Consider the following 72,089-nt stretch of genomic DNA (forward strand, 5'->3'; position numbering starts at 1 on the left):
GAGCTTTGTGCTCCAATGGACTTCGCTAAAGATAAGATGAAAATTGGACTTAAACACAAAAAAGGCTTTTAAATAAAGTCATAGGAATTATAGAAAGGCGTTGGGAATCTCAAATGCAAGTACATTTATATGGGGCAGCCTTGTTTCTCAATCCGGGAAAGTTCTTTGACATCAAAGAAAATAATTATGCATACTCGAGTCAATTACGGATGAAATTTAATGATGTTCTTGAAAAAATGGTAGTTGATACAAGCTTGGTGGAAATCATCAGTAACCAAGCTGATCAATATGAACACTCAAGAAATGCTTTTGGAAAGCAACTTTCTATCCGCCAAAGAAAATCTAAGAGTCCACGTAAGTATATTAATTAGCAATTACTAAATTTTTAACTATTCTTGTACTGTTATATACTTTAGTATTCACACATCTCTTAATTTTTTTGATTTTTTTATCGTAGTTGATTGGTGGGGAGCTTTTGGTGGCCTTACCGTTGAACTTGCAATATTCGCAAAGCAAATCGTCGGCCTTTGTTGTTCTTCATCCGGTTGCGAACGCAATTGGAGTACTTTTCAACTTGTAAGTGACTTAGTGTTTTTCAGAAGTAGGAAACTAAGTAACTGCCTAACTGGAGTGCTAAATAATAATTATACATATTTATTTATTTTTTAGATCCACACCAAAAAAAAGAAATAGATTGGAGCATCAACGTTTAAACGATTTAGTGTATATTCAATACAACCGAAGAATTGCAACAAGGTTCCAGCGAAGGTGTGAAGAGGGAACAAATTTTAATCCATTGGTGTTAAAAGAATTTCAGTGGGATAACGAGTGGGTGAATGGGGAAGTAATTAATCCCATTGATAATGATTTATGGGAGGCTATAGATGAAGCTTTGGATGCATCAACAAATCTTGAAGGTCGCCCTAGTAAAAGGAGGGCGAATGTGAATGCCTCTTCTTCTCAAATGGATGCATCACCCGATATTGAGATGTTAGAGGATCATGAACCCATCATATTAAGTGATGATGAGGATGTTGAGGATGATTACGGATATTTTGAGCCAAACAATAATAGTGACAGAAATAACGAATACCGCGCCCGAGATAATATCTTGAATCTCTATGATGATATCTAAGAGCTAAATGTTTTGTGTTTGTTTATCTTCCACTGGTTCACACTTCACAGCCCAAATCTGCAGAATGTTTTGTTTGTTTTTTGTTCTGTTCTTTTAATTATAACTTTGCAGTTATTTGTTCAGAATATCCTATATAATTTTCTCTTTTCCTACCCTGTTTTTCTGCTGTTTTTCTCCACTAGAACTGCATCTTTTTTACATTCTGCTATGTTTCTGCATTGGAACTGCACTCTTTTTATATTCTGCTTTTTTAGGCAATCTGCGGTTTAATATTGACCATTCTGCATTCCTTTTTTTGCTCTTGTAAGTTGGATCAAATAATCGAATTTTAATAGTCTGTAGAATTCTGTATTTTAGGTTAACAATAACCATATAATCCACTAGTCAACTAAATTACATAATATATATATCTAAAATTTAATATAATATGTAATATTTAAATTTATATGTTTATAATAATATATTATTTTTTAGCTGACTAGTCGCCTAGTCGACTAGACGGGGGTCCATCGACTCGCCTCGACTTACCGTCGTGACAACCATGGTGTTGGCCTTCAATGATACAATTTTATTAAGTAAGGCCTCAAATATCACGTATTAAAAAATGGTCCTTATTGACTTGCTATAAAGCAAATTAAAGATGTGTTTTTTATAAATATAACTAGAAAAACATGTTTATTTAGCTTGTACAGAAAATCTATCTTTATACTATCCAGGACATACATCTCGAACAGTCGTTTTTATTACAATATGAGTTTATGTTGTGTTATAAATTACTATATACGACCTATCATTTTTAGAGTGCCATATAAATGGCCACTATTTTGGCCTTTATATTTATTTCGTGCAATCTAGATCATGTGTTTTACGAAATGATGTATATTGAAAAATCTTATATTAAATACAAAATAAAAGATTTTGGAAGCCTGACATATCAATCACCTTGTGAAATTTTATTGTATAAACCCCTAAATGCGCGTATAATGTACAAAATTATCATAGATATATAAACATTCAAGTTTCACTAATATTGGACTAGCCAACTTATTTTGCATACTAACTACTCCCTCTGTCCCAATTTATCTGTCCAGTTTTGTTGATTTGCAGATTTCTGATGATGACCTAATTCAAGATGTTCGTAGAGAATGCATATTATTGGACTTAGTTGTTGTAAGTGATAGGGTTTGGTATAATTCTATTTGACTGGGTAAATAAGTTTATCTCCAAAACAAACTCTATCTTGATAAACCTATTTGACCTATTCTAATCTTATCATTTCTAAGGTTTATCTTTTACAACCAACTAACGGGTTGTTTTACAAAGACTTATTCAAATATTTTCAAATAAATAGATTATCCAATCTTATCTCTTCTTTGTTTTGAAAATCAAACCCGTTAGATTTGTGTGTATAAATACACATCTTGTTTTTTAGATTCAATAAGAGTGTTTATTCCACGTTCTATATTTATTCTCTGCAAAACTCTTCTTATTTCATTCTCTTGAATATTCTATTAAAGAAGAAGACACATCTCATGTTTTCAGATTACACCTAATGGTTCCATGTTCTATCTTTATAATCCGAAACACCATTCTTGTTTTATATCTCTTGAATATCCAGTCAAACAAGAAGCCTAGTTTGAGTTGTAATATTTCATCGTTATCTATTGTGTGTATTCATATCAACTTTGTGCCGGGTTGTGGCAAGCTTGATTTCAAAGTATAGCAAGGTAGCTAGAAGGCTAAGGAATAACAGTGGGCTAGGTAGCAAGGTAGCTTGGGAAAGGGTTTCCTTCAAGTGCTATATTTGTAATCAAGGAAAAGACTGTAAGTTCTTTTATTGAAATTGATATAATACATTCTCTATGCTTGTTGGCATGGGGACTTGGATGTAGGCCATAGACTAGGTGTAGGGGCCGAACCAAGTGAAAACTTCTGGTGTTTTTACTTTTCAGTTTTCAGCATTCTGCATTTTAATTACTGTTATTTACATTCTGCAGTTAATTGAGACTGTCCCATTCATTATTTCATTTATAAAGGGACTATCCCATTTGCATAAGAGACTGTCCCATTTGCCTTGACAGTTAGAATATAATATTATCTATTGAGCCATCGAATTTTAATGATTGTTCGACTTGTTAGAATGTGACTGACTCTTTTCAGAATGAGACTGTCTCATTTGGGAATGAGACGATAGATCCGCAGTGTCTTCATCAATTTTAGATATATTCCTTGAGGATTCATTGAATGTAATATTGATGGATTCTTCTACTTTGTTCTTGACAGAATTATAAACACGATATTTGAATTTTGCATGTAACTTAAGGTGCATTGACCGCATAGTTCCGTTGATTATTTTTCAAATTTTTTTCGGTGAATAAATATTAAAATCTTAAATTTTTATTCACAAAAAAAAAATTTGAAAAATAATCAACGAAATTATGCGGTCAATGCACCTTAAACTACGTGCAAAAGTCAATCTGGACAGATAAATTGGGACTGAGAGAGTATTAATTTATTTTATGTGAATATACGACCATTTAGTTATATATATATATTAAATTTTAGTCTTTTTTTTAAACAAAATTTTAGTCTTTTGTATATTAATACATGTCAAAAACTATTCGACTATTCGACTTATATTAGTTATACTTGACATGTTACATAATTTCATTAACAAATAAAAAATAAATAAATAAAAATATGTATTGTAAAAAATTCTAAAAAATGATCTGTTCCCTGGCACCACACTAGTTCTTCTATTTCTAACTCTCAACAGTGTTGTGGGTAATGCTTAACACCATAAGAATAGTTTTGTCAGAGTAACGGCATCTCCAAGACTAATAGCTAAAATGGTTAGCTAAATGATCATTATCTAAAAATTTGTTGAATCTGTAAAAGATTTTACTCCAGTGGTACTAGGTATAATGGTTAGCTATTTTCAATAAAATTATTTTTTTACTATGTATATATATATATATATATGAAAATTTTATATGTTAAAATAATTTTAGTATATATTTAGTTAAATACAAGTGAAAATATAAATAATATATTTAATGAAAATATATTAAATATAATAGCAATTTAATATTATTTCAATTGAAATATAATAACATATTTAAATATAATCAAACATAATTAATAAACATTACTTATATATATATATATTATAATATATATAATTATATTATATTATATTATTTCTATTTGTATTCATAAAAATATGCATTGTATATTAAAATAAATATAATAAAGTTTAAAATATTAAATATAAAATAAGAATTTTAATATATTTTGATTTATATATATATATATTAAGTGTAATATAAATATATGTATATATTAATGTGTAAAGTAGGTTAAGTTTTAAATAAGGTACCAAAGCTGATGTGGATGTTTTAGCTAATGGTTAGAGGATCAACAGATATAGAAGAAGGGATGGAGGATATCTAAATTTTTGCTAACAGGTCTAATGGTTGGAGTGGTATATTTTTTAACAAATATCTAAATCATGTTCCCACCTAGACTTTTTATCTAACAGGTGAACATGGTTTGAGATGTTCTAATACAGCTAATATTCTTCAAGGAAAAATATATCCAAATTAAAATCCTTTAAATTTCCCAGACTAGACAGTAGATGTTAACAACCGAAAATTAAAAGAAAATATACATATTTGAGTGAAGATTGAAGAAGAATCCAAAGAGGTGAGTAATCATGATCTTCTAGTAAATATTACTCCAACTCTCCTGTTTAGGTTGACATAAACGAGTCGGACATAACACATAAACATAATACTTATTTTGTCACAATTTCAGACTTTTCGAATCCAGACACTTGGACGTCTGGCATGTCTGACGACACTCCATGCCCGAGTAACAAAGCTTGCTAGTTGAGCATCAGTTTTTAAATTTAACAATTGTAGGCGAATTTGGTGATGCACCAAACTGTCCAGAAATCACCAATGCTTTCAGTTCCTAGCTATTTCAGTTATTTAAGTTTGACTGTTTTGAGTCTGACATACTAAACACAACATGACAAAGACTATTTTTAACCAGTTTCCCGATCGACTATTTCATTCTTGTATTCCCTTAGTTGTATAAAAACAAATTTCAAATATACCTAATCATGTTTCAATGTAAGATGTTGTATCTGCCATATCTGCCTACAAGACACATAATGCATCAATTTCTGAACAGATTCTATGTACTAGATATACTACTAAATTCTTTATATCGTTGTGGTAATTTCACGTACTTCAATTTTTTTAACAGAGAAGGCATCCATTTAAAATACGCCGGAACTCATAAAGTCCCTAAAAAGTATATTTCTAAAAAAATATTTAGAATAAGGAAAATCTGAAAACTAAATCCAATTAAAAATTAAATCTCAGCGTAAAATAAATAAAGATAACAGGCAACATGTGTATTAGTTCTTGCAGAAATAGTTGATTTTTCAAGAAGCCAAATCACTTAATTAACAAGCTGAAGAAGTGATCCGTCGACTTTTGGCCTAGAAATTTATAAACTTACGCCACTGTCCTCGAGATAATGGTTTAACACTACTGGAAATATGGGATCAGACAACGGTTCTGAACCGATGTTAAAAAAAACTGAACCGATGTCTTCGCGTGTGATGTTAAATGTCATCAGCCTTTGACATCGGTTCATAGCCGATGTCTATTACAGTGCTATACATCGGTTTTTAAGAAAATTCTGATGTCTTTGCAACAAATTTCTACTTATATTACAGTATTTCTAGGTGAATATGAGTATATTATGGGGTAATTATCCATTAAAACATGAAACCTACAAGCTCTAAAAAATATTTTTTTTAAATCTTTCGAACAAACCGATGTGAAAGTCTAGATCAGACATCGGTTATGTTGTCTGACCGATGTGAAATGGTCCATCAGACATCGGGTACTTTTATCAACCGATGTAAAATACTGAGTTAGACATCGGTTTCATTCATTTTGTGATGTTAAATCCTTTTGTTTAACATCAGTGTTTTTTTCTAACCGATGTTTAATCTTTAATATTGTAAAATTTAAGACATCAGCTATTGAAAATTCGATGTTATTTGGTTTAAAATACATTGATTTTTTACAGAACCGATGTCAAATGACTATATTTGACATTGGTTTTTGTAGTTCTTTTTCTTTTAATATTGTTTCACCTGATGTCTTTTGTTCATTTTACATCGATTTTAAATTACCATTCTGATGTTAATGTACTGTAAATTGCATATGCCATCCTGGTACTATTAATAGCCCAGGGAACCAATTACATTTTCAACCAGAAAAATACCAACAATATGCAATACATCCAACCAAATTTGTAAAAACATAAAGGTCTACATTGATACCAAATTTACTAACATTCAATCCAACAAGAGCTCAATTCGGACATTACTTTCCAAGTCTAAAATAAACATCCCAACTAAAAACAATAAAACCCAAATTCTAAGTTATTACATCCAACATTCTAAACATATTTGACTAGTTAATATGTACCACCAGATAGTATCCGGAGGTAGTATCTGGAGGTAGACAGCATCTGGAGGAAGATTCCTATAATACCAGATCCAACAGTAAAGTAAGAAGTGATACAGTAGGAAATTCCACTGGGAATGCACTTACATTGGCATCAGCTGAAAGAACTTGGAGGCTCCCTAATAGGGACGGATGAAGTTTGTTTATATGAAGAAGATCCACTCGGACATAAAATAGTTGACTATGAAGGCTTTGATTCCCCTCGAGATGCCACTGCCGTAGTGAGGGTGGGAGTAGAGGAATCCTATCTATTGCCTTGCCTCTCTGTGCACTGATGGATAAATGCAAATATATATAAGTAATGAAACCAAAAAAGATAATCTAAAATTATTACTAATTAGAATAAGTCAAGTAATACTTCAATATATTAAGCTCTAGTGTTGCTTTATATTGGAAGGTATTTCCATTAAGGCTGCAAGAGGCGAACTCTGCCTCTTTCCTGGATCGGTTCAGATTCTTTGACATAATTCCTGTAAAATTGACAAACTATAGAAATAGAAATCAATCAGTAACGGAAACATAAATGCAAGCACTTAAAAAGTAGCTAGGAGAGTCCCTGTTACTTGCCTAAAGTTGTCAAAGGCTCGAGCAGGTATATTGTCATCAAATTCTCGCATCATGTCCCAGGATCCATCCCCAACACCAACTAATATGATCGATAAGGGGTATTCAGTGTAAAAGTAAATGTAAGAACATTTGTAGGTGTTTGGTATCAAAATCATCATCAAGAAAAAGTTAGACTGCCAAAATCACCTGGCTTTCACAATTGCCTCTACAGTTTTTCTATCCTGATGGCTTAGCAGACCACGTTCAGTATCGATACTTTTTGTCACCTATCATCAAAGGTACATTGTTAAATATACATTAAAACCATTGTCATATATGTATTCAGAAAGCAATCATAGACATGTTTGTTTCAATAAATTACAATTCTCGGACTATAATTTTATAATACCCTGCCTTCGGCGATTATATTTACGAAACATGATGCTGGTCACGACTTTGTTCAAACAATAGTAATTTCCATTTCAATAACGGAAGCAAAAGAAGTTGGACATGTTCACATAAACCGACACCATGTTATAAGATACTAGCGCCAACCAAAAAGAAAATGACTATTAATTTAGTCAAGTCCAAACCTGTAAGTCTGAGTTGTGGGACTAGCTCTCTATATCGTGTCAACACTTCCTCGAATCCATCATAATATTCTCATCTGGATAGAAACTGAACACTTCTTGGTCATGCGTTGAAGCTGTAAATGAAAAAATCAGTTAAAGTCCTTGGTTCAGTCAACTTATTTCAACCAACCATTGGTTGAACGCTGCATTGACGACAAACATCATCATAAGTCATACTTTTAGCACTAACAGTGAAATAAGAAATAAAGAAATACCATCTCCGAATCCAAAACAAGGAATTAAATTATCTTCACCAAAAGCTGATAATAAATATAGACTTATATAATAAGGTGTACAGAAAAAAAAGTGCAATGATAACAGTGTGAAAATAACCTTCCGGAGAGGAGACAAAGTTCGTGTAGTACATTAGGACTGTCCGTGGAAGATTATCCCATCCCCATATACAGTATTCAACAAAGGATCGGCTGAGTATCACCCAAGCTGAACCTGGATCAGGAATAGACCAACGGACATGTGCATTAAAAAACAGTTGACAAGGTACTAAAACATATAAACAATCAAGGCTTTGCAGACAGAAGAGCATCAAAATCGTACTACAATAAATTGGAACAGCATGATACTGATCAGAAAGGAAACCTTTCTAGCAGTCAAATTTAATAAGAGACAGAAGAATTATACAGGAGATATTGATGACTGCAATATAGCGGAGTTTGTACCAATTAATCACATCAAAACTAAGAAGGACAATGTTATCTATTGCAAAGATTTAGATGTAATTGGTCAAAGTGACTAAAGACACAAACGCTTTTATAGCTTTTATAGAGGCTACGGACATGTGAAGAAATATGGCCTACTTAACCAACAGAAAGACAAATTATTAGTTTCCTGCATAGAGTCTTAAACTTCACCATCCTAACAGAGACAAAACAAATATTCCAAACCACCAACGAACCAGTAAACTTGTCCCTAATACTTCACATCAGTCTTAAAAGTAATTACAGTATTCACAGATAATTTGTGAATTATGTGTTAACTTACCGGTAAATAACTTAAAAGTAGTAGGGAGGGATCTGCGCTGGGAAGTCCAAGTAAGGTCAGATTTCTTAGACATATAAACACCGGGATCAACAATTATTGGCTTTGGGATTCAAGTCCCATTCAAGTCTTTGGGATTGTCAAGAAATTTGATGTCAATAGACAATGGTTTGAATGAAAAAGACTTGTTTGTACAGGTTCTTACAATGGATTTTTGCCCAAACCGTTATCTTATATTTTGTCAAAAGGTTGATGTCATGACACAATGGTTTCCTAAAAAAGGCTTGTTTGTACACTTTCGTACAATGGTTTAATTTTAAAACTGTTGTCTTAAATTTTATAAAATCATTCTTCCAAATTTTAAACCCCTATATCGAATTAAATTAATAAAAAATGAAATATTCAACTGGATCGACATTAAATGGCTCGTTTCACTTTTCTTTACTCATACGGTGTCTATGTAATATTGTAAACTTAACAAGTCCCGAATCTTTCATATGTATAGTTATCGACTATATTTCGAAAGTAATGACGGGATCTACGTACGTATATGATTACGATACAACATATTATAACTAAAAAATATAAGTTATTTATTTCGTATAACCTTAGTATATTTAAACATGTGTTTGATAATGTGTTTTTACATGCCAATCACTTCTCTTGTAGCACATTTTGAAAGCGTACGGTAACGATTCAAGTCCCATTCAAGTCTTTGGGATTGTCAAAAAATTTGATGTCAATAGACAATGGTTTTAACGAAAAAGGCTTGTTTGTACAGGTTCTTACAATGGATTTTCGCCCAAACCGTTGTCTTATATTATGTCAAAAGGTTGATGTCATGACACAATGGTTTCCTAAAAAGAGGCTTGTTTGTACACTTTCGTACAATGGTTTAATTTTAAAACTGTTGTCTTATATTTTAGAAAATCATTCTTCCAAACCTAAATCACCTTCAAAAAAATTTCAAAATTTTTTAAAAATTCAGGCGGGAATTTTAATAAAATAGAGGGGGAAATGAAAATTTTAATTTTTTGTAAATCAACGGCTCAGAATAGTCTATTCATAATCCAATGATAAAGAAAATGTGACTTTTTTTAGTTTTATATAAATAAAATTTATAGTAAAAATAATTCAAAAAGTAACGTAATTAGTTTAAATTGAGACATAAATTCAACGATAATTTGTTGCAAGATTTGCTTTGAAAATGTTCTTTAAGGATTGGTTTGATTTTTTCCTAAGGATTATTGTATATGCTTCAGGTTTTTTTAAAAAAACTCTCAGGTAATCAGACAATGGTTTTACAAGAAAACTGTTGTCACCTATATTCTAATTGAGGTGATTTAGACAACAGGTAATACACTATTGTGTGACACTCATTTACTCAACAGAGGTGATAAACAATTGTCTACATGTTTTGCTTCTAACAATGGTTTTTTCAGCACCATTGTCTAAAATATATGAGCACATGTGTTCTGAGCCATCGTTGTCTAACTTGCACAACAGTCATGACAATTAGTTGTCTAAATTCAAAGTTAGCACAATGGTTTATTTTGACCTAAAAACCACTTGTCTAAGAGAAATCACACAATAAGCTGAACTATAATCATTGTCTCATTGGAGCACACTGGTACCATGTAGACAACACTTTGGAAAAAGTTGAATCACCATTGTGTGAAGGGAAGTCGCACAATACTTTTCAGTCAACGAATCATTCACCGTTGTCTGATGATTTGGGATAACGGTTTTTTGATCAACCATTGTGTAAGTGGTGTTGTCTGATTCAGTTTCTGGTGTAGTGCGGAGCCGATGAAGTTGAGGGGTGATGATATTCAATTAAAAATAGTATTGATGCATACGGTTACAGATTTTCATATCCGAAATCATCAAGATTAAGGTGATTAAATCAAGTGAAGTGTATCGAAATATGGTTTGTAAGAATAAGGATAATGGTTTTGAATGGAGTTTAAATGCTAGGTTATGAAAAAAAAAACAAAAAAAAATCCCATTGGGAAATTCAAATTATGGACTTTGGGACCACACACATGTTTGTGTACCACCGTTACCCAAGACCATCCTAATTTGACATCTCATGATATTCTTGAACTAGTTAAGGAATCAAATCTTAGCCGATCCCACGATTAAGAAAAAAGTGTTAATTGGAGACGGTGAAAAGTATTTTTAGTTACCAGCCAGGAAGAAGAGAAGATTAGAGATGCCAAAAAGCTAGCAATGGACCAAGAACATGGATCTTGGGAAGGATCATTAAGACTTCCCTTTTTTTATGGAAGTGTTGCAATGTTTTAATGTGGGAACCATGGTTGATTGGCTTTTGAAGGAGGATAAGATGGAAGATCGTGGAAGCTTAGAGGTATTCAATTTAAATGTTTTTTTCATATTTTGTAATATTTTGTAGTTAATGATTATTTTTGTCTATATTGAAAGAGATGTGGAAGTGACATTTCAAGAGACTATTCGGGTTGTTTTCAGACCATGTATTTATAGATTTGAGCTTTATGGTGCATATCCCGGTTTACTATGGAGTATTGTGGTAGTGAATGGCTTCAGGCATATTTTTATATTGGCATTTGCTTTTGTAAAGTCCGAGAACATGTCTTAGTTGAGGGTTTGTTCATGGATAGATTGAGGAGTTTTGTGGCAATTAAGAGATATGTGATTTTTCTTATCTCTTATAGACAAGATGGGATTATGGAAACTATGCAAAGACCGGATGGTGCGATCCCCTTGACCATCATAGTTCTGCTTTAGACACTAGGCTAAAAATTTTGGTAGTGGCACATAGCAGAAAAGGATTAAAATAGGTTAGTTGAGTTTGGTTCTCAGGTGCAAGAGAAGAAATTTGATTTTATATAGGAACATTTGTTGATTGAGGAGCCTAGGATGGAGGTATGGTTTGGGATAATCCTTTAGGTAAATGGTCTTTAGCACGTGATGGAGGGAAACTTTTTTGCACGATGACCAATAATCATGCGGAAAGTTAGAACAACACAATCATTGAATCTAGAAAGATCCCGATTAGTTCCTTAGTTAGAGCACTATTATTGAAGACGGTTGAGTATTTCGAGAAAGGAGGTTAGAAATTGTAACCGAATTATCTAAAGGTCGAGTTTTTACCTACTCAATGCAAGCAAAGATGTTGAGTCGGTTAATTGTGCGTGCTAGGGTCATAGTGTAAAATTCTATAATTGAAATTCTTTATTATTTGAAGTAGTCACTAGGAAGCTGATCAAAAGGGGGTCATAGAATACCATTAGGATTCACGAGTACTTTGTGTTCTTGTGGGAAATGGCAAAGTTATCGTAATCCTTGTTCTCATATGATTTCCTGTTGTGCGTATTTGAAGTGAGTCATGAACCGTTGATTGATGAAATCTATAGATTAGAGAATGTATCGATGGTTTACATTGATGTTTTCGAACCCATTCCAAGTAAAGGGGATTTAAGTTGACCGATGGGATTAACTTTTTAACAAGAATCATGATAAGATGTTGAGAAAAATAAGGGAGAAGGAAGTCCACAATGGTACCAGAATGCGATGGATTTTCAAGCACTTAAGGGGAAAAATGAGTATTTAATTGATGTAATTTTGCATTCATAGACATTAATTAGTGAAACTTGTTTAGTATTAATGTTGGCTAAAAATGTATTGCATTTGGAGATTTTTATTAATCACTTTTATGTATCATGTGTTTTGTTATGTTATTTTAACTGTATGCTTTAATTTCACTAATTAGAAAAATTTTGTAGTGTTTTTGTGTATTTTAGCAAAAATTAAGAAAAACGTATAGTAGCTGGAAAAAGAACAGGAGCTTCTGAGATTTCAAGGAACAAAACAGAACTTGCTACAGCATTTAGACCCAAAACGTGGCTTTATGCCGTGTTTTATCTTTTTTTTAACAAAATTTAAGTTGAAGCGTTTTTCATCATCCGATTAACATGGCCTTGCCTTCGAGTTAGCAAGGCCATAAACAACAACAATTTGGATCATTCATCATTTGTGATGGTTCTTCAAGATGTATTTCATCTTATGCCTATTTTTAGGGCAATATCTTTCATAACCATAATTGGGTTGACTCCTACTCTCGAGCCTCGTACTGAGCAGCCTCCTACCGAGGAGCCTTCCAGTGAGCTGCGTCTTATCGATCAGCATTTCACTGAGAAGCCTCCTCCTCCCCATCGTTCTCACCGGGCCTATTGAGCTCTAGCTAGGGAGTTTTCTATTCCATCATTTAGTCTGCATGTTACTGTAGGGTTTCAGGGTATAAAAATACAGCTGAAACAATAAATAAAATTGTAACCAACCACAGGATCCATGCAAAAAAATGAGATTTAATTCATGGATGAGATGTTTACCTTAAAGAGCTTTGCGAATATGGTTGTCAAAAGGAGATCATAGCTTTAACCGAACACCATGTATCCCACCTTAACGATCTACGCCGTAGAGGTATCCACACGAAAGTTGGTAAAGAGGAGGCATGTACTAGCAACCAAGAACGGACCTATTTTCTTCCTTCTCTCACTCACCTTTAGCTTCTAGGGTTTTATGTTTTTTCCTAATAAAAACATAATCGTATTTTTAGCTTTAAGGATGTTATATAGAGAGTCCAAAAACAGTTCTAACCATAATCCATGTAAGAGTTTATTAAAAATCTGAAATTTAATAGTTTGTATGATTTTAATTTATGATATCGATGGAAAAATTTCAATGATATGAAATTTGGTATTATTCCGGTTGATGATGATGATGTTTGGAATTATTTTTTTGAATGGACGTCTTTTTTTGTTGAAATATATTCACAAAAAATTTCAACGTATCCATTGATTGAAATAAGTTCGAGAGTTGTGAAAACTAATTTGAGAGTTTTCGAGAGGAGTAGTAGTAGGGGTTCTGATTGTCAAACTACTAGTAGTATGTATATTAGTTGTGATAGGGTTTGTAGTAGAGGTTTGGATGCTTATGATGTTGTTGAGTCGGCTTCGATTACACGGGAAGGGATATCGGAGCCGATGCAGCTGAGGGATGGGATGATATTCGATTAAATAAAGTGTTGATGCATACGGTTAAAGATTTATATCCGAAATCATCAAGAGATTAAGGTGATTAGATCAGGTGAGGTTGTATTGAAATATAGTTTGTAAGAATAAGGATAGTTGTTGGGAATGGAGTTTAAATGATTGGTTGTGAAAATCACTTGGGAAATTCCAAGTATGGAAAACTTCAAGGCCACACACATGTTTGTGTGCCACCGTTACCCAAGACCCTCCTAATCTGATATCTCATGATATTCTTGAACTAGTTAAGGATCAAATTGTAGTCGATCACACAGTTAAGGAAAAAGTATTAACGAAGACGGTGAAAAAGTATTTTTGATTACCAGTCGGGAAGAGAGAAGATTAGAGATGCCAAAAAGGTAGCAATGGACAAGAACATGGATCTTGGGAAGGATCATATGAAGACCTCCCTTTTTTGATGGAAGTGTTGCAATGTTTTAATGTTGGAACCAAGGTTGATTGGCTTTTCAAGGAGGATAAGATGGAAGTTCGTGGAAGCTTAGAGGTATTCTATTTAGATGAGACTCAGCTTCACGGTCCATATTCGATCTACTATTGAGTGTTGTGGCAGTGAATGGCTTCAATCATTTTTTTCCATTGGCATTTGCTATTGTTGAATCCATGACGTCTCTAGTTGGGGGTAGTTCATGATTAGATTGAGGAGGTTGTGGCAATTAGGAGATATGGGATTTGTGTCATCTCTGATAGACATTATGGGATTATGGCAGCTACGTAATAGACTGGATGGTGTGAGCCCCTTGACCATCATAGATTCTTCTTTAGACACTTGGCTACAAATTTTTCTAGTGCTACAAATTTGACCATCATAGACAGGATTGAAAAATAGGTTAGTTGAGTTGTCTTCTTAGGTGCAAGAGAAGAAATTTGATTTTATATGGGAATAGTTATGGATTGAGGAGCCTAGGACAGAGGAATGGTTTGAGGATAATCATTTAAGTAATCCTTGTTCTCATGTGATTGCCTGTTGCGCGTATTTGAAGTTGTGTCATGAACCGTTGGTTGATGATATCTATAGGTTAAATAATGTATCGATTATTTATATTGATGTTTTCAAACCCATTTCGAGTAAAGGAGATTTACGTTGACCGAGAGGTATTAACTTTTCAAACGTGATTCATGACAAAGATATTGAGAAAAATAAGGGAGACGGATGATCACGAGGTGCAAGAATTTGATGGATTTTCAACCACCTAAGGGGAAAAATGAGTTATTTAATTGATATAATGTTGCATTCATAGACATTAATTAGTGAAACTTGTTTAGTATTAATGTTCGCTAAAAATGTATTGAATTTGGAGATTTGTATTGCTCATTTTTATGTATTCGTTGTTTTGTTATTGTTATTTTAACTGTATGCTTTAATTTCACTAATTAGAAATTTTTTGTAGTGTTTTTGTATATTTTAGCAAAAATGAAAAAACTTACAGTAATTGGGAAAAGAACAGGAGCTTCTGAGATCAAGGAAGAAAACGGAACTTGCTACAACGTTTAGACTCAAACATGGCTTCATGCCGCGTTTTATCTTTTTTTAACAAAATTTAAGTTAAGCATTTTTCATCATCCGTTAAGCAAGGCCTTACCTTCGATTTAGCAAGGCCATAAATAACAACGATTTGGATCATTCGTCATTTGTGATGGTTCATCAAGATGTATTTCATCTTATGCCTATTTTTAGGGCAATATCTTTTCATAACCATAATTTTATTAATAAAGCAACAGCCCACTCGTTAGCAAAGTTAGCTCTTTAAGTAGATTACATGTTAGCCTTCGGCCTTGATATTTTATTTTTTGTGTTTGTTGCTCCTTTAGTAAAGATTATCTTTTTGTGTCTCATTTTGTTGACTAGTGTTGTGATTCTATTAGAGACTGCACCTTACATGGTTTTGATGAGATTCCTGTGGAGGTTCGTTGAGCTAGGCAGTTAGAGGAGAGGCAACAACCGACCCGTCGAGGTACACGTGTCGCGGCACGAGCTGCTGGTGGTAGACGAGCTAGAGTTCAGGTTGAGGATGATCCTTTTGCTACAGACCTTGGAGATGATCATCTACCATTACATATTAATTCTCATGATTTGCCCGTGTCATCTACTAATGCTTGTACTGATCCTATGGCTACAGATCTTGAGGATGATCAGGATCCCCCTATATGTGCTTCTGTTGGACGACCCGGTGATACGATTTATGTTCATGTGTCGGGATCATATAGACACGTCCAGCACGATTCTGATATTTCGGATAGGTATTCATATGTTCCCTGTTTTGATCTTGGGTTGACTCCTACTCTCTCGAGCCTCGTACTGAGCAGCCTCCTACCGAGGAGCCTTCCACTGAGCAGCGTCTTATCGATCAGCATTTCACTGAGAAGCCTCCTCCGCTGCATCATTCTCACCGGCCTATTGAGCTCTAGCTAGGGAGCTTTCTATTCCATCATTTAGTTCACATGTTACCGTTGGGTTCAGGGTATAAAAACACAACGGAAACAATAAATAAAACTAAAACCGATCGAAGGATCCATGCAAAAAACAATATTTAATTCATGGATGAGATGTTTACCTTAAAGAGTTTTACGAATATGGTTATCAAAAGGAGATCCCAGCTTTAAGCGAACACCACATATCCCACCTTAACGATCTACGCCGTAGAGGTATCCACACGAAAGCTGGTACAGAGGAGGCATGTACTAGCACCAAGAACGGACCTGTTTTCTCCCTTCTCTCTCTCAACTTTAGCTTTTAGGGTTTTATGTTTTTTCCTAATAAAAACATAATCATAATTTCCTTAAGGATGTTTATATAGAGGGACCAAAAACAATTCTAACCAAAATCAAAGTAAGAGTTTATTAAAAATTTAAAATTTTATAGGAGTTTGTATGATTTTAAGTTGTGATATCGATGGAAATTTTCAATGATATGAAATTGTGTATTATTCTGGTTGATGATGATGATGTTTGGAATTATTGTTTTGAATGGACCTCCTTTCTTTGTTGAAATATATTCACAAAAAATTTCAACTTTTCCATTGATTGAAACAAGTTCGAGAGTTGTGAAAACTAGTTTTAGAGTTTTCGAGAGGAACGGTAGTAGGGTTTTAATTTTCAAACTACTAGTAGTATGTATATTGGTGGTGATACGGTTGAGTCGACTTCGATTACACGGGAAGGGACATCGGAGCCGATGCGGCTGAGGGAAGGGATGATATTCGATTAAAAAAAGTGTTGATGCATACGGTTAAAGATTTTCATATCCAAAATCATCAAGAGATTAAGGTGATTAAATCAAGTGAGGTATATTGAAATATAGTTTGTAAGAATGTGAATGGAGTTTAAATGATTGGTTGTGAAAATCACTTGGGAAATTCTAAATTATGGAAACTTCAAGACCACACACAAGTTTGTGTACCACCGTTACCCAAGACCATCATAATTTGATATCCCATGATATTCTTGAACTAGTTAAGGATCAAATCGTAGTTGATCCCACGGTTAAGGAAAAAGTGTTAATGAAGATGGTGAAAAGTATTTTGATTACCATTCAGGAAGAGAGAAGATTAGAGATTCCAAAAAGGTAGAAATGGACAAGAACATGGATCTTGGGAAGGATCATATGAAGACCTCCTTTTTTTGATGAAAGTGTTGCAATGGTTTAATGTTGGAACCAAGGTTGATTGGCTTTTCAAGGAGGATGGGATGGAAGATCGTGGAAGCATAGAGGTAATCTATTTAAATGCTTTTCATATTTTTATAATATTTTATAGTTAATGAGTATTTGTGTCTATATTTGGAAGAGAAAGTGACATTCAAGAGACTAGTTTGGGCTTTCAGACCATTCGTTTATAGATTTGATCATTGTATGCCTATCATATATATAGATGAGACTTAGCTTTATGGTCGATATCCCGATCTACTATTGAGTGTTGTGGCAGTGAATGGCTTCAGTCATATTCTTCCACTGGCATTTACTATTGTTGAATCCGAGAACGTGTCTAGTTATGGGTAGTTCATGATTAGATTGAGGAGGTTGCGACAATTAGGAGATATGGGATTTGTGTTATCTCTGATAGACATGATGGGATTATGGTAGCTATGCAATAGATAGGATGGTGCGAGCCCCTTGACCATCATAGATTCTGCTTTAGACACTTGACTACAAATTTTGCTAGTGCTACAAATTTGACCATCATAGACAGGATTGAAAAATAGGTTAGTTGAGTTGGCTTCTCAGGTGCAAGAGAAGAAATTTGATTTTATATGGGAACAATTGCTGATTGAGGAGCCTAGGATGGAGGAATGTTTTGAGGATAATCATTTAAGTTATCCTTGTTCTTATGTGATTGCCTGTTGCGCGCATTTGAAGTTGAGTCATGAACCGTTGGATGATGAAATCTATAGATTAGAGAATATATCGATGGTTACATTGATATTTTCGAAACCATTCTGAGTAAAGAAGATTTACGTTGACCGAAAAGTATTAACTTTTCCAACGTGATCCATGACAAAGATGTTGAGAAAAAGAAGGGAGACGGATGATCATGAGGTATCAGAATTCGATGGATTTTCAAGCACCTAAGGGGAAAAATGAGTTATTTAATTAATGTAATATTGCATTCATAGACATTAATGTTCAAGCACCTAAGTTTAGTATTAATGTTCGCTAAAAAATGTATTGAATTTGAAGATTTTTATTGATCATTTTTATGTATTCGTGTATTTTGTTATTGTTATTTTAACTGTATGCTTTAATTTCACTAATTAGCAAAGTTTCCTATTGTTTTTGTGTATTTTAGAGAAAATTAAATAAATTACAGTAGCTGGGAAAAGAATAGGAGCTTCTGAGTTTTAAGGAACAAAACAGAACTTGCTACAGCGTTTAGACCCAAAATGTGGTTTCGTGCCGCGTTTGTTTTTTTTTTAACAAAAAATAAGTTAAGATGTTTTTCATGATCCGTTTAGCAAGGCCTTGCCTTCGAGTTAGCAAGGCCATAAATAACAACAATTTGGATCATTCGTCATTTGTGATGGTTCTTCAAGATGTATTTCATCTTATGCCTATTTTTAAGGCAATAATATCTTTTGATAACCATAATTGTGTTAATAAAACAACAACCGACTCGTTAGCTAAGTTAGCTCTTTCAGTAGATTTCCTGTTAGCCTTCGACCTTGATTTTTGATTTTTTTTGTACTTGTTGCTCCTTTAGTAAAGATTACCTTTATCTTTCAAAAAAATATAATATGCCTAACAAAACTTTTAGAAATATGAGTCAAGAATATTGAATCTTAGATTCCCTCCATATTGCCTTGTATAGGTGGCAATGTTCAATGTTGGGTTCGTGTTGGGTTGACTATGCCCGAACTTTTATTCTAATCTTACCCGAACCAAACCCGACTTGAAATAAGTTAAGAAATTTTTACCCAAATCTGATCTAGTGGGTATCAGCATTATAAAAAATCGACCTATTTGACGGGAACTGAAGTGACTCGGCCTTATGTTATACACCACACAAAATTACCCTTAATAATCTAACATAATCATAAATTTAAAATGAAGGAATAAAAATTAAACTAGCAGACCTGAATTTGAAAGGTTATAAATGTAAAGTACCATATTACCATACAAATGAAATAGAAGACAATAGTACGAAGTTTACAAACTTTTAGAAATACTTGAATATATAACAAACTACAATTAATCATTGAAGTAAGAATTGCAATAAATTTCAACTCCCCATTGTATTTTCGATAAAGTATCCTTGAATAGTGAATGTATCCATCGGACTTGCACCTGATAAAGGAAGATTCATATTCCAAATTAATATTATTCAAATATGACTGGATGCAATTGTTTACATATTTATCCACAAATAATTAAATGCATTCTACGATACTAAAAGAAACTCCAGAGCTTCATCACTTGATTTAGTGAGACTATAATAACTCTGAATCCAGTCTTGTCTAAAAAAATTATGTTACTCATGCGATATCATATATTCTTTAATATAGTTCATGGCAATTATATCTTATCTTTGATAAAAGAATTTTTTAGATTCTTTAATTTTGAGATGACAATTTTCTGGAACAAACAATTAAGAAGTCAATGATGGTGTTGGCCATGGTTGTCACGGCGCTCGACTAGTCGACGACTAGTCGAGTAGTCGAGAATGGCTAGTCAATTGGAGTAGTCGACTGGTAAAAAATCAATATTTTGCCTGACTAGTCGACTGGGCGACTAGTCGGGTCGACTAGTCTTTTGGATCCTCTACTGGTTTTAAGTTTGACCCAAACCCGATCAAAACCCGGTCAAAACCCGGCCCAGTTTAAACCCATAAAAGACTTGTCGTGAGCCCTAATACACTTTGTAGCAGCTATTAGAAGGGGAAACGACCTAAAGAAGTGAACAAAGCGAGCGAGATTTAGATTCAATCAAATTCAATCAGATTCAGACTTTTCTACCAGGTAATTATAATCTTCTTCTTTCTCTTCTCTCCTTTCACACAGATATATAGTATATGTATATATAATTTACATACAAAGTATATGTATGTATAATTATATACACAGTACACAAAAATATAGTATATGTATATGTACTCTATAGTTACTATTTAGTATTCACTTTTATATACTTGATATCACTAGCATGTTAGTAGTGATGACGGATTCATCCGCTGAAAATTATGATCCATCAAAGGATCCTGCTCGAAAATCTAAATCAAATGACCCAGCATGGAAATACGGATTCTGTTGGAATATTAATTTAATCTAAATATGATTAATTCTGTTTTAATAATAAATCAGCTGTGTATACGTGGTTGTATGCAGTTAGAATAGGTCTTAGTAGTTGAGTCTATCTAGGAGAGTAATGGAGATGAATCAGGTATTTAGTTCCTGGTTTATAGTTGTTAGTTTCTCTTGTTTTAAACATTCAGCATGTATTCATTTTAGTTAGCTCTCCAATTATTATCCATTCAGAAATATTAGTCAAGCACGTTTGCTTATTGTGAGTCTATATTACTATATCTACACTTATATCTGGTATCAGAGCTTGATACATACAATCTGTCTGTACACTCATGGAAACTAACAAGGGAAAGGAGGGCTCATTTGGTTTAAGTTTTCCGATGCTCAACAAAATGAACTACACAGCATGGTCACTAAAAATGAAGGTTTTCATGCAAGCCCACGGCGTGTGGGATGCTATAGAACCTAAAGAAGATACAGCAGCTGTCGAGGATAAGGTAGATAAACGTGCAATGGCCATAATCTACCAGGGAATTGCTGAGGACCTGTTGTTGTCAATTGCAGACAAGAAAACCTCAAAGGAGGCGTGGGATGCCATCAAGACAGTACATCTGGGTGCAGATAAAGTAAAAAAAGTGAAGGTTCAGACTCTTAAATCAGAGTTTGAAGCCCTCACTATGAAGGACACTGAGCAACTTGACGATTTCTGCATGAGGCTGAACGGCTTAGTAGCCAATATACGTACGTTAGGAGAGGAGATTGAAGAAGAATACGTGGTCAAGAAAATTCTGCGAGCTGTACCCACCAGATTCTTACAGATATCTTCAGCTATTGAGCAGTTCGGGAACCTGGAGCAAATGTCTGTTGAGGAGACAGTGGGCTCTCTTAAGGCCCATGAAGAAAGAGTACGTGGGAAAAATGAGAGTAGTGATCAACAGCTACTTCTCACCGAAGAAGAATGGGTGAAAAGGGAGAATAAGGAAGGCCAATTATTACTCACTCGGGATGAGTGGGTGAAGCGAGCGAACAGAGGTAGCTCACGGGGAAGAGATGTAACAAAGGGAAGAGACTTCTCTAGAGGTGGTCGTGACAGAAACAACATACGCTGTTTTAATTGCAGTGCTTACGGACACTATGCTGCGGAGTGTCGTAAACCCAGGAGAGAAAAGGAGCAAACTCATGAGGCAAATTTGGCCTATGTAAATGATGATGAACCCACTCTTTTGCTGGCAGAATGTCATGGTGTCAAGGATGAGATGATTTTGCTCCATGAAGAAGGAGTAAGTCCAAAATTGAACAAAGCTGGATTCGAAGGACAAAGGGACACAAGTGTGTGGTATCTCGATAATGGGGCTAGTAACCACATGACCGGTTACCGTCACAAGTTCACTAAACTGGATGAAGGAGTGAGAGGTAGAGTCAAGTTTGGAGATGGATCCACAGTTGAAATACATGGGAAAGGATCAATCAATCTTACAACTCAGGATGGCAAGGAATGTACTCTCAAAGAGGTATACTTTATTCCAAGTCTATGCAATAATATAATTTCATTGGGCCAATTGTCTGAAGGTGGTAGTAAAGTGATTATTAAGGGAGAATTTTTGTGGATTTATAATGAGAAAAATACCATGATAATGAAAGTGAAGCGTGCATCAAATAGATTATACAAGGTTTTAACAAAGGATACTAGTGGAATGTGTTTGTTAACAAAAGCAGATGATTTGACCTTGCTTTGGCATGCACGGCTTGGTCATGTGAATTTTAACTCTATGAATCTGATGTCCAATAATCGAATGGTACATGGTTTGCCCACTTTTACACACCCAAAGGAAGTGTGTAAGGGATGCTTGATGTCTAAACAGGCGAGACGCCCGTTTCCCACAGAGTCTGTCTTTAGTGCCAAGGAACGGCTGGAACTCATCCATGGAGACATCTGTGGCCCTATCTCTCCATCAACACCAGCTGGTAACAAGTATTTTCTATTGTTTGTTGACGATTTTAGTCGTGCAATGTGGGTTTATATGCTCAGGACAAAGGATGAAGCACTGACATATTTTAAGACATTTAAAGTATTAGTGGAAAAGGAATCAAACCAGACTATTAAAGTTCTTCGCACTGATAGAGGAGGAGAATTCTGCTCGAAGGCCTTTGCAAGTTTTTGTAACGATATGGGTATTGCTCGCCACTTTACAGCTCCATACACTCCACAACAGAACGGAGTTGTGGAGCGACGCAACAGAACTGTGGTTGCCATGGGGAGGAGTCTACTGAAAGAAAGAAACATGCCTATGTATATGTGGGGAGAAGCAATAAGGCACGCCGTTTATTTGTTAAACCGAGTGCCAACTCGAGCAGTTGAAGGTGCAACGCCTTATGAGTCATGGTCAAAGAAAAAAGCCACAGGTGGAATATCTCAAGGTCTTTGGCTGCATTGCTTATATGAAAGTACCAAGTGTGCATACAACTAAATTGGATGACAGAAGTGTTCGTGTTGTTCATCTTGGATGAGAAGCAGGTACAAAGGCTTACCGTTTGTTTAATCCCGACACTGGGCGTGTGCACATTAGTCGGGACGTCGTGTTCGATGAAGCAAAGGGATGGAATTGGAACAATGCAACTAAAGATGATACACAGGTGTCGACATCGTTCACTGTGGTAGGGGTATTCGGTGAAGAAACTCAGGACGAAGAAATATCGAGTGATCAAGGCACTCCTCGAGTGGAAAATATGGGAGATGAAAACTGGTCAAACAATCATTAATCTGAATCAGGTGAAGCAGAGTCACCTCAGTCACATACCTCACAGACTCCTCAGTCTCGTTACAGCACCACAGAAACTCTAAATGAAGATGCCTATGATGGTAGTAAGTCTCCTCATCGTTACAGGCTACTTCAGGACATATACAATGAAACTGAGCAGCAGGAACTGAACGATGACTTAGCTGACGAGTTGTTGTTAGCTGGGATTGATGAACCAGTACATTTCGCAGAAGCAGTAAAAGAAAGTTGCTGGAGACAGGCCATGGACTGTGAAATTGAAGCTATAGAGAGAAACAGAACCTGGGAATTGACAAACTTGCCACCTGGTCACAAGTCGATTGCTTTGAAGTGGGTTTACAAAGTAAAAAAAGACACCGATGGGAAGATTTTGAAGCATAAAGCAAGACTCATCGCCATGGGATATGTACAGAAATGTGGTATTGATTTCGAACAAGCTTTTGCCCCAGTAACAAGGATGGAAACAGTACGATTACTTCTAGCATTGGCAGCCCAAAATTCTTGGGAAGTTCATCATTTGGACGTTAAATCAGCGTTCTTAAATGGTCAATTATATGAGGAGGTATATGTCCAGCAACCAGAAGGTTATGAGAAGCAAGGGGAAGAGCAAAAGGTCTACAGGTTGTTTAAAGCACTGTACGGGCTTCGACAAGCTCCTCGAGCTTGGTACAATCAACTGTCTGGAAAAACTTGGGTTTATCAAATGCCCGTTGGAACATGTTGTGTATACTAAAAGGAGGATGATGAAACTTTGATTATAGGTGTATATGTAGACGACTTGATCATCACGGGCACGAATGTAACCAATATTGTTCAGTTCAAGGCACAGATGAGTAAAGAATTCGAGATGTCAGATCTTGGACAACTGAGTTATTATCTTGGCATTGAAGTAAAACAAGGAGCAGGGCATATCGAGTTAAAACAGACGGCGTACGCTAGAAAAGTGTTGGAGAAGGCTGGCTTAACAGAGTGCAACTCAGCCAAGTACCCGATGGAACCAAAGATTCAACTACACAAGGATGAGAAAGGTGAAGCTGTAAATTCTACGGATTTTAAGAGTATGGTGGGTGGTTTGAGGTACTTGGTGCATACGCGCCCTGACATTGCGTATGCAGTAGGCTTGGTGAGTAGATTCATGGAGAGACCTACTGTGTTGCACCTGAACGCTGTAAAAAGAATTATGAGGTACGTGAAAGGGACGTTAAACTATGGACTGGTGTATGCTCGAGGTCGTGGTGACTATATGCTTTCTGGCTTCTCTGATAGTGATCTTGCAGGCGACATTGTGGACAGGAAATCAACAGGAGGTATGGCCTTTTATCTTGATGAATCATTGACCACATGGGTATCTCAAAAACAACGATGTGTGGCGTTGTCATCATGTGAAGCTGAGTTTATGGCAGCCACGGCTGCGGCCTGTCAAGGGATTTGGTTACACAGTTTGTTAAGTCAGATTATGAACATCAAAGCTGGACCAGTTGTGCTTTACATTGATAATAGGTCTGCTATAGACCTTGCTAAAAATCCAGTGTTCCACGGACGTAGTAAACACATAGATGTGCGCTACCACTTCATCCGAGAATGTGTAGAGAAAGGTTCCATAGTTATCAGACATGTGAACATAGAGGCACAGCGAGCAGATATTCTTACAAAGCCCATGTCAATTGTTAAGTTTGAAAGGATGCGCCAGCTGCTGGGAGTGAAGGACCTTAATTAATTTTAGATTAAGGGGGAGTTTGTTGGAATATTAATTTAATCTAAATATGATTAATTCTGTTTTAATAATAAATCAGCTGTGTATACGTGGTTGTATGCAGTTAGAATAGGTCTTAGTAGTTGAGTCTATCTAGGAGAGTAATGGAGATAAATCAGGTATTTAGTTCCTGGTTTATAGTTGTTAGTTTCTCTTGTTTTAAACATTCAGCATGTATTCATTTTAGTTAGCTCTTCAATTATTATCCATTCAGAAATATTAGTCAAGCACGTTTTCTTATTGTGAGTCTATATTACTATATCTACAGTTATAGATTCTGGCCTGATTTAAGCATCAAGGATGTCGTCCAATGCATTCTCTATGGCAAGAAGATGCATTCAGGGGTTAGGAGATTAAAGCAACATCTTGCTAGTGGTTTTGCTGATATAACAATGTGTTCAAAAACGACGCCAATAATCATAAAGGAAATGAAAGAATATATACAGAAGTATACTGAGAAGAGTGCAAAGAAGAATTATGCGCTTCAACTAGATGAGGAAGAATGTGATGATGAACTTCAGCCTACTGAGAATCAATCCACCGGTGCTTCTAACACTTTACCAAGTCCTGGAACTTCATCAAAAAGGAAGGCAGCCTTTCAATTTATTATACCACAGTCAAAACTTTCAAAAACAATTGCTTCCATGATCCGAAAGACACCTGAAGAAGTTATTGAAGAAAGACATAGTAACATTCCAAGTCAAACGACCCTTGAAAATTGTACAAAATCTGATAAAGAAAAAGAAAGGGTAAAAATGCATATTGCCAATTTCTTTTATGAAAATGGTATACCATTTAATGTTGCGCGCTCTAGAAGTTACGAAATAATGGTCGAGTCTATTGGACAATTTGGACAAGGTCTCAAGCCACCTTACTTGAGAAAGCAAAAAAAGAGACATATAAGTTAAATGAAAAACATAAGAAAGCTTGGAAACAATATGGCAGCTCACTAATGTCCGACGGATGGACTGATAAAAGGGGTCAACACCTGATTAATTTCCTTGTTAATTGTCCAGAGGGGACCTTCTTCTTGAGTTCAGTTGATGTTTCAGGTAATATTCAGGATGCAAAAATGTTGGCTGATTTATTTCAGTAGCAAATCAATTTGATTGGAAAAGAAAATTTAGTTCAGGTATATTATTTGAGTTCAGTTGATAGTTCATTGTAATACTATAGGCCCTTTAAACTTTTAGTGGTATGTTATAGTTATTATTTATACTAATTGTACTTGTATAAAACTTGTATCGATTGTAGGTTATCACAGACAATGGTGCCAACTTTAAGGCTGCTGGAGGTTTATTGTGTCATCAGATTCCTACACTTTATTGGACTCCTTGTGCCTCACATTGCATAGACTTAATGATGGAGGATATTTGCAAACTAAAGGAGTTTGATGCTACTATTACACATGGTAAAAGTTTAACCACATTTGTGTATAGGCATGATCGACTCCTAGCTCCCATGAGGGAGAAGACACAAGGGCGGGACATTGTAAGAGCAGGAGCTACAAAGTTTGCAACGGCTGTTCTTCCTTTACAAAGCCTATACAAAAACCAAGACGCCTTAAGAAAACTGTTTGGTAGTACAGATTGGTTCAATTCCAAACTGGCTAAAACTATGGCGGGAAAGAAAGTGCATTATGTTGTCCTTTCAACAAAGTTCTGGAGTTATGTCGAAGATTGCATTCTAGCATCGATACCAATTTTGCAAGTATTGAGGGTTGTTGACGGGGATGAAAAGCCGTCTATCGCAGAGCTTTGTGCTCCAATGGACTTCGCTAAAGATAAGATGAAAATTGGACTTAAACACAAAAAAGGCTTTTAAATAAAGTCATAGGAATTATAGAAAGGCGTTGGGAATCTCAAATGCAAGTACATTTATATGGGGCAGCCTTGTTTCTCAATCCGGGAAAGTTCTTTGACATCAAAGAAAATAATTATGCATACTCGAGTCAATTACGGATGAAATTTAATGATGTTCTTGAAAAAATGGTAGTTGATACAAGCTTGGTGGAAATCATCAGTAACCAAGCTGATCAATATGAACACTCAAGAAATGCTTTTGGAAAGCAACTTTCTATCCGCCAAAGAAAATCTAAGAGTCCACGTAAGTATATTAATTAGCAATTACTAAATTTTTAACTATTCTTGTACTGTTATATACTTTAGTATTCACACATCTCTTAATTTTTTTGATTTTTTTATCGTAGTTGATTGGTGGGGAGCTTTTGGTGGCCTTACCGTTGAACTTGCAATATTCGCAAAGCAAATCGTCGGCCTTTGTTGTTCTTCATCCGGTTGCGAACGCAATTGGAGTACTTTTCAACTTGTAAGTGACTTAGTGTTTTTCAGAAGTAGGAAACTAAGTAACTGCCTAACTGGAGTGCTAAATAATAATTATACATATTTATTTATTTTTTAGATCCACACCAAAAAAAAGAAATAGATTGGAGCATCAACGTTTAAACGATTTAGTGTATATTCAATACAACCGAAGAATTGCAACAAGGTTCCAGCGAAGGTGTGAAGAGGGAACAAATTTTAATCCATTGGTGTTAAAAGAATTTCAGTGGGATAACGAGTGGGTGAATGGGGAAGTAATTAATCCCATTGATAATGATTTATGGGAGGCTATAGATGAAGCTTTGGATGCATCAACAAATCTTGAAGGTCGCCCTAGTAAAAGGAGGGCGAATGTGAATGCCTCTTCTTCTCAAATGGATGCATCACCCGATATTGAGATGTTAGAGGATCATGAACCCATCATATTAAGTGATGATGAGGATGTTGAGGATGATTACGGATATTTTGAGCCAAACAATAATAGTGACAGAAATAACGAATACCGCGCCCGAGATAATATCTTGAATCTCTATGATGATATCTAAGAGCTAAATGTTTTGTGTTTGTTTATCTTCCACTGGTTCACACTTCACAGCCCAAATCTGCAGAATGTTTTGTTTGTTTTTTGTTCTGTTCTTTTAATTATAACTTTGCAGTTATTTGTTCAGAATATCCTATATAATTTTCTCTTTTCCTACCCTGTTTTTCTGCTGTTTTTCTCCACTAGAACTGCATCTTTTTTACATTCTGCTATGTTTCTGCATTGGAACTGCACTCTTTTTATATTCTGCTTTTTTAGGCAATCTGCGGTTTAATATTGACCATTCTGCATTCCTTTTTTTGCTCTTGTAAGTTGGATCAAATAATCGAATTTTAATAGTCTGTAGAATTCTGTATTTTAGGTTAACAATAACCATATAATCCACTAGTCAACTAAATTACATAATATATATATCTAAAATTTAATATAATATGTAATATTTAAATTTATATGTTTATAATAATATATTATTTTTTAGCTGACTAGTCGCCTAGTCGACTAGACGGGGGTCCATCGACTCGCCTCGACTTACCGTCGTGACAACCATGGTGTTGGCCTTCAATGATACAATTTTATTAAGTAAGGCCTCAAATATCACGTATTAAAAAATGGTCCTTATTGACTTGCTATAAAGCAAATTAAAGATGTGTTTTTTATAAATATAACTAGAAAAACATGTTTATTTAGCTTGTACAGAAAATCTATCTTTATACTATCCAGGACATACATCTCGAACAGTCGTTTTTATTACAATATGAGTTTATGTTGTGTTATAAATTACTATATACGACCTATCATTTTTAGAGTGCCATATAAATGGCCACTATTTTGGCCTTTATATTTATTTCGTGCAATCTAGATCATGTGTTTTACGAAATGATGTATATTGAAAAATCTTATATTAAATACAAAATAAAAGATTTTGGAAGCCTGACATATCAATCACCTTGTGAAATTTTATTGTATAAACCCCTAAATGCGCGTATAATGTACAAAATTATCATAGATATATAAACATTCAAGTTTCACTAATATTGGACTAGCCAACTTATTTTGCATACTAACTACTCCCTCTGTCCCAATTTATCTGTCCAGTTTTGTTGATTTGCAGATTTCTGATGATGACCTAATTCAAGATGTTCGTAGAGAATGCATATTATTGGACTTAGTTGTTGTAAGTGATAGGGTTTGGTATAATTCTATTTGACTGGGTAAATAAGTTTATCTCCAAAACAAACTCTATCTTGATAAACCTATTTGACCTATTCTAATCTTATCATTTCTAAGGTTTATCTTTTACAACCAACTAACGGGTTGTTTTACAAAGACTTATTCAAATATTTTCAAATAAATAGATTATCCAATCTTATCTCTTCTTTGTTTTGAAAATCAAACCCGTTAGATTTGTGTGTATAAATACACATCTTGTTTTTTAGATTCAATAAGAGTGTTTATTCCACGTTCTATATTTATTCTCTGCAAAACTCTTCTTATTTCATTCTCTTGAATATTCTATTAAAGAAGAAGACACATCTCATGTTTTCAGATTACACCTAATGGTTCCATGTTCTATCTTTATAATCCGAAACACCATTCTTGTTTTATATCTCTTGAATATCCAGTCAAACAAGAAGCCTAGTTTGAGTTGTAATATTTCATCGTTATCTATTGTGTGTATTCATATCAACTTTGTGCCGGGTTGTGGCAAGCTTGATTTCAAAGTATAGCAAGGTAGCTAGAAGGCTAAGGAATAACAGTGGGCTAGGTAGCAAGGTAGCTTGGGAAAGGGTTTCCTTCAAGTGCTATATTTGTAATCAAGGAAAAGACTGTAAGTTCTTTTATTGAAATTGATATAATACATTCTCTATGCTTGTTGGCATGGGGACTTGGATGTAGGCCATAGACTAGGTGTAGGGGCCGAACCAAGTGAAAACTTCTGGTGTTTTTACTTTTCAGTTTTCAGCATTCTGCATTTTAATTACTGTTATTTACATTCTGCAGTTAATTGAGACTGTCCCATTCATTATTTCATTTATAAAGGGACTATCCCATTTGCATAAGAGACTGTCCCATTTGCCTTGACAGTTAGAATATAATATTATCTATTGAGCCATCGAATTTTAATGATTGTTCGACTTGTTAGAATGTGACTGACTCTTTTCAGAATGAGACTGTCTCATTTGGGAATGAGACGATAGATCCGCAGTGTCTTCATCAATTTTAGATATATTCCTTGAGGATTCATTGAATGTAATATTGATGGATTCTTCTACTTTGTTCTTGACAGAATTATAAACACGATATTTGAATTTTGCATGTAACTTAAGGTGCATTGACCGCATAGTTCCGTTGATTATTTTTCAAATTTTTTTCGGTGAATAAATATTAAAATCTTAAATTTTTATTCACAAAAAAAAAATTTGAAAAATAATCAACGAAATTATGCGGTCAATGCACCTTAAACTACGTGCAAAAGTCAATCTGGACAGATAAATTGGGACTGAGAGAGTATTAATTTATTTTATGTGAATATACGACCATTTAGTTATATATATATATATTAAATTTTAGTCTTTTTTTTAAACAAAATTTTAGTCTTTTGTATATTAATACATGTCAAAAACTATTCGACTATTCGACTTATATTAGTTATACTTGACATGTTACATAATTTCATTAACAAATAAAAAATAAATAAATAAAAATATGTATTGTAAAAAAATTCTAAAAAATGATCTGTTCCCTGGCACCACACTAGTTCTTCTATTTCTAACTCTCAACAGTGTTGTGGGTAATGCTTAACACCATAAGAATAGTTTTGTCAGAGTAACGGCATCTCCAAGACTAATAGCTAAAATGGTTAGCTAAATGATCATTATCTAAAAATTTGTTGAATCTGTAAAAGATTTTACTCCAGTGGTACTAGGTATAATGGTTAGCTATTTTCAATAAAATTATTTTTTTACTATGTATATATATATATATATATGAAAATTTTATATGTTAAAATAATTTTAGTATATATTTAGTTAAATACAAGTGAAAATATAAATAATATATTTAATGAAAATATATTAAATATAATAGCAATTTAATATTATTTCAATTGAAATATAATAACATATTTAAATATAATCAAACATAATTAATAAACATTACTTATATATATATATATTATAATATATATAATTATATTATATTATATTATTTCTATTTGTATTCATAAAAATATGCATTGTATATTAAAATAAATATAATAAAGTTTAAAATATTAAATATAAAATAAGAATTTTAATATATTTTGATTTATATATATATATATATTAAGTGTAATATAAATATATGTATATATTAATGTGTAAAGTAGGTTAAGTTTTAAATAAGGTACCAAAGCTGATGTGGATGTTTTAGCTAATGGTTAGAGGATCAACAGATATAGAAGAAGGGATGGAGGATATCTAAAATTTTTGCTAACAGGTCTAATGGTTGGAGTGGTATATTTTTTAACAAATATCTAAATCATGTTCCCACCTAGACTTTTTATCTAACAGGTGAACATGGTTTGAGATGTTCTAATACAGCTAATATTCTTCAAGGAAAAATATATCCAAATTAAAATCCTTTAAATTTCCCAGACTAGACAGTAGATGTTAACAACCGAAAATTAAAAGAAAATATACATATTTGAGTGAAGATTGAAGAAGAATCCAAAGAGGTGAGTAATCATGATCTTCTAGTAAATATTACTCCAACTCTCCTGTTTAGGTTGACATAAACGAGTCGGACATAACACATAAACATAATACTTATTTTGTCACAATTTCAGACTTTTCGAATCCAGACACTTGGACGTCTGGCATGTCTGACGACACTCCATGCCCGAGTAACAAAGCTTGCTAGTTGAGCATCAGTTTTTAAATTTAACAATTGTAGGCGAATTTGGTGATGCACCAAACTGTCCAGAAATCACCAATGCTTTCAGTTCCTAGCTATTTCAGTTATTTAAGTTTGACTGTTTTGAGTCTGACATACTAAACACAACATGACAAAGACTATTTTTAACCAGTTTCCCGATCGACTATTTCATTCTTGTATTCCCTTAGTTGTATAAAAACAAATTTCAAATATACCTAATCATGTTTCAATGTAAGATGTTGTATCTGCCATATCTGCCTACAAGACACATAATGCATCAATTTCTGAACAGATTCTATGTACTAGATATACTACTAAATTCTTTATATCGTTGTGGTAATTTCACGTACTTCAATTTTTTTAACAGAGAAGGCATCCATTTAAAATACGCCGGAACTCATAAAGTCCCTAAAAAGTATATTTTCTAAAAAAATATTTAGAATAAGGAAAATCTGAAAACTAAATCCAATTAAAAATTAAATCTCAGCGTAAAATAAATAAAGATAACAGGCAACATGTGTATTAGTTCTTGCAGAAATAGTTGATTTTTCAAGAAGCCAAATCACTTAATTAACAAGCTGAAGAAGTGATCCGTCGACTTTTGGCCTAGAAATTTATAAACTTACGCCACTGTCCTCGAGATAATGGTTTAACACTACTGGAAATATGGGATCAGACAACGGTTCTGAACCGATGTTAAAAAAAACTGAACCGATGTCTTCGCGTGTGATGTTAAATGTCATCAGCCTTTGACATCGGTTCATAGCCGATGTCTATTACAGTGCTATACATCGGTTTTAAGAAAAATTCTGATGTCTTTGCAACAAATTTCTACTTATATTACAGTATTTCTAGGTGAATATGAGTATATTATGGGGTAATTATCCATTAAAACATGAAACCTACAAGCTCTAAAAAATATTTTTTTTAAATCTTTCGAACAAACCGATGTGAAAGTCTAGATCAGACATCGGTTATGTTGTCTGACCGATGTGAAATGGTCCATCAGACATCGGGTACTTTTATCAACCGATGTAAAATACTGAGTTAGACATCGGTTTCATTCATTTTGTGATGTTAAATCCTTTTGTTTAACATCAGTGTTTTTTTCTAACCGATGTTTAATCTTTAATATTGTAAAATTTAAGACATCAGCTATTGAAAATTCGATGTTATTTGGTTTAAAATACATTGATTTTTTTACAGAACCGATGTCAAATGACTATATTTGACATTGGTTTTTGTAGTTCTTTTTCTTTTAATATTGTTTCACCTGATGTCTTTTGTTCATTTTTACATCGATTTTAAATTACCATTCTGATGTTAATGTACTGTAAATTGCATATGCCATCCTGGTACTATTAATAGCCCAGGGAACCAATTACATTTTCAACCAGAAAAATACCAACAATATGCAATACATCCAACCAAATTTGTAAAAACATAAAGGTATACATTGATACCAAATTTACTAACATTCAATCCAACAAGAGCTCAATTCGGACATTACTTTCCAAGTCTAAAATAAACATCCCAACTAAAAACAATAAAACCCAAATTCTAAGTTATTACATCCAACATTCTAAACATATTTGACTAGTTAATATGTACCACCAGATAGTATCCGGAGGTAGTATCTGGAGGTAGACAGCATCTGGAGGAAGATTCCTATAATACCAGATCCAACAGTAAAGTAAGAAGTGATACAGTAGGAAATTCCACTGGGAATGCACTTACATTGGCATCAGCTGAAGAACTTGGAGGCTCCCTAATAGGGACGGATGAAGTTTGTTTATATGAAGAAGATCCACTCGGACATAAAATAGTTGACTATGAAGGCTTTGATTCCCCTCGAGATGCCATGCCGTAGTGAGGTGGGAGTAGAGGAATCCTATCTATTGCCTTGCCTCTCTGTGCACTGATGGATAAATGCAAATATAATAAGTAATGAAACCAAAAAAAGATAATCTAAAATTATTACTAATTATGAATAAGTCCAAGTAATACTTCAATATATTAAGCTCTAGTGTTGCTTTATATTGGGAAGGTATTTCCATTAAGGCTGCAAGAGCGAACTCTGCCTCTTTCCTGGATCGGTTCAGATTCTTTGACATAATTCCTGTAAAATTGACAAACTATAGAAAATAGAAATCAATCAGTAACGGAAACATAAATGCAAGCACTTAAAAAGTAGCTAGGAGAGTCCTGTTACTTGCCTAAAAGTTGTCAAAGGCTCGAGCAGGTATATTGTCATCAAATTCTCGCATCATGTCCCAGGATCCATCCCCAACACCAACTAATATGATCGATAAGGGGTATTCAGTGTAAAAGTAAATGTAAGAACATTTGTAGGTGTTTTGGTATCAAAATCATCATCAAGAAAAAGTTAGACTGCCAAAATCACCTGGCTTTCACAATTGCCTCTACAGTTTTTCTATCCTGATGGCTTAGCAGACCACGTTCAGTATCGATACTTTTTGTCACCTATCATCAAAGGTACATTGTTAAATATACATTAAAACCATTTGTCATATATGTATTCAGAAAGCAATCATAGACATGTTTGTTTCAATAAATTACAATTCTCGGACTATAATTTTATAATACCTGCCCTTCGGCGATTATTTACGAAACATGATGCTGGTCACGACTTTGTTCAACAATAGTAATTTCCATTTCAATAACGGAAGCAAAAGAAGTTGGACATGTTCACATAAACCGACACCATGTTATAAGATACTAGCGCCAACCAAAAAGAAAATGAATATTAATTTAGTCAAGTCCAAACCTGTAAGTCTGAGTTGTGGGACTAGCTCTCTATATCGTGTCAACACTTCCTCGAATCCATCATAATATTTCTCATCTGGATAGAAACTGAACACTTCTTGGTCATGCGTTGAAGCTGTAAATGAAAAAATCAGTTAAAGTCCTTGGTTCAGTCAACTTATTTCAACCAACCATTGGTTGAACGCTGCATTGACGACAAACATCATCATAAGTCATACTTTTAGCACTAACAGTGAAATAAGAAATAAAGAAATACCATCTCCGAATCCAAAACAAGGAATTAAATTATCTTCACCAAAAGCTGATAATAAAATATAGACTTATATAATAAGGTGTACAGAAAAAAAAGTGCAATGATAACAGTGTGAAAATAACCTTCCGGAGAGGAGACAAAGTTCGTGTAGTACATTAGGACTGTCCGTGGAAGATTATCCCATCCCCATATACAGTATTCAACAAAGGATCGGCTGAGTATCACCCAAGCTGAACCTGGATCAGGAATAGACCAACGGACATGTGCATTAAAAAACAGTTGACAAGGTACTAAAACATATAAACAATCAAGGCTTTGCAGACAGAAGAGCATCAAAATCGTACTACAATAAATTGGAACAGCATGATACTGATCAGAAAGGAAACCTTTCTAGCAGTCAAATTTAATAAGAGACAGAAGAATTATACAGGAGATATTTGATTGACTGAAATAAGCTGAGTTGTACCAATTAATCACATCAAAACTAAAAGTACAATGTTATCTATTGCAAAGATTTAGATGTAATTGGTCAAAGTGACTAAAGACACAAACGCTTTTATAGCTTTTATAGAGGCTACGGACATGTGAAGAAATATGGCCTACTTAACCAACAGAAAGACAAATTATATAGTTTCCTGCATAGAGTCTTAAACTTCACCATCCTAACAGAGACAAAACAAATATTCCAAACCACCAACGAACCAGTAAACTTGTCCCTAATACTTCACATCAGTCTTAAAAGTAATTACAGTATTCACAGATAATTTGTGAATTATGTGTTAACTTACCGGTAAATAACTTAAAAGTAGTAGGGAGGGATCTGCGCTGGGAAGTCCAAGTAAGGTCAGATTTCTTAGACATATAAACACCGGGATCAACAATTATTGGCTTTGCCCTATGGTTTCTCCAAGCAAATGATCAAAGGATACGTTAATTTACTTTAATTACAGAAAATATGTTGTAGTAGTGAAGTTGTAAGTCTACTTACAGTTTCCACCCAGAAATCTGTGTATGCTCTACAAAATTAAGATTTCTGGATATATTAGAGAACACGTGAAACATATCTGCAGAACAAGAAAACAAATTTAGAAAGGAGACCAGGTTAAATCATTGCGCAACCTCAATCATTTGCAAGACTTGCCAATTAGTGGCCCTCATATAAACATGTATAGGATATAGAAGCAAATATGGAAGTAAATGTATATAATAAGCTCTCTTTTTTTCAATTACCTTACTATCACTTAAAAACGTTAAGAGGAATGCTGCAAAAAAGTAAGGAATCTGGAAAGCGTTTTCCTCTTATAAATTGGGGAGTTGGTTTCTTAGAACTGTATCATTTTTCAAACATGCTCTTGTGAAAAATTCTAATTCTCCCTAAACTAAATAAACAACAACACAGGAAAACTCCTAAGACTCCAAACAAATACCGTATAATATCCCCTGAAAAAAATGGTAAATGGAGCCTTAGATTACAACTGAATTGTTTTGGTTTGCACCAGAAAGTGCTCACCATCTCCACTTCTAGGTTATAATTCAACACAAATCTCCATATGTGGATTGTCATGTAGCAAGGATGTCTGAAGCATCTTTTACTATGCATAGGATTATTTGAAAATAACAGCAGTAAAATAGATTAATACCATTTTTTTTAAGTTCCCTTTAAAATGCTTGACTTTTACGCGAAGTACTTTTCGTAGCAATTAATATTGGTGCAAATGTCAACTGGAAATACTTTTAACTCTCAGTTAAAGCAGGAAATTTAGAGTAAATCTATTATAGAGCTGGCAATTCTTTCCAGATAACAATAGTTTAAAATTATTAGTCCTACATACTAGATATGTAAATATAAAATCCCCTTCACTAGTTTTATGATCACTACGAAAGGTTAAGCACATACATTTCTTACTCTATTCAGCGCCATTCGCTTGATTACTCAGAACAAACTATGGAAGAATAAAGTGATAAAACAAAAACAATATTGAAATCCATATTACTGATCACCACAAGAAATTTGCATAATTTTAGTAGTGAAACCAGAGTAACTTTTTAAGGCTTCCAGCCTCTTATGCGCACGTCCAGACTTCGATTATCATTGCACCTATCTATAGTTCAGTGTTCATAGACACGTGATCCTGTAGAACAACATCAACTTTATACAACCTAAGCTTGCTTTAGTAGCAATTTTTATTATATATCAACAATTGAATGAGCATGTCAAAGTGCAATGAGTCAACTAGAACTAAGATAACATCAAATAGGAGTATCAATCACTGGGCATACAAGTAACAAAACAACAAATGTATCCAAACAAACGGTACCAATATTTTTTTAGGATCCACAAGTAAAGTGATATTAATTATTTATTTAACCAATTAATTTCACATAGAATATGTAATTTATTATTCATCATCACCAGTTTAATAACAAGCACAATTAAATAAAATATGCTCACATCATATATATAGCAAATCCATAAATCCGTACGATTAAATTACCAAAACTAACAACAAAACACATTATATAAAATGCAAAGAACTTTAAAAATTGTTTTCCACTACACCATAACATCAAAGCACAAAATCCCACGAGGAATCAAGAAACCCCATCTCAAACACACTTACACACACAAATTCCAAGAAACACACACTAAACACCTGCCCTTTTCCAAAACCACGTACCTTATTATACTACTGAGTTGAGTTTGCAGAGAGAGGCCGGGAGAGACTGAAAGAGATTGGGAGAGATTAGAGAGAAACTACAGAAGCTGAATAGTAACGCAAGAGAAACTACGTACCTTATTATGTTGTCTACCTCCGGATACTAGCCCCAACCTCCAGATACTAGCTCAATTTCATGTTTAATTTGCTCTAATTTGAAGCTCCAAATCTTGAATTAGATTTGGGGCTAAAATTAGGGTTTCGGAGAAAAGAGAGAAGAGACGGTTAACAGAGACTAAGGTAAGAAGAGAGAAGAAAGGTAAGAAGACTAAGAGAGAAGGAGGGGAGAGACGAGAGAGGCGAGGGTCGGGGAGAGATGAGAGGGTCGCGGGAGGTTTTCTGGAAAAGGGGGGAAAAATATGTTAAGTGAATTTTTTGTTAAAATTAAAGGGGGAAGTGGACTGAAAAGCGGGGGAGGGGAAGTTAAGTAATTTTTATTTTTTTAAAAGGCCATAGACAACGGTAAACAAAATGAACCGATGTCAAAGTTAAAAACATATTTGTGGCCTTTTTAATTTCTGAAGATAGACAACGGCTACTAAGTGAAACCGATGTCAATATGCGTATTCAACATCGCTTTTGACAAAACCGATGTTAAACTGCATTTCAACATCGGGTGCATTACATGCCGATGTCTAAGGACCGATGTCGTATCTACTATTTCTAGTAGTGTAAATTCACCTTTTATTAGGAAACAATGTAAGTTTGATTAGAGAATCACAAAAGTAAGATATACAATTACCTCAATGGTAGCAGAGTCGAGAGTAATGATCTTGGCACTACTCATCAATTTTGATAACATGATTACTAAAAGACGATAAGCTACTATCTTCTCTTCCAGTGTTGCCTTATTTAACTGGTTTGTATTGTTTCCCATACTTTTATAGATACATTCTCCAACACATCAATATTTAATTTGACCTAAAAGATACCGATGCAACAAAGTTTGCAGAGCTTCGGTGCCATGACCATAATTCTACAATGATAACTAGAAGGTGCAAGTAATCCGGTACCAATATTTAAGCACGCTAATTGAGGATAAGATATAGTGAAATTGTGTATGATGAACCTTCTTGTTAAATATAACATGACATCCCACACATTAACAAGTGCACATAAGACATCAGCGATATTCCGAGGTAAAGGTACATCATATCCAATTCTAAATTTAATAAATCTGGAAAATTCCAAACTTCTTGTGGCAACTTGCACCTTTTCTTCTATCCGATCATGATATGCATTTTGTTTACAAAGGTCATATAGTTAGAAATCTGAAATGGAACTAAACCAGGAGTACGGGCTAAAATGCTGAGTACCTGAATCAACTATTTCTCTATCTTTAAATTATGTCAAAATTAAATCAGGAATATTACGGGCTAAGATTTAGGAATGACATTTATGTTAGAGACACAAATTGGGCCATTCTCCTGTTTATATCGGTCATATGGAGCGAATAAACTTACAATTCATATCTAAATAATAAGAATCAAGGATAAATATGAGGTGCTTATTTACGACGCATATAAACATAGTACTTCTCCAAATGTCTTGTCCTGGAAATATACTACAAACGTTGGCAACATACCACATAATTGTATTCTCTTTTCTTGATAATCAAATTGTACATAACTTAGAGCAACTCCAACAATTAATTTGCATCCTCCTTATAAATAATATTATTAAAATGGCTCTTAGCTATTTAACATAAAAAATTAATTTTTCACTCCAACAACTCTCCTCAAATTAAATCAGGAATACGGGCTAAGATTTACGAATGACATGTATGTTAGAGACACAAATTGGGCCATTCATTCTTTGTGTTTATATCGGTCATCTGGAGCGAATAAACTTACAATTCCTATCCAAACAACAAGAATCAAGAATAAATAAGAGGTGCTTATTTAAAATATTTGTCGCGTACAAACATAGTATAGTTCTCTAAGAGTCTTTTCCTGGAAATATACTACAAACTTCGGCAACATACCACATAATTGTATTCTCTTTTCTTCGATGATCAAATTGTACATAACTTATAAGCCATAAGTCATTTTATGTTAATGGGCTCGACTAAAGTATATTATTATTAAATTAGAATTACTACAAACCGGTTGGATATTTAAGATATCCTGACTCAGTCCAACAGTCCGACATGTGCAGGGTTTTTTTTTACCAAGCTTTTATTACTATTTCAAATCACTTTGCAATACAACTTCAACTCCAATAGGAACAAAACTCCTATCAAAAATTTGATCTGGAAAAGAACATGACAACCGAGCTAACTCATGAGCCGCCATATTAGCAGATTGTTTAATAAAAAACAGATTTACTTTGTTAATCTCTTGCACCAATCTCCTGCATTCAGTTATTATACTACCGACGTCCACTGCACCTTACTCCGAAAAGATTTCACTGCCACAAGGGAATCTGACTCCACCACCACCCCCTGCCACTGCATACTCTTGATCCAACTGAGGGCCTCTTTAATGGTCATAGCTTCTGTCATCGCTTCCTCGACTATAACAGTCTTATACATCATTTTTGCTAGCACTAGTCCACCCGACGAGTCTCTCGCAACCAAGCCTGCACCATAAGAGTTAAACTCACTAACTGTCGCTGCATCTACCAATACCTTGATTATTGACCTTTGTGGCTTAACCCAAACGCTATTTCCATCTCTTTCAACCAAATTAGGGAAACAGATTATCGACGCTTTATTTTGGGCAAATTTCCATTGCTCAAGATATTGCTTGGATCGTGCAACTATGACATAAACACGAGTGTAATTCTTCTGCCAGACTACTTCATTCCTCGCCTTCCAAATAGACCAACAAACTGCAGCAATTTCAGCTCCTACCATTGATTTAAGTTCTGAAACTCAGACCACTGGAATGATGGAATTACCAGCTTCCAACATTGAACTGCAGCAGAACAGAATAATAGAGCATGCACAATCGTTTCTTCCTCTCTTTTGCAAACCTGACAAATACCATCTACAGCCATATGCTTGCTTCGAAACATCATATTTGTTGGAAGACAAGAGGACAAAGACCTCCACATCAAATTCATCACTTTTGGTGGAGCTTTAACTCTCCAAGTCTTCCTCCAGAAATGATCATTACCAACAACATTCCTTCTTTCCTTTTGCCTCTGGATCATACAATATTGTAACAGCCCGCACTTCCGGACTATTAATTTTAAACCAAAACTAATACAAAATACAATTATCAAACCAAAATTCTATTACAAATATACTATTACATGAAAGCGCATCTAAAGCGAAAATCCAAAAATCAATCTACTTTAGCACTAAGATCGTCGAACACCAGTGTCATCCAACTCGAAATCTTAGACAAAACCTGAAATTGAAAGAATGAGCTACGAAGCCCAGTAAGAAAATAATCGATCCAACTAGTAGGCCAAATAACATATACACATATAATAAAATAATATACAATATACGATATGGTATACGAAACAAACAATTTCGATGCACAATCTTATTCTTATTCTTATTCAATACATACGATAAACATAATCACATAGTAAACAATAATTCAAAATCAATAACTCATGCCACGACCACAACAACCCGGTGATAACAGTCCTAAATTTTCTGAAAACTGTCACTACAATCCGGTGACTGCGGTCCTAAGTTCTTATTCGATATTTTCACAAACCATGGCATAAATCAGAGATCTCAAATTATCGTCGAATCACACCATGCATACACAACAATATATATACTCTAACATATAATACTTTGATATATATTATCACTTATCCCAAGTTCTGATAAGAAAGATATACGTACAACGCACAATTTTGTAAACAATAGTAAATCGATCAAAAACTTACCTCAAAATCTGACCAGATCTGAATATAGCCTTTTTGACCCTCTAAACGACGTTTTCTTAAAAAATACGAAACACGAAAGTTATAGAGAACGAAAATAGCATTCCAAAAAGTCCAAGATTACTGAATTCCGACTTACGATAAATTTACTACGAATTTTAAAAGATTTCTGATTTTATGAATAAAAGTCCTACGAATTTTGATATTAAAGACGAGAAAAATGAAAAGGATCTATTTATAACGAAACAAAACCATATATCTTAACCTCCAAGTTATCCATATTAGAATCTGATCCAAATTTTAAGCCCATTACTCTAATTCAATTTTAAATCGTAGTCCTTATCTAATTTTAATACTTTTTTCTATTATTCTATTATTAATCGAATTCTAAAAATTATGGGATATTACAGATATGCAGTACGCACAGAAAATTGACCCGGAATTTCTTCCTTCCAATAACACATATCTTCCCCTTCCTAAGTAATATGAATATTTCTTATGCACTCCTGATCTCTATCATTGAACATATCACGTAAAATATTCTCATCCCAAGCTCGATGACTAATCTCAAACAAAGATGACACCTTATTATGCAGCAGCCCCGAATTAGTCGATGTTATGTATGGGTTTTGAGAGTCGCCCAACCAAGGATGTCCCACTATGCCAATTGCATTGCCAGAACCAACTATCCACCTTACCCCAACAGCAACAACATCTTTTGCCTCGAAAATACTGCTCCAAATTTAACTTGGGTTGTTACCCAAAGTAGCATCAAGAAAAGTGTCATCTGGGAAATATCTCGCTTTGTAAATCTTACTCACTAGACATGAAGGATTCGAGAGAAATCTCCATCCTTATTTCGCCAACATAGCAAGATTGAAATATTTCAAGTCCCTAAATCCCATTCCTCCCATAAACTTGTGTCTTGATAGCATTGTCCATCTCATCCAATGAATATACTATCATAGTCCTTAGAATTCCATCAATATTGAACCATAGTTCTTTCCAAATTCTTCGATATTTCATTCGGGATTAAAAGGACACTCATCGCATAGGTTGGGATCGATTGAGCCACATATTTAAGTAAAATTTCTTTTCCATCACGCAAAATACATTTACCCCCGCTTCATCATGTCCTTCAGAAAACCTAATGTAGTTATCTTACTTTTGCTCATCATGTTAGGCAATCCCAAATACAAAAATTTTTCTCCCGCCTCTCTAATTTGCAGCACCTGACCTACTAGAGTCTTCCTCGTATCATCCATGTTTGTACTGAAGAAAACAGATGATTTCTCCAGATTAACTTTCTGCCCTGACCCCTTTTTGAATATATGCAGCACTTGTAAAATATAATTTGCTGACTCTGTGTTAGCCTTCCAAATAAATAAGTGTCGTCCATAAATAACATATGACTTATACTAGGAGCTTGTCTGCATACTTTCACCCCTTGGATCAACTTATTTTTCTCAAACTTTCATAGCAAATCCGTGAGCCCTTCCGCACATAAAATAAACAAATAGGGAGACAGTGGGTCTCCCTGGCGAATACCACGTCCAGGGAAAATATGACCCATCTCTCTACTTGCATGAGTTACATGATAGAAAACTGAGCACTCGCATCACATTATTAAATAAACCCACCACTGATCATAACCCATTTTATTCAAAATTTCTCGCAAATAGTCGAATTCGATTATGTCATACGCTTTACTCATATCGAGTTTCAGCACCATAAAACCATCTTTGCCTCTTCTTTTCCTTTTCAGGTAGTGCATTACTTCATATGACACCATAATGTTATCTGAAATAAGCCTCTCAGACATAAATGCGCTTTGATTCTCCAAAATTACTGATTCTAACATTTTCTTCAATCGGTTTGCCACTATCTTTGTAATTATCTTCACAAGGATGTTGTACAAGGAAATATACCGTAGTTTAGACATCATAGTGGGGCCTTTCCTTTTTGGAATCAAAACAATATTGGTAGCATTTAGTTCAGTATTAAGCTCTCATGTACTGAAAAAATCCCTCACCAACTGGACAATATCTCTGCCAACAATCTTCCAATGCTTCTGAAAAAATGCGGGGGTCATTCCATCACGACCTAACGCTTTGTCAGGTTGCATTTGAAATAGCGCTGTTTTAACCTCGTCTTCCTCTACAGGTTTCAGCAATTCTTCATTTTGTTCTCTCTAAATGGTTGTATGGATATTCTCCACAACCTCTCGTCAATTCGACTCTGAAGCCTGGAATAACAGATTAAAATAACGCACCACTAGCTCAGGCAAGCCATTCTCCCAATCCACCGACTCCCCATCTTCATTTTTCAATTTAATTATCTGATTGTTCCTCCTCCTCTTGCTGGAAAATCTATGAAAGTATCGACTATTATGATCTCCCGCTTGTGACCAGATTTGCTTCGACCTCTGTCTCCAAAAAATTTCATGTTGGTTATAAATAAATGTCAGCTGCTTCTTAGCTTCATTGTACTGGACCTTGGACTGGTCATCCCTACCCCCTCGAAATATTTTCAAGATCGCTTTACAATCCCTTATACGGCCACTAAAGTTCCCAATCACTTCCTTACCCCACACCGCTAACTTAGCACTACACACTGCTATCTTTTGTTGCACAGTAAAACTTGCTCCAGCATCCCACCCATCCTTCACTAACTGTTCACACATTGGATCAGTCAGCCAAGCATTCTCAAACTTGAATCGATTACCACCACTTCTGTGCGTCTTTGTACCAATCGCCAAAAATAGCACTATGATCAGATGTTGAACCGTCTAAGTTATATAATCTGGCCATTGGAAATGTATTCAACCAGTTTTCTGTTGTAAGAGCTCTATCCAATCTAACTTCTATCCAATCTGGTGTGTTCCTCCCTCTCTCCCAAGTAAACTGATGTCTTATTAAGTCCAAGTCCCGAAGGCCAGCGTCATGAATCGCTTCATTAAAACCATCTATCAACCAAGTTGGGTATTGTGATCCACTAGTCTTAGCATAAACAGACACAACATTATTAAGGTCCCCTATCACACACCACGGTAAATTCGCATCCCTTGACAAGTACTCCGTCTCAGTGATCTATTAGGCTCTCCATAAATCTCAGTCAAATGCCACAAACTGATCCCATCAATATGAACATTAACGTCAATATGACGAGAAACCAACCAGCTCAGCTTGATCCTTTTCCTTCTAAAACATGACAAGACCCCCACTTCTGCCCTGGGGCTCTACTACAAATACACCCTCATAACCCAATTTATAGCCTACCCACTCCATTTTTGATTTATTAGAAATAGTTTCACAAAGAAAAATAAAAACAAGTTGTTCTTGACGTACCACGTCTATAAGGAACTGCAGTTTACAAGGTAGCCCCATCCTTTGGCAATTCGAACTAAGAGTACTTATGGTGACTGGCAGGACTGCATAGCAGCACCTGCCAATAGCTCATTTTTTGACAGCAAGATTCAAGTATTTTGTGTGTCTAACATCTCAGCATCCTTCTCGTTATTTTTTTCGGTTGGGCCATATTAACTGGGCTCTTCAATCCCAAGCTTTTTCCTGTCTACTATATCCAGCCCACATTCCTCATTTGCCTCAATAGTTTCATTCGCTGTATTATTTTTCAAATATTCCTCATTTAAAAGTTGGCACCCTTCTCTCCTATGATTTCTCTCCCCCTGCCTTATCACCACGATTCACCATATTTTGAGGAATACCCTTATACTTTTGTATACCTGATTTATCGGGATTATCCCCATCATCAGCGACATTTTCAGTAACCACTTTATTGTTGTTCATCCTCATCTCCAACGTCTGAGTATTCACCGGAATTCGACCACCTGGCCTGAGCCATTTCGCACCTGTTATCGGTGTTTTCTCCTAGGTTCAGCCTTCATCCACACACCGTACGGTTTTTTGATTTTATCCAAGGGAGTATCAAAGATTCTTTCATAAAACTTCTCACTATGGCCAATCAATCCGCAGATAAAACAAAATATAGGTACTCCTTCACATTTGAAGTTGACCCAGCACCAATGTGCCTCACTTCTTCTGAGCTTCATACGCCTTTGCAGTGACTTGTTAAGGTCAATCGAAACTCTGATTCTGAGATAGTCTCGCCAAGCTCCAACAAAATTATTAGCATCAGACTCAATAAATTTCCCAATATAATTTCCTATATCAGTAACCACTTTTAAACACATAAAGCCTGTATTCATGTCATGAAGCTGCACCCACAGATCAATCTTGTCAATGCTGATAGTACGTTGGTTATCTCCTTCCTTCAGTCTTGCAAAAACTAGTTGCAATCGCCCAAATGTCCATGGACTACCCTCGATAACTCTCGCAATATCTACCTCATGATAAAACTGAAAGATGTATCGATTCATCTCTAGTTCCTTCACGTACATTTCTTTGCCAGGCCTCCATAAAATGTCATCTTGTGTTGCATGGCTTGAAAATCAATCGAGCACTACGTTAAAAAATGCCCTACGAGACACCAATGAACGTCTATATCAGACAACTCAGATTCATTCTCCTCATAAACCAAGCCTCCCTCCTCTTCACCCTCTAAACTAATCATCGCCATTCCCTCCTCCATTTCTTCCATTGCATCACGAACATTCGCCATACTGATGAAACAAAAATCACACAACGATTTAACGAAGAAAACAGATCTTGGACTTAAAAAACTATACTTTCATACCATTTCATAAAATTAACCTTCCTTAACTAATTGTTCTCGACTACTCAATTACTTCACACAACCAGGCAACCAACAATGTTCCCAATCACACCTGACCGCAATTGACACACAGCAACACTACAACTTAAATCTCAGTAATAAACTTGAGTACCTTTACTTCCAGATACTTAATCAATTCACATTCACTTTGCTAAGGCAATTACTCAAGCAACTGCTATATACTTCAAAATTATAGATCACTCCACAATCCTAAAAGTAGTTAAGTACTCCTTCACTCAAGAGAAATATCAAACACCTTCAGTCCACTACTTAGTTTGGCACAAAAATCACGACAATACTTGCACAACAGCAGCACACAATCACAAAACTACTTTAGTACACCAATACTTCATAGATCACACAACAATTCACCTTAACAACTTTCAACCTCAGCAATAACACTAGAATTATTTCTAATCTAGGTGCAAAGTCAAATCACAGTCATCTCACTTAGACAATTAGTAAAACACCACATATATACATACAGGTACAGGCGAGACATAGAAAAAGAGATACAGAGAATAAGAGAGAGATAGAGATCAAGAGAGATTACCAGATCTGATGAAAAGGGTTTCGAATTAGGCGATTTGTGGGATATGAAACCCTAGTAATTTAACCCTAGTAATTTAAAGAAATTCAAACCCAAATTTAATTTGAAAAAATAAATAAATTCGAATTCCAAATTTAATTTAATTTAAAAAACTAAATGAATTCGAATATGAATATGAATTTAAGGGATTCGCTAAACAATTTGTTCACTCCGGGTTACTTGGCCGAGCAAGTGAGCATTTCTATTTGTGAAACTAAAGCCCTATTTGTGAACAGTGAAACCGAAGGCCTCGCAAAGAAATTTCGTGGCACCGCTTGAAGCAGAAGCGTTATAACTTGTGAAGAGTCACAGAAAGATCTGTAAAATGGGGTCTCGATCAAAAAAGAAACGAAGAATATCATCGGTAGAAATCGGAGAAGAAGACAGAATAAGCCGATTGCCTGATGAACTGATTCATAAAATCTACTCATTTCTGGATGCAAAAGAAGCTGTTCAATCCAGTGCTCTCTCGAAACGATGGGAGCATGTATGGACTAATCTCCCTTTTCTCAATTTCGGTCGGTATGAAAACTCTTCACCTAAAAATGTTTCAAAGTTTATCCGCCATGTTTTGTCTCATCGAAACCATCAATCCAATGTTTTGGAATTGAAGTTTTGTGTTCGCAATAAAGGCTTCTCTAAGGGTTTAGTTGATAAGTTTATTAAGTATGCATTCCATCGCAATCTGCAATGCTTGAGTCTTGAATTATTAGATGATCATGAGCCTTTTAAGTTGTCCACTTTCAGCTCTCAGTCTTTAGAAAAACTCACATTGCGAGTAAATCTTGAAGAATGTACACTCGAATCGGATTATTGGGATTTACCTATTTTAGCAACTCTACATCTGTGGCATCCACGTTATTCTGAAAAACACGGATTTTTGGATTCGTGGCTTAAGGATTCTTGGTTTACGTGCTTGCCTGCACTAAAAACTCTCTGTCTCTATGATTGGGATTATCCATCTTTTTCTTTCCGTTTGCCTTTTCCAGCTATTAGAACCCTCCATCTGTTCAAGTGTAATATTCCCATGAAAACAGTTTGGAACTTCCCCGCTCTAACAACTATACAACTGGATGATGTATATCTTCCCGAGAATATGAATATGAGTGACATCTTCTCTGCCCTTGTCAATCTACAAAATCTCACATTATATCTAACATCAAATCAGAAATATTATTCCATATCTTGTCCTCCTCAATTGTTGAACCTCACTATCAGAACCATATTCAGATACTATGATTTTGGTTGGAAAAACATTGCGGTTTCAGCACCAAAACTCTGCAACTTCACTTCTTTTGGTATCTTTGCAGCCATAATAGGAGTTCCTGAGTTGGAAAATTTAATTTAAGGTTGAATGGCTGGTTTCAGGGCGTGGAATCAGCAAAATTAGCAGATAAGAAACAGTATCATCAGCGGCTAGCATATATGCTTTCAGGACTTTGTAATGCTAAGAACCTCACTTTTGACTCGGAGATTATTGAGGTAACCTGATTTATCTTTTCTCTTGAAAATATTAGCAATACCTTTACATCCTTCTCTGACTGAAGATAGTACTGCTATTAAATTGTGTAACTTGAGGCCTTGGTTAAGTTAGTTTCTGACGATGGATATTATATGTTTAAAAATGGAACTTACCGGTAATTTGTCATTAGATCTCCAGAATCTTTCTTCTTCTTGTTTTGCTTTTTATATATTTCTCAATCATCACTATAATTATGAAATTGGAATATTAATAAAACATAAATTTAAAATAATTGTAAAATATCTTATTGAAATTTATACATAAATTAGTGTATTTATGTAGAAGTTAATAATAAATTTTATTATTTTTAAGGGTGAATTAGGAAAATATTTGTGCCTTCTTAATAGACCCGTTGAAGAATCAGATCTTTTTTAATATAGGTCGGGAATGAATTCTTAAAACCACAGATATAGGCGTGATTACTATTAACCGGGTAAAATAATCAGTTGTATGCGCATCCGGAAAATGTGAAGGTTCCTACGTATTTCAACAATGCGTATAGGCTTGATTATCTTATTATTTTTTTGATTTTTTTCGAAGAACTCCATCTAATGAATGCGCAGTCCGTAAATACGCACGCATACCATGTGCATATGCTGCTGAATACGCATCATCATAATGCGTAGGTTGATTTCTGTTATTTCTTAATTTGGTATACTGAATGAATATCATCTGGCTGTAAATGCTCTACTCTACCCGCATTGTCTAATTCAAGTTCTCCTAAAGTAAGGCACACAAGTGATACCCAAAATTTTGTAGCAGCTTTAGAGAACAACCAACTTATTATATTAAAGGACAAAGTGATACAGATGAAGGGAGTGAGAAATCAGGAGGCAGGTATTAATTGAACTTAATATTGGGAGATGCAAAGGATAATACATAGCAGATTGTGGATAAGGATTTTATTAAGATATGTGAAGAAGAGAAGGGAGGCTAGGAAATAGATAAGGGGACGGTGCAAACATGCAATGCACCTAAGCTAGATATAGATATTAGGTGCAGTATATTAGGTCAGTATACGCATATACTATATGCGACTACAAAGCGAGAAAAGGGCACTAATCCCGACAATTGTCAATTTGGGCAAATTATACCATATTTGGTGAAATTTAAATCATTTCCTTGCCGAACAACCCCCGATATATATTAGCTGGAACTAGATCTGAGTATGATTGGTGAAATGGTGTCTCGAGCAAAGAAAAAGGGAAAAATATTAGCACAAGAAATTGGAGATGAAGACCTTGTGAGCAGATTATCAGATGAACTAATTCACAAGGTCCTATCATTCGTAGATGCAAAAGTAGCAGTTCAAACCAGCGCTCTTTCAAGACGATGGAAATTTATTTGGACCACTCTGCCCTTTCTCAATTTCAGTTGGTATGGAAACTCTACACATAAAAATGTTTCTGAATTTATCCGCCATGTTTTGTCTAATCGAGACAATGAATCCCATCTTTCCGAAGTGAAATTTTGTGTTCACAATAATGTGTTAATTAAGGATTTAGTTGATAAGTTTGTTGAGTATGCAATCTCACACAATGTGCAATCCTTAACTCTTGATTTGTTAGATGATCATAAGCCTTATAAGTTGTCCACCTTTAGCTCTAAGTCGTTAGAGAAACTCACATTGCGAGTCAATCTTGAAGAATGTGCACTCGAATCGGATTGCTGGGATTTGCCTGCCTTAACAACTCTCCACCTGTGGAGTCCTGGTTACTCTATAAAAGATAAATTTTCGGGTTCATGGATTAAGGATTTATGGTTTACATGCTTGCCTGCCCTGAGAACTCTGTGTCTTCGTGATTGGATTTTATCAGATTCATCTTTTTCTTTCAGTTTGCCAGCTATAAAAACCCTCCATCTGTCTAAGTGTGTATCTCCCATGACAAGGGTGTGGAACTTCCCAGCTGTAACAAGTATGCAGCTAGATTATGTATATATTCCCGATAAGTTGGGTGACATATTTTCTGCACTTGTCAATCTACAAAATCTCGCATTATTTCTATCACCAGATCAGCAAGATCATTTCATATCTTGTCCTCCTCAAGTGTTGAACCTGACTATTAGAACCAGCTTCTGCCACTATGCTTTTATTTGTCAAAGCATTATGGTTTCAGCACCAAAGCTCTGCAACTTCACTTCTTTTGGTATCTTTGCAGCCACAATTGGAGTTCCTGAGTTGGAAAACGTAAATATAAGGTTAAATGGTTGGTTTCAGGGCCTGAAATTAGCAGACAGGGAACAATATCATCATCGTTTTTTGTTTTTTTTTTCAGCACACAATTCCTCCAAGTGTAGCAGTTTCCATCACAGATCAACATGTTGCACTACAAGAGCCCTTGGCTGCTCCAATAAATGAGCTGGTTGATACTCAATATGTTTATCAATCTCTGAGTGTGGAAGATACTATGGTAGATGCTGACAGAGTCGGACATGATATTGATTATTTAGTGGAAAGGACAGACAAAGATCAAGTGAGCTCTTTGAGGGGGGGGAGAGATTCTGGGTTATGGCGGAGCCACGAGGTTAATTCCGAGTTTGTATGCCTGCTCGATCGCATTATGAAAAAGTACCCGGAAACCTTTGAGCACTTCACCACAAAAAACAAGAAGTTATGTTCAATGAATCTGAATGTTTTATGCACCTCACTGAATGACTTTATCAAAATATCTATCACTGATGTCGATTGCGAGATGATTGCTGCGTACAGGGATGTGTTTTCCTACTTGCAGAATCAGGGACTCGATGTGAGCTGGGTGGTGAACGGCCTGAACTATATAGAACATCTCCCGTTTTCAAAGCCTCTGATTAATGAGGATGCTAAAACTAAACTGCAAGAGCTGCAGAATCAAGTCAATAATGTCAAAATTAAACTACAAGATCTGGAAACTTGTGTTGATGATGCCAAATCTAAACTGCAAGATTTGCAGACTCTTCGCATGGAGAAGTTGACGGAAATCGAGAAAGCTTTTGGAACTATGGGTACTAACATTGCTGTTGGTTTCATCGGAGATGATATACTGCCTAATTCTTAACTTCATGGTTTAGTTTTAAGTTTTAAAAGTTGTTTGGATGCCTTAGAATATTGTCAATTGTCGATCCCTGAACTCCGTAGTACTTCCAAAGCATTATGCTTATTATCATACTGTTTTCGTGTTTCCTTATAAACCATTCATCATTGAACTGCTTATTTGCTTGTTCTGTGTCGTGTAAGATGTTTCCCTTCTCATTAGAAGTTTATAGCCTTACTTATCATAGCATGTGATCTACTTTCTCCGTCCCCTCAATTTTTTATATCGGGGGACGGGGACTCGACACGCAATTTAATGCTCTTATTAAATATAATTATATATAAAAAAATCTTCTAAATAAAAGTATGATGTTCAAATTTTTATAAAAAAAATTTAAAAATAAATTACTAATATATACTTTATAATTGTTTTTAAATACGTGTCAAGTATGTAAAAAAAACTGCAAATAAATGAGTGGAACAGAAATAATATCATTTATGTCATCTCATTTCATAGAGCTTATCGAAATCCTCTGAGCTTTCCATTAGGATGTATTTGGATGGGGTTGGTAGGGAGTAGATTGAGCTGGACCCAAATGAACCATATTTGAGAAAGTTTATTAAAGCAAGGATTGAATTTTGTGAGCGTTCATCAAAAATTGAAAGGGGTTAATTTGTAATACAAAATTGAACTTTTCTAACACCCCAATTTGGAGTGTTGACAACTTTTTTTTTATTCATCTTCTCTCTTTCATTCTCTCTCTGTATTAAAGTTTTTTCATTTTTTTTTCTTTTTTTAATTTTTTTAAAAAATATTTTTAAATTTAGTTAATTTTTTAGATAAATTTAAAAACATTCACTAATTTTTCCATATATAATTTTTTTTTGAATCAATAAATAATTTATACATTATAAAAACTAAGCTTACTCCAACTCCAAACGAAATATTTCAAAGGGTTCAACCCCTATTAACTCCCCACCTACATCCAAATGAGGTAAGGGTTGAACCTAAACTAACCAACCCAACCCCTCCCTTCTCAACCCCCAATGCAAACAAGGACTTAGAAGCAAGATACTCTCTACAACTACAATTACAAATGGAATGACACAACAATGAAGAGCTTTTCGTATGCACAATTTTTTTCTTAAAATTTCATTTTATTAAAATATTAATAACAATCAATTAACATGTACCAGAAAAGAATAGTATATTTTAGTTCAAATCAGGTGCTAACAAAAGTAAGTAAGAATGCGACTAAAACAAAGTAAAATCATTTTAATTGAGTTTTAATAGAAAAATATTATAATTGTTTCGTTCTAATTTACTCGTCTATTTTGACTTTTACCCGTATTTTAAGATAAATTGATCGTATAGTTCCGTTAGTTATATTTAAAGAAAAAAAATTAAAATTTTATTTCTAAAATAAAATTTTGAAAATAATTGAAGAAGTTAATACAACTTAAATAACGCGAAAAATTGATTTGGAAGAGAAATTGACCAAAATGTCACTTTGAGTTATAAAATAGTTTAAACATTCACTTCTGGATATTATGGCATTAAATATCACTTCTCAGCCTTACAAGGTGTAGCATTTGGAAAACCACCCAAAATGCTACACCATATAGGGTTTTGTATATGGTTTTGTTTTGTCTGCCATTACGCTACTTCATTTAACATTTTATATGCTTTTGTTTTTTCTCTTATTTTGAACTTTTTTTGATGTATTATTTGAGGGGTGTTGCCTTAAATGTCATTTTGGTGTAAAAAATGATCCAAAATATCATTTTTTAAAATATGACCCAAAATATCATTTCATAACGGTACATTATGTAACATTTGAAAAATAACCCAAAACGCTACACGATGTAATGTTGAGTATCTTTTTTCAAAAATTTTAAGTCACACGTCGTATCATGTAACGTTGTGTGCTTTGAGTTTCTTTTTTAAAATTTCTAATCTACCAAGATGCTATACTAGCATGTGGATGCCTGCTTCGCGTGTCTTTGGTTTTTTAATAAATTAAGAGGACAATCAACTGATTACACAGAACTGCTTCTCCAAAATTAGGAATTTTAAGGCGTATTGTTTTTTTTTTTGTTATGAGGGTGCCAAGGAAATAGAAGAAGGTTAAATGAATGAGACTAAATAATTGTGAAATCCTTTTTAAAAATAATTAGTTTGCGCCACGATTTTTTATTTTTTTGTGTTGTTGCCGGATTACTCCCTCTTCATTGTTATATTTGATCCTGATTGGAACTTGATATCGAAATCAGTTGAAGATTGTAACATACGGTTGAAGGCTAATTTGTTTTGGGAAGTGTACGTTTAAGAGTGATAAATTAGTAGTTATAAACAGAAAGTGGTATGTTTAGTATATGTGTAATGTCATAACACACCGTATATGGTAAACAATTAGCAACCCAGTATTGCTGATAGATAGACTTCAAAGCATTAAATTCATTACATAATAATTTCAGTTCCTGACTTTGAAGGGAAAAGTAGAAGCATGAGGACATATAGTTAACCATTGCAAAATTCCAGCAAAATAGAATGTGGAAATCATCTGGATTTCATTATTTTCTCTATACTGTATTCATGAATTGGTTTTGAGTTTTGTTAGTGGAGAGCGAAAGGTAAGATCTGACAACATGTCCATGTGGTAGCTGCTGGTTGATCCCTTTAATTTGTAGTAAATTAGGAAAGTGTTTTAAGATTTAACTTATGTGTAGTAGTGTTATATGACATTTGGGCTGTAATGGCATACTGTGGCTAGCTATTGCTACATACTGGCTTTCGCATATGGTAGGTGCTGGTTTGGATCGATGCAGGTTGTGCAAATGTTTGTTGCCAAGAATGTTGTGGCCTTGTGCACCACATTGAATTCCTTGATGATAAGTTTGATGGTGTATTTTCTGTTAACCATGCTTTCTACTCTAAAGGGAACGACTTTTCTTCTCCCATCTGAATGTAGAAAATGAAGTTAGTGTGTGTGGAATGATGCATGAAATGATATATTAAAGTTGTACTTGTTACCTGCTTCAGTAGGTGGATAACTCTTTTTTCGAGGACAGCTCTTACTTGCTGGTCATTGAGGATGATGTCAATGCAACCCATGTTATCCGATTCCTTTACAGTTAGCTTGAACCTATGTATATTGAAGAGGCAAAAGAAGGTGTGAATGTGGTTTGAGCTGTAGGAAATTTTTTATATGACGGAGAAGTTTGTAATCTGAAAGTTACCTCTTGTCGGGGCAAGGCAGGATACGATTGCAATACAGACAGTACCATCTATCTTCGTCAAATTCTATTTCTTCAAAATATTATGTGCAAACCGTCTTGTACCATGTATCAGTCTCTTCCAGAGCTGTGATAATTAGGTGTGCACAAATTTTGCACTGCAAGTACATTTACTATAATTGTGAATGAAGTAAATTTAGGACGTTGTTTAGTTTTACAGTACCATGATTTATTCCTTCCCCGGACTTATAATTCTTGCAACATTCAGAATTTCCACCTCTGCATGCTTGTCCATTTCATACATTTCTTGTTGGAAAGCAGGTTGGGTCAATATAATGAAATTTGGGGAATGTTAAAAGATTACATGTTTATACATGTATAACAAATAAGTTCTTTACTTACTTTTACCTTAGCTGCATAATACAGTAATGATTATAGTTGATATAACATTGAGTCCCCCCTACACTTGAAATATCATCTTGATCTTGGAAGCGAAACGTGTTTTTGTACATGCACATTGTTTAGGGAAAATCGTCAAAATACATAAACATTTTTTGGAATGATCAAAAAATGGGAGAAATTAGTAATCTAATCCCATTCCACAATTCTACTTGACTACTTGCTATAATCAGTATAGTAGGTTTTTCATGAACTTCTTTCATTTGTTCATCAAACATTTCAGCAAATGTATCTCATAAAGTGACATTGATTGAGGACCTACGCATTATTTTCGTTACATATGACGAATAACGATGAAAACGTCCTATAGATATAGATATGAAACGTAGAAGGGAAATGTAACCTTCCATCGGTGAGTATTAACTTAACTTGCTTCTGAGCAGCATTGAATCTGTTAACCAAATGTGTGAGTGGCTGATAAAATTTGACAATTCCAATTACATCTGTGGATACAATTATTTACACTTGTTACTTTCAGTTGAAGGTTGAGAACTAAAAACTTTTAGTTATTGATTTCACCTGCCAAGTGAGTTGTTTGTTTTGTAAGCTCCATCAGCTCGCTATGATCATAGAAATCAAATGCATTAGTTTCAATACCACATGTACTTTCCTCATTCTCTTTCATTTGAGTGTCTTTTGAGAAAACCAACTCTACATCATTTACGAGGAATGTTTCTCCTATGATTCCAGTACCTAATGCATTAGTTTCAATACCACATGTACTTTCCTCATTCTCTTTCATTTGAGTGTCTTTTGAGAAAACCAACTCTACATCATTTGCGAGGAATGTTTCTCCTATGATTCCAGTACCTGAGTCACCGACTGGTAGGGCAGATTCTCCCGCTCATATGTTTGACTCCCCAGTTCCTGATAGCGTTCCTGTTGTTCCTATACCTGCCTATGTTAGCGATGATTTGGATCAGAACCATGATTTTATATTTTCTCTTATACTTGAGTTGAGAGCCCTAGTAGATAGGATGGCACATGATTCTCGACTACATATGTTGGTGCCAGAGCCTGAGTGACGTGTTCATATTGAGATGGTTGAGCAGGTTGCTCGTAGGCGTTTGGATGAGGGTCCTTCTTCCAGTGATGATGATGCCAGAGCCTGAGTGGCGTGTTCATATGTTGTTGAGATGGATGTTGTCAGTGTTGAGGGAGGTTCTTGACCGCCATGTTTAGTTATGGATGTGAGTTATTATTACTCAGCACCATTAGGCTTGGGATACTTGGTCAGCACTGCTCTATTATTGTACTTTGATCCCAGAACTTGTTGTATTTTAAACTATTTATCTACATACCCTTGCTTATTTCGGTTCCTTAAAATTCATAACTATGTGCATAACTTGTTCACCTAGCATTCTTGTTTATTACCTTTGTGATAACCAATCTCTTGTGATGTGAGAACCCTAACTGATGAGCGAAATATGTAGTAATAGGATTGCATGCGCAAACGGGTAAAATTTGAAAGTGTTATAACTCACTATTCTTAAAGAGTTACGTTGATATACCTTCCATGCTATCATATTGCTTAATAATTGCTCATCAGGTTTACAAAAATGGAAACTACACCAAATCACCCTGAAGAGGAAATGTAAACTCAAAACCAAGATCAAAACCATGATACCCCTGTGATGAACCGACTTCTCCAAATTTTACAACAATCCCCGACCTCGAGAATCGGAAATTTTAAACACTTCCAATATGTTCATCCCCCAGAGTTTGTAGGATTATCAGATAAGCATAGTCCTGGATGAGAGAAATAGAGAAAGCTTTTGAGTTAGCTGAGGTAAAGGATGAGAAGAAGACAAAATATGCGAGTTATTATCTTAGGGATGAAGCAATCTATTGGTGGGAGTCTACCAAAGCATTGCAAGAAGAGGACGTTATCTCTTGGAAGAAATTTATAGAATTTATTTCTAGAAAAATATTTACCAAGTTATATGCAAGATGAATTGGAGATGAGATTTCTGGATTTGAAACAGGAAAATATGACTGTGGCGGAATATGAGGTGGCGTTTTCAGAGTTAGCGAGATTTGTGCAAGAGTACATGAATACGGAAGCTAAGAAGGTGAAAAGATTTCAACAACGACTTAAATCATGGATTAGAAGTCAAGTGGATCTTCTTGAGATAAGGACGTATGCTGATGTGGTACAGAAAGCAATGACCGTGTAAGGAGAAAGAGAAATAACTAAAAGAGAAAATAAGGGAAAGAAAAGGAAGTTTGAGGATTCGGACCAAGATCAAGGAAGTTCAGAGTTTAAGGGAAGGTTTAGAAAGAGTGTTGGAAATCAAAGTCAGAAACTTCAGAAGTTGAAGCCTGGAAATGGGAATTAAAAGAATCGCTTCAGAAAGCTGGGCAAGCCATGAAGGATAATAGACCTTCAATTCAGGAATGCAAAGTTTGTCGAAGAAGACATCCTGGAAAGTGTAACAAGCTTAATATGTCATGATTTAAGCACAACCAGAAAGGTCACTACTCATCACAATGTACAAGTTTTGCGGGGAGACCAGAGATGACTTATTTCAAGTGTGGAAAGGTTGGCCATATGGCAAGGAATCTATTCGGAAGGCCAAAGTTCTTAGAATTGTTGGACCACCTCCTCCACTAGCACAATCAGTTCAACCGAGGGCACGAACATTCAATATGACCATGAAAGATACAATGCAAAATAGGGATGTGGTATCAGGTACGCTTGCTATAAATTCAGTAGAAGCTAAAGTGTTAATAGATTCCGGAGCTACTAGATCTTTATCTCTAAAAATGTTGTTGATAGATAAAAGTATTTTGCGTACCCTTTAGAATCTAGTTTTGTAATTGAAGTAGCGAATCAGGAAAGAGTTATTGCCAATAAGATTTGTCCTAATTACGATGTTATTATAGAAGGACCACACTTTTCTGCTGACTTAATACCTTTTAAGTTAGGAGAATTCTATGGCATAAATGGATTGGTTAGAAAACCATGATGTGCAGATAGAATGTAAAAGTAAGAAAGTGACGTTGAGATCCAAGAATGGTATTGAGGTGGTATTTAAAGAGAAGAAGCAAGATAGGAAATTTCTAACGACGATTCAGATAAAGAGATATTATGACAAGGATGCGAAGCATATTTGGCTCAAGTAAATGATGTTGAGAAAGAATCCATTAAGATTGAGGATATTTTTGCGGTTATGGAATTCCCTAACATAGATTAAATTCACGATTGATTTGGCTCCAGGAATGGAACCGGTTTCAAAGGCTCCCTATCAAATGGCGCCTATAAAGATGAAGGAACTAGCGACACAATTGCAAGAATTGTTAGATAAAGGAGTTATTCGACCCAGTATATCCCCGTGGGGTGCACTAGTGCTGTTCGTAAAGATGAAATATGGAAGCATGAGATTGTGTATCGATTATCGCGAACTCAATAAGTTGACTATCAAGAATAAGTACCCTCTACCACGAATTGACGATTTATTTAATCAGCTGAAAGGAGCAACTTGTTTCTCGAAGATCAATTTAAGATCGGGATATCATAAATTGAAGATTAAGGCAGAAGATATACCCAAAATGGTGTTCCAAACGAGATATGGACATTATGAGTTTTTGGTAATGGCGTTAGGATTGACGAATGCGCCAGCTACATTTATGGATCTTATAAGTCGAGTGTTAAAGAAATACTTGGATAAGTTCTTGATAGCATTCATCGATGATATTTTGATTCACTCCAAGTCAGAATCAGAACATATGAAATATTTAAGGATTACTTTAGAAATCTTTAGAAAAGAAAGTTGTAGGAAATTTTTTTAAAATATGTGTTTTGGTTAAAGGAAGATCAATTTCTTGGGCACGTAGTTAATAGTAAAGGCATCAAAGTGGATCCTGAACAGATCAAAGCCGTGATCAATTGGGAAAGATCAAAGACTCCAACAGAAGTAAGAAGTTTTCTAGAATTGGTTGGATATTACCGACGATTCGTTCAAGATTTTTTTAAGAAAACAGTTCCATTGACTAAGTTGACAAGGAAATTATTGGTTCTACCTGATAAGAAGGGTGAGTTTGTAATCTATAGCAATGCATCTTATAAAGGATAAGGTTGTGTATTATTGCAGAACAGAAAAGTGATAGCCTATGCTTCTCGGCAATTAAAGTTGCATTAACAGAAATATCTTACGCATGATTTGGAATTGGCAGCGATTGTATTTTCCCTTAATATTTGGAGACACTATATGTACAAAGAAAAGTGTAAGATCTATACAGACCACAAAAGTTTAAAGTACATCTTTATACAGAAGGAATTGAATATGAGACAGAGGAGATGGTTGGAATTGATCAAAGACTACGAATGCACTATAAATTAACATCTCGGAAAAGCGAATGATATGGCAGATGCGTTAAGTGGCAAGGAAAGACTAAATATGTTAACTTCGTCAGCATAGTTAGTTGGAGAATTCGAAAAATTGGAAACAGAGATACAAATTCCTGAGTTAGCAAATGAAGCGGTTTATACGATAGTGTTTCAGCCCGAGATTCTGGAAAAGATTCGACATTTCTAGGAGCAGTTAATGGATTATGAGAAAGATAAACTGTGTGGAGAAGAGATTAAGGCTCAAAAAAAGATAAAGTAATATATAGATTTTGTTCACGTGTTTGGATTCCTAATTTTACAGAGTTAAAGCATGAGGTTCTACATGAAGCACATAATTCAAGATTTTTGATTCATCCTGAAAGTACGAAAATGTGCAAGGACTTGAAAAAGAACTATTGGTGGCCAAACATGAAAAAGGAAATCGTTGAATGGATAAGTACGTGTTATACTTGTCATAGAGTAAAAACAGAACACCGGCGACCAAGTGGATTGCTTCAGCCACTCGATTTACCTAAATGGAAGTGGGAACATATCGGAATGGATTTTATGGTAGGATTACCAAAGACAAAGGCTAACCATGATGGAATTTGGGTGATCATTGATCGATTGACAAAGTCCGCGTATTTTTTATAATTAACGAAAGATTCTCATTGGAAAAGTTAGTTGAACTATATTTGGATGAAATTGTAATGCGACACGGAGTACTAGTATCTATCGTATCCGATAGAGATCCGAGATTTAATTTAAGATTTTGCGATAATTTCATGATCATTTGGGTACCAAGTTGAAAATGAGTACAGTGTATCATCCGCAAACTGATTGACAGAGCGAAAGAACTATTCAGACGATTGAAGATATGTTGCGAACATATGCATTGGATTTAACGAAAATTAGGATAACCACTTACTGATGATAGAATTCTCATACAATAATAGTTACTATGCAATCATTGGCATGATGCCTATGAAGCATTATATGGAAGAAGATGTAGATCCCCTATGTGTTGGGATAAAGTTGGTGAACACAAACTGTTGGGTCCAGAATTAGTTTAGCAAATAAAGGAAAAGGTGGAACTGATTCGTAAAAGGTTAACATCTGCTCAAGATCGACAAAGGAAGTATGCAGATCAGAATCGAAAAGATTAGGAATTTGAACCCGGAGATAAAATGCTGATAAAAATATCTCCATGGAAAGGTTTGTCCATATTTGGAAAGAAAGGAAAGCTGATTCCCAGGCATATTGGACCATTTGAAGTATTAAAGCAAGTCGAGAAAGTAGAATACGAGTTAGCGTTACCTCCGCAGATGCATCATCTCCATAATGTGTTTCATATATCATTTTTAAGGAAGTATAGGGAAGATGCCAGTCACCTAATTGACTTAGAACCGGTGAAAATTCAATAAGATATATCTTATGTGGAACAACTAGTTCACATTCTAGATCGTAAAGAAAAATGCTCTGAAATAAGATAGTACCATTGGTTAGAGTTTTATGGAGAAACCCTAAGATCGAAGAATCAACTTGGGAACTAGAAATCAAAATGCGTGAGAAGTATCCCCACTTGTTTACTTAGGTCAGTTTCTGAGAACATAATCCATTTAAGGGGGTAGATTGTAATTTTTAGGATTTTCGCGATATGGTTTATGAGAATAAAATATAATATTATATAATCGTGTGGTTTATGTGCAATATATATGAATTAGTAAAATAGGATATAACAATGCCTTGTTCCAATTTCATGAGTCAGAAAAGCGTAATTGAGTCAGTTATTGTCGGGCCGTCAGATGGAACGTGAACCGTTATGTAAAAAGTGGATTTATCGAAAAGATTGGGAATGATGAATAAGTAAATTATGTTAAGTTATGAAAGATACTGAGTTTTCTGTGTATTTGTGCTATATAGATTCGAATTTGTAAATGTTATATTGTTATTTGAATTACCAGATATTTGGTAGAAGCGTAATTAGTTATAAAAGGAAATTTATATGTTAAAGTGTATTTACAAGTTGTGGTTGATGTTATCATGTGAATATATATTATTTGATGGTTATGTGTGTGAATCTGCGATTCACGTTTTTTAAAAATATTTTCAAAAAGGTTTATTTGGTAAAAATAAGGATTATTTTATCCTAATATAATTTTATAAAATTGTCAGAGAATGATCAAAGTGTGAAATTTATATTATTATCTCTAGAATAGTCCTAAAGACTTTTTAAAAATGAGAGTAAGATTTATTTTGATGTCCTAGTATTTCAAAATGATTTTCCAGAGTTTATTTCTATTATTAGTGATTTATTTGTAAAATTCATAGAAATTAATCTGTTTACTCAAAAATTATTGTTAAACTATGGAGAATTAGCTAATTTCATATTTTTTATTTTAAAAATAAATTGGTGGCGCTTTTCAGATTTTACAAAGTTGTTTTAGATTATTAAATTGTTGTTATAATGATTTTGTATAAAAGAAAAAGAAGAAAAATAGATTTTTTTTATTTGTAGAATTACTATTCTACCCCTTCCCTCTCAGCTTATAACTCCCTCCTTCATCCATCCCCCCCCCCCCCCCGCGTTCTTTTTCTATCTCTCGAACTCTCTTCTCTCTCTTTTTGCTCTCGGTAACTCTCTCTTGGTTCTCTCTCGTTTCTTACTCTTTTTTCTGATCTGAGACCATGGTTGAGTCTCGTTTTACTTCTAGCTTCCTGTTTTTGGCTTGCTTGTTGTTTTTATTTTGAATAAATTGAAAAGCCTCAAACTTTGTTTCGAGGTTTAGACTCGGGTTTGATTGTTGGATTCGGTTTTGATGAAATGGATGTATTGATGTTGATTATTAGAAAGAAATCAGTGGTTTTCATGTAAGAAACCCTAGAATTCGAGGGCACCACCGAGAATGGCCGCCACCGGCAATGAACTCTGGTGAGTCGGTGGTCAGATGTGATGCTATGACAGAGCCCTAACAATTAAAATTAATTTATTCGAGTAATTGCATTCTAGTATAATTGAAATTTAGAATTTGTGATTTTAAATTCGTGTTTTTTGTTTGAATTATGTGATTAATTCGGTTTTTCGATTTGAGTTTGTGTATGTTAGTTTGAATCTTTAGAATGATGATACGTGGTTAGTCGATTATGTTCAAGATAATATTTTCAGAATTTAGGAGTTGTTTTATCATTTTGTTCGATTATCGAATTCGAGTTTCGAAATAATCGGGTATGAATATGTGATTTGTGATATATGAGGTAAATTAGATTTGCATGTATAAGATATGGTTTTGATTGTGGATGTCGATTGTTAAGACTTATATTCGGTTGTAAAGAAAATGAGAATCGAGTTCCTCAATTCGATTCTTGTGTTATATTTTTGATCTGATATGTTAATTCATTAGTTTTGTAGTCGTAGAAAGGTAAATAACATGTTACGTTTTATAAGATTGAATGAATAATCTGTGATCGTTGGGGTTATGGTATAAATGGATATGTTAAAAGTTAAGTATTAGAATTGATTGAGATTGTGACAGATTGTGATAAGGTGTTGATTGATTGTTTTAATTAAAGGGTTAGCGTATTAACAAATACGCCATGCCCGATTTTTGAGAGAAATTATATATAAGTATATCGAATATATACGTAAAGTTTTAAAGAGATTGGATATAGATAAATCAAGTTGGATTATGTGAGTACGTGATTACTTGTTATTATGTGTAAAGTGAATGAATAGTTGAAGGTATAAAGCATATTAAGGTACTTACCGATTACGTGATATTTGTAATGTAAATATAGTAGGAAAAGAAGATAATATGATTGAGGTAGAAAGTTAGATGTTCTGAGAAAAACCGGGAATTGATAAGGTTTCTAATTAGGGTTCATTTTGTATTGTAGATTCGGAAAGCGAAGGCGTTCGATCTAGGAAAGGGAAAGAGGTTTTAGGTGGCAGTAACTCAAATCCCATTAAAAAGGACAGCTTTGTGAGGCAAGTAACTCTGCCCTATTATTGTGATTTGATCATAGAGAATTGTTAATGAAATACATTAATAGAGTAAAGGACCGTTTTAATGTTGTTGCTGAATCATGTCGTTAAACCCTAATATTAGTTCATTTGTTTCAAGAACATTTACCATGTTCTTATTTCATGTTATCCTTATGATCCTTTGACCCTATGTAACTTGATGAATCTTTCCTACCCAATACTTTGTTAACCTAGATTCTTAAAATAGTAAATTTGTGCCTTGAAACTACCCAGATAATAGCTTTGTTAATACCTGCGCTTGATGATTGATCATTTCTCAAACTAACGTACCTTCCATTTCCTATTTACTTATTTCTCTTGAATACTTGAATTGAACCTAAGAATGACTTTCGACTTGAAAGAGATCAAATGATTTCAAATGTTGGTAACCATAAAAAGGAATTTAGTTAAACTTCTATGTTTTCCAATATAAAGGTTGTTAAATGAATTCCTAAAGATTGGATAGAGACGTAAGAGGCTAGCGGGGCTAGTCCAGTCACGTGAGAGGCCAACGGGGCTAGTCCAGTATTATAGGATAAAATAATGTTATAGGTAACTTATTGACCAGATGGAGGTTAGTACGGGCTGATCACCCGTATTATAATTAAAAGATGGATATTCCAATCAGGGTTCTGTAGTGTTAAAATAAAAGTGAAAGATTTATAATTTCTGCAATGAGCATAATTTATTACCATTTGATTTGAAATTGAATAGTATTGACTGAACTTCTTAAAGTTGTGAGAATCCATTTGAGAACCCTATCACTAGATCTTGAAAACTGATTACACAGAGCTTAAATCTCAAATACTTTGAAACCCTATCTTGAGTTCATTTCCTAGTTATTGTTAAGATACTGCCACCGAGTTCATTGAGAATAAGAATGCCTCTATTGTTTTGATATTTAGAATTATTTATTAGTTATTTGTTGATCCTTTTATCTCATTTATTTATGTTGATTTAACCATGACAATTAACCAAGAAGATAGTCAGACTTAGGGGCACCGCTCGTAAGATTGTCCCTGACGGTCCTTTCCATACTGTCAGATTTCAGGTGCCAGATCAGGTAGATACTGTGTGAGAAAGCGACGATAGTTCGTGGGAATTTTTAATAGATGTTTCAGCTACTTTCGGTTTATCTAGCGATTCCAAGTCGGAATCGTATTTTTGGATTTATTGATATAAAGGGTTGTAATTATATTTTATGGTTGATAGTTGTAATTTTGTCTCATACTTTATCCTGTTTAGATCCTTGTAGCTTTCGGGGTGTATTTCATTTATGCTGCTATATTATATTAGTATATTAGTGTTGAATGGTAATGGACTTCAACAAAAGCTTGAATAAAATATTTCTCTTCACCCGTAAACTTTATGAGAATTTCGGCTTTACGGCCACACCTTTGAGAAACGATCTGTATTCTCTTCATAGATTTCCTCTCATCGTAAAGATCATTAAATCCTTCATAACTACAAACATAATGTTTAAGAAGAATATTCTTACCATCATCTTTGTATATTTTTTATGTTCCCTTGCGAACAACAAAACCACCAAGATAAACATATCTTTGTACAATCTGTATCCTTACCTAAACTAACAAAAACCTGATTTTCGAATGGAACATTGATATCACCAACACATCTAGGTTTGTAATACTTCCTACCACCTGGAGACACTATGTATTTAGTCACTGAACATTCACTATCTACATCCTCCTCCACTACTAACCACACTACTACAATTAAGCCAAGAACCATCACCACAACTTGAACCTGGAAATAAATTTTTTTTTACAATTAGTACCAATCTACTATGACTAATAAAATTACTTTTAAAAACTAATTTATAATAACCTACAAGCAGTAACCTAGCTAATAAAACAAACCTAAAGAACTCTCAAATGAATGAAATTAATTTAGTTTTTTAACAACTTGAGTTTAATGTTACGAGGTTAATAAGAATCTAACAAAACAACATCAACATATTAATCTCATGAAATAATATAACATTATTAAAATTAGTTAACGAGCATAATCAATAAAATTAACATAACACTTAGCTCAACTTAGATTATATAAATTCAACACATGATTACAAATAATTATTGAACCAAAAGCAAAACCTAAAATATACAATTCTAAATTAGCATTTACAATTGATAAACCAATATAATTATAAAATATAAACTAGAACATCCAAAATTGAATACAAAAGAAACAAAAAATCAATGTTTGAGCAAATAATTAGCTAACATCAATTACTAAAATAAATATAAAACTTACAATAAGCTTTGTTAATCGATATGTTATAAAAAAAATAATCTAAAAACAACATAATTAGAAACAAAAACTCATAAATTTAATAATTCAACAAAGATACAAGCATAAAACGATACATAATACCTTGATTATCACTGATTTTGTCAAATTTGATATAATCATCTTCAAAAACACCTACTTAGCTACGGAAGCAAATATACAATCAATAGAGAGAGAATGAAAGAGGATAGAGAAAATGAGATCGAGAGATAGGGATCCGAAAGAGAGTATGAACGGAGAGAAAACAGCAGAAGAGAGAGAAATAAGATTTAGAAAAAAAATTCTGTTATGACAGAGTTAATACGATATCACTGTCTTTTTTATATTTTATATTTTTATTGAAATGAACGGTTGTGATTAAAGAGGCCCATTAACAGATCAATGGTTCAAATCATGTTTGTAGTTTGTATTTTAATTTCAGTTTGTATTTGAGCATTTGCCTATATATATATATAATATACTTATATTTCTATCGTATCAGCCCGGTAAATATTTACACCCCTATACTTATTTAGGTTATTATTTGCTCTTCTGTTCGCCGCATAAGCACTTCCCACTTTGGTACTTTTCCCACTTCAGCTTCTTAGTTCTACTTCTCCCACTTTTACAATTGCAATTATCTTGATTCCAATTTAGGTAACTTCTAATCAATTGTTAGATTTATTTAATCGTTTGAGTTTAATCAATTGTTAAAAGTTGACTTGTTATTTTAGACGGAGACCGACCAAAACTCGGAACATGTCAATACTCCACTTACCTCGGTGAGCCACAATGTGACAAGAGAGACTCCACTGACCAATGAAACCACTGATAAGACACCTTCATCCAAAAAACGAAAACCAGAGGTATCTTACTGGCTAGTATTACTAGTAGATACACTACACCATAAATGGGCTACTACCACATTTAAAGTTGATGTTGCCATTGGTTTTGTTGGACTAGCCATGCTTATTTTGGTTAATCCAACATTATAATTTTTTTGTTGCCTTACACATCAAAACTTTGTTGCTAAAGATTTTAAATATGGTTATTTAGAAAGTGTTGCCATACTTTTTTTATTAGAAAAATTTAATTCCTGACATGGCACATGGGACCCACCTTTTCTGATGATGTGGCATATACTGGGTCCCACTTTGATGACGTGGCACCTTTTGTTGTCACTTCACAAAAGTTTAGAAAATGTTTGATGGAAGGAAGAATTGTAACCCAGACCTCCATCATGTGCAAACCACTACACTAAAATCTTATATTTGTGTTTTATTTCACCTTACTAAAATGTAAAGTGATTAATTTTTGAAATCATAAAATATTGATTTAAATAAAAAAGGGGATTTTAACCATTTATTTTTTTTAACAATGCTTCTCTATAGATTTCAAAATTCAATGATTTTAGTAATGTGATTTTTTAATTATATATATTTGCTAAAACTTATTAATAGTCGAAGCATTTCTACTCATACACCACATATAATAGTAAGTTCAAATGGAGGTTCTTTTTTTCTAAATTATTTTTCGACAATCCATCCATACGGATGTTAAAAGTTAAAGGTTTTAGTTATATGACTTTTTTTTAAAGTAAATATTCCATAACTAGTCTTGTGCAGAATGGAGATTCTATTTTTTGAAATTCTTTTTCGATGATCCAACCTTATGTCTTTGCATTAAGTAGCCTTGTCCGATTTTGAATAATTTTAATTTTTTTTCAAATTTTAATCCTTGTAATTAAATGTTTGACCTATAAATGTATCATAAGTTTTTACTGATTTTATATTTTTTAAAAAAATTATTATATCATTATTAGTAAAAAATATTATTATAATTTTTGTAAATAATTAAAAGTATTTAAATATATTACTAATATTTTAAAAATAATGAATTAGATTAAAATAAGTTGAATTTTTTTTTAATGAAAATGTCTTACATATATATGTGCCTGTGTGTGTAATTTAAATAATTTCAAAGAGATGAAAAGTGCATGAGCGGCAAAATGAAAACTAGTTCCCCGCTCCTATTTCACTTCATTTTAAATTTTTTCAGATCCAATTTCTATTTTCCCTGTTCCTTTTTCTTGTTCTCCTCTCTTCATGTCGATGTTGGTGTCTGTTGGTCTCCAACACACAATCTCTCTCTATGCACACACTATATACACACGCACTCTTTCTCTCTATGCACGCATTCTTTATACACTCTATACACTTCTCTGTATACACTCTTTGTGTGTACGATGTCCATACACATTTTGGTATACACTTATCTCTATTTTGAATGCTTCTATTTTACGCCTTTTTCTATCAATTGATTTAGGTTTTCTTTCTATCTCAAAATTGATTTCAAAATTAGGGTTTCAAATTAGGGTTCCAATTCGGGTTCAATCGAGTCTTCGGAATCAGAGTTTCAATTCGGATTCAGTTTGGAGTTTGGAAATTAGAGTTTGAAGTAATGGGTTCTCTACTCATTGTCTACATATTTTATTTTTATTTCAATCTGAATGCTATTATTGTTGCTGTTGTTATTATTTCTCACTGATTTTGGAACTAGGGTTTCAATTTGGGGCTTTAATGGGTTTAATTTTTGGCTTTGACTTTAAGGTAATTCTATATTTGTTTTTTATGCGGGCTTCGAGTTTAATTACATCATATGCTTTATGTTATATTTTGAAATTTTTTGTGTTATATATTGCATTTGCTTTAGTAGTTTTGGTTTTAAGGTTTATTCATTTTCATTTTGTTTTTAAGGGGACTTAGAGATGATGGAGTTAGGGAGAGAGAAGCAGGGGAACAAATTATATAATGATCGTTGTGTATGAAAACATGATGATTGATAAAAAGACCAGATCAAATAATATAGTTGTGAGAATAATTTTTGTCTTGTGATAATATATGTAATATAATATATTGAAATGGTTACATCCATAGTAGTGATCTTACATGTCTCTTGAAAATTCATTACCATAAGTGAACATTATGTGCAATTTAGTTGAGATCTTCATTATTCTGTTTCTGCTCATGATAGAATTACATCATGTAGCTTACTAGATTTTATTATATTTTATCTATTATTTAACAAGATTATGAGTATACCAGTTACAATCCTGATGCCTAGGAGCTTGCTAATGTCACTATGAGACACCACATATTTAATATTATCATATCTACGTAATCCACGTGATACTTATATGTCATTTTCAAGAATCACCATTCCCTTTTCCAGCTAAATGCTTAAGAGGCATATTTACAATATCACTCTTAGTTCTTTTTAATTTGACAGATTTGCAGGAGCGTGAATGATTTGTATGTATGTATCTTATATGTCATTTTCAAGAATCACCCTTTCCCAGCTAAATGCTTAAGAGGCATATTTACAGTATCACTCTTCTTTCTTTTTAATTTGAGAGATTTGCAGGAGGTGAATGATTTCTATGTATGTATCAGAGTTCTATTGGTTAGTCCATTTTATCTTTGTTTTTCCATTTTTTATTGTGAAGTACTTGGTCAGGCTTCCTTTTTTAATGTGCCTTCCTGTTATTATTTTAAACAATATAAAAAATAAATTTAAATTGTAGGAGAAAATTATGAATAGAGTTTTAATATTAATTTGCAATATGTCTAAAAAATTAAAAAGTTATTATATATGATATAAAGAAGTTATTGAGTGAACAAATATTAAATTAATTGTATATGATATAATGAAGTTATTGAGTGAAAAAATATGAAATTAATTACAACACAGATGTAGACATTACTATTATTTAAGATGTGATGCATACTTTATATAAAATATAAAACAATGACCATTAGGTTGGCCATGTAACAACAGGTCAATAGGTCTTCTTATACAGGAGATTGAAGTTATAGTTGTTCATGGTATTTAGTCATATTATTGTTATCATTATTGATGCTAGAAATGGCTACCCAAAGAAGGTACACTATGTCACACACAACTTTTATCTTTCATACAGGTCTGTTAATATTGGATATCATTGTGATATATTAATTTGTATTGCAGTCCATAAGTGATATGATAGAGCATCACTATGTAGATTCGAGGTGGGGCCTTATTTATTTTCACGCATCTCTTTCTCCCTCCCGCTCTCTAGTTGCATTATTTGTGTGTAAAATTATATATATTATTTCATTTTATACATATTTTGATTTTGAATGACTAACATTTGTGATTTAGGGTTGTTTTGCATGTTACATGATTTTGAAGTACATTAATGTTTACTAGTATTAATTTAAGTACTTTTATATCAAATTATTTTAAATTTCATGATTTTATAATGTTTTCAAATACAAGAGTAGTACTTTTCAATCATTTTCACACGGTGTATCTTTTATGTTTGTACCAGATATGATATTATGGGATAAAGATGTATTTATTTTAGACAAAAGTTTGGTATTGGAGGAGAAGTTGGTCTCTGTGTGACATTAAAAAAATTGGATAAATGTGAAGGTTTGTCTCCTCCTCATGAATGTTACAATTTCTTGGCGAGCTATGTTTTACTTTTATGAATAATGTTTAAAATTACATGGTCGAAGTTTTGCTTTTGATTCCATTTTTCTCATTCAATTCATCTATCCATTTTGCTTTACTGTGAAGTTTATCATTATAGAACGCTTTAAAAATTATTATCTTATTTCGTTTTGGATTAATTAAAAATATATTATGCTACCAGGACATCATAACTTATCTTCTCTTCATTTTGTTTTAGTGATATAAACATGTGTTAAAAATGATTTTTTTGCTAACTTGTTAATACTGTTTTTTTACATGTTAAAAATATTTTTATTATTGTGTAGCTTTATTTTTTAACAGTTTTCTATTGTTATCCTTTTTAGGACTTTTCCACACTATCAATGTGTATGGCGTAGGAAATCAAGCATTTTGTGTTAGTCAAATGACATGTAATTAATTGATGAACAATTATTTATTCCTTAAATTCATTTTTTTATGTTTCTAAATTATGTAGGATAATATTAAGAAGAATCTCACAAGATCTCAGAAGCAAGACAAGGGAAAGTTGGTTGAATTAGTGAATGAGAAAGTGCAAGAAATTAGGTGACGGGTGGCACCGGTTTTTAGCACCTGGGATGTATTTATGTTTATGACTCATTTTTTTGCTTCTAGTTATCTGCTTCGTGAAACATTGTGCTTAATTAGCATGTGCGCACAAGTTGATGTAGCTAGTTGAATGTACTTTAAATCATGAATGGTGTTTTTGGATAATATTGCCTGATTTTATGTTTGCAAATGAAAAGACCATGTTTATGTTGGTTTGGTTATTTTATGATGAATTGTTAATTCTGGATGAGGTAAATACAAACATTGGCGTTGTTAGGCCTCAGTGATACTATAGAAAGGGGTTGAATATAGTATCTACAATCAATTCGATTATGAACACAAGTATGTAACGGAATACAAATGTATTCAATATATCAAATTTTGTTAAAGTAGGTTTAATCTACTCTTTTAGTGATGTATGATATCACTAAGAGCTGTTAGGGTTGTAATGAATAATATTCACGTGAATGATAACATATATAGTGTAAACCCTAATCTGTGTTTATATACTACACAGTGACAAGATATCTCCTGATTGATATGATATGTTCAGTTTCCTAAAATACATCGGTCAGAGATTTTCTACTGTAGTCCTTTAGCTGTCCAACTCTCCAAGCATATCTTCTTTTGTTTAATCCAGATCCTCTCCTATAAATCAGCCGCTTTTCATCCCTGAAGTGTATCCGCACTTAAGTTCTGATATAAGTCCTGATGGCTTAAGTTCTAATACCTTTCTATCTTCATTAAGTTCTGATTTCCAGTTAAGTTCTGATATTAAGTTCTGAAACTAAACAAATCAGATTAGATATGACATCACAAATATATCTAACAATCTCCCCCAACTTATGAATTATAAAAATGTACAAGTTTATAGATTTGATGATGTCAAAAACATTTAAGTACAAATACAATGAGAGTTTATATGCACAATTAAATACAACTTATAGTACATGCGGCTTTTACCAACTTCACTGAATCAGCCTGAATCCAAAATAATTCCTTACAAAGTCTGATACCAGCTTGGTCTCTGCATTTTTTTTAACTTAAAGTAACTGAGCTTTGACTTGCTGCAGTTCTTCATCTTCAGTATCACCAATCTGATATATGGCAGCTCTGAGTGCAGAAATTGGATTTCTTTCAAGTCCATCTCCCATTCTGATTACCCTTGG

General features: G+C 34.0%; 3 protein-coding genes, 1 long non-coding RNA gene and 1 pseudogene across 5 annotated transcripts; 2 read left to right on the top strand and 3 right to left on the bottom strand.

Annotated features, from left to right (window-relative positions):
- Nucleotides 1-5,259: 5,259 nt before the first annotated feature.
- On the bottom strand, nucleotides 5,260-8,937 carry LOC141710757 (E3 ubiquitin-protein ligase RGLG1-like; annotated as a pseudogene).
- Nucleotides 8,938-33,520: 24,583 nt separating this feature from the next.
- Nucleotides 33,521-38,752, bottom strand: LOC141721742 (beta-glucuronosyltransferase GlcAT14A-like). 2 transcript variants are annotated; one of them, XM_074524820.1, is made up of 10 exons: nucleotides 37,849-38,752; nucleotides 37,733-37,778; nucleotides 36,043-36,118; nucleotides 35,843-35,949; nucleotides 35,177-35,290; nucleotides 34,803-34,916; nucleotides 34,419-34,498; nucleotides 34,231-34,310; nucleotides 34,022-34,149; nucleotides 33,521-33,932 (listed from the first exon to the last, which is right to left on the bottom strand). In XM_074524820.1, the coding sequence occupies exons 3-7, from the start codon at nucleotides 36,114-36,116 to the stop codon at nucleotides 34,476-34,478; spliced, it is 432 nt and encodes a 143-aa protein (XP_074380921.1). In that variant the 5' UTR covers nucleotides 36,117-36,118; nucleotides 37,733-37,778; nucleotides 37,849-38,752; the 3' UTR covers nucleotides 33,521-33,932; nucleotides 34,022-34,149; nucleotides 34,231-34,310; nucleotides 34,419-34,475. The 2 variants fall into 2 exon arrangements, with proteins under 2 accessions (XP_074380921.1, XP_074380912.1); XM_074524811.1 differs by having other exon boundaries at nucleotides 33,522-33,932; nucleotides 34,231-34,336.
- A 1,384-nt stretch (nucleotides 38,753-40,136) lies between these two features.
- Nucleotides 40,137-40,628, bottom strand: LOC141710786 (uncharacterized). Its single transcript, XM_074513315.1, has one exon. The coding sequence runs from the start codon at nucleotides 40,626-40,628 to the stop codon at nucleotides 40,137-40,139; it is 492 nt and encodes a 163-aa protein (XP_074369416.1).
- A 6,664-nt stretch (nucleotides 40,629-47,292) lies between these two features.
- On the top strand, nucleotides 47,293-48,315 carry LOC141710796 (F-box/FBD/LRR-repeat protein At1g51370-like). The gene has a single exon (XM_074513326.1). The coding sequence runs from the start codon at nucleotides 47,293-47,295 to the stop codon at nucleotides 48,313-48,315; it is 1,023 nt and encodes a 340-aa protein (XP_074369427.1).
- Nucleotides 48,316-67,940: 19,625 nt separating this feature from the next.
- LOC141721754 (uncharacterized) lies at nucleotides 67,941-71,086 on the top strand. Its single transcript, XR_012574846.1, has 3 exons — nucleotides 67,941-69,300; nucleotides 69,865-69,905; nucleotides 70,829-71,086. It is a non-coding gene; the product is annotated as an uncharacterized LOC141721754 (long non-coding RNA).
- Nucleotides 71,087-72,089: the final 1,003 nt, after the last annotated feature.

Source organism: Apium graveolens, chromosome 1 (genome assembly GCF_009905375.1).
Source record: "Apium graveolens cultivar Ventura chromosome 1, ASM990537v1, whole genome shotgun sequence".
In the NCBI taxonomy this organism is placed as follows: Eukaryota; Viridiplantae; Streptophyta; class Magnoliopsida; order Apiales; family Apiaceae; genus Apium; species Apium graveolens.

What these genes read in the sequence shown, in the direction of transcription:
- LOC141721742 (XM_074524820.1), bottom strand. Translation starts at nt 36,116, where the DNA reads ATGTTTCACGTGTTCTCTAATATATCCAGAAATCTTAATTTTGTAGAG. An exon ending in CAGATTTCTGGGTGGAAACT is followed by an intron (nt 35,950 to 36,042) that starts GTAAGTAGACTT and finishes GAGAAACCATAG; the next exon opens with GGCAAAGCCAATAATTGTTG. An exon ending in CCCACAACTCAGACTTACAG is followed by an intron (nt 34,499 to 34,802) that starts GTTTGGACTTGA and finishes CTTTGATGATAG; the next exon opens with GTGACAAAAAGTATCGATAC.
- LOC141710786 (XM_074513315.1), bottom strand. Translation starts at nt 40,628, where the DNA reads ATGGTAGGAGCTGAAATTGCTGCAGTTTGTTGGTCTATTTGGAAGGCG.
- LOC141710796 (XM_074513326.1), top strand. Translation starts at nt 47,293, where the DNA reads ATGGGGTCTCGATCAAAAAAGAAACGAAGAATATCATCGGTAGAAATC.